Source organism: Salvia splendens, chromosome 1, assembly GCF_004379255.2.
Source record: "Salvia splendens isolate huo1 chromosome 1, SspV2, whole genome shotgun sequence".
NCBI lineage: Eukaryota > Viridiplantae > Streptophyta > Magnoliopsida > Lamiales > Lamiaceae > Salvia > Salvia splendens.
The window spans coordinates 26615263-26687351 of NC_056032.1; the positions used below are offsets into that span (position 1 = coordinate 26615263).

At 42.0% G+C, this 72089-nt stretch overlaps 1 long non-coding RNA gene across 1 annotated transcript; it reads left to right on the forward strand.

Moving 5' to 3' along the window:
• Window positions 1–38460: 38460 nt before the first annotated feature.
• Window positions 38461–39521, forward strand: LOC121797640. The gene is made up of 2 exons (XR_006049935.1): window positions 38461–39076; window positions 39169–39521. It is a non-coding gene; the product is annotated as an uncharacterized LOC121797640 (long non-coding RNA).
• The last annotated feature ends 32568 nt before the right edge of the window (window positions 39522–72089 follow it).

Here is a 72089-nt window from a genome sequence, read left to right on the forward strand (position 1 = left end):
ATTGGCCTCTATTTTATTCCTCCACAATTAATTAATTAATTAATGGGATTAAACCTAGGACTATATATTCACCTAAACTAAACCCTAGCCCCCATCTCCCTCATAAATTTCGTGCCTCTCCTCTCCCTCTCCATATTCTCTCCAAAAATCCTCCATTCATCCTTGTTCTTGCATCCGTTAGAGTTTATTTTTAAGAGTCTCCGACGAATCGCCTCCATTCTTATTTCTACCGTTCGTTTTCTTGATTCAAGAAGTTATAACTAAGTTTTCTTCTCATCTCCTTCATTGAAACTTTAATCTTGAATCCTACATGCATATAGAGGGTGTAGGATTGATAGATCGCAAAATTAATCGTTGGGAAAGTGTGATTGCATGAGAACTTTGATAGTTATGCGTTTTTTATTAAGTTTATGTGAAGTTTGATTTGAATCTTTGGTGAATGATGTGGGTTTATATGCAAACATGATTATGAGGAACTTTTAAGCATGATTGTGTGTTATAAGCATGAAAAATTGGTATTTGTTTGATTGCAGAAGAAACCCTAAATTCGAAATTATGAGCCTGAAATCTGTGACGTTCGAACAGTGGCTTCTGATGTGTGATTGACCTATCAAACGATCGAGATTTGATATGAAATTTTTACTGAGTGAATTTCAAGGTGTTTTCTGTGTCTCGTGTGAATTTCAACCCATTTGGTCGAAAACTGAATTTTTAATAAATTTTTGAAGTTGACTGCGCAATTCTGCCAGAAACTTGTGTTCTCGCCAAGAAAGTTTCGTATTCTGTTTGACCAACCAAATGACCTCCGTTTGATGTGATTCTTAAACTATATGAATATATGAAGTGCCTTCTGAGTCGTGTAAAGGTTTCAGCCTTTTTGGGCATTGGATGAATTTACGGTGAATTTTTCAAATGAACTGCGCAGTGTTGCCAGAAATTTTATGTTCCGACCAGAGAGTTTAATTATTGATTTGACTGACTAAACGACGTGATTTCAGTGTGAAAATTTGTCTAGATGAACTTGAATGTGTCTTCTGTGTTGTGACCAAAATTTAGCTTCATATGAGGTCAGGTGAATATTTAGTGATTTTTACAACACGGTCGCGCAGTTCTGCCAGTTTTCTGCCTTGATAAAATGACACTTATTTTCAAGTTTAAAAGTATTATATGATGTATGTATGTCCAAGGAACGTGCCTAATGATGTGATCACGTGTGATAAGTTGAAATATATTACGGTGTGTTTTTCCGTCTTTGTGACGAACGTTGGGATGGGTTAATTGAGAAAAACGATGAGAGAGAAACGATAGGACATGCATAGTAGTATGATTTTTGTGGAAGGCTGACTTGTGTTGTCGTTGACAAGGGTGATTGTGTATTCGTGAACTCGAGGAACGAGAGTTGCCATAAGTTGGATTGTGAATTGTTAAGCGAACGAGGTGGGCTTTCTTTTCAAATCTCTTTATTTTTCCGAAAATACTATGTGGCGTTATAAGGGTGGTTTAACTTGTTATGTCATACCATGGTTTGTTTTGATTGAGATTTTGTGCCTGATGCCTAGTTCGTCTGAGTTTACTCCGTTAGGCTATATTGTTGGGTTGTGAAACGAATTCGGGTCTGAGTAGGGCCGCAAACCCTATCAGGCTTTGTACGCTGGTGGGATCGTGAGCCGTCCTTCTTAGTCGGCCGGTCTCGTGGGCGAATAGTGTGGCCACACTTTCGTCGCACATGGAATGATGATTGTGATTGATGGATTGTTGAGAAAGTGAGGAGATTATTTGACTGGCCAGTCTATGAAATGTTTTTGTGTTCTCTATGATATTTCTTTAGTACATATAAAACTCGAGATCACTAGTATGGATGACATAACTGTATAAATGTTTTCGGCATGAGCCCATTGAGTACAACAAGTAGTCAGCCCTGCATATTTTTTTTCTTATGTGCAGGTTGAGCGGGATGTTGCGGAGGATGTTGAGTTGGTCTAAGAACTTAGGATGCGTTGTGTCGTCATACATAGGCGTTATCATTGACTCTCTTTAAACCTTATTTCCGCTGCTATATTTTGAAACTATGTCTCAAGACTTAAATCTTTTTCGTACTGTGTTTGAGTATGTTTGGTCGTGTTAGGTTTTAAACGAGTGTTTACTTTGTTATCTGAAAATGGTATTCCCGTGAATTAAACTAAATGTTTTTCTTAGAAGATGATTGGGTTTTTAATAATTATTTCTCTTCGCTGCTTTCTTTTAAAGGTATTTATTATGAGTCGTTTTTATTTAATAGAAAAGTTATAACTTTAAACTTCTTTAAACCAAAATGTTTCTCTTCCTTTAAGCTAATTTAGTTTTCATAAATGGTTATACTTGGTTAATGTTGTCCCTTGGTCGCGATCGTCGCGCTTGTTGTACCCCTAGTATGGGCGGTCGTGACAGAGTGGTATCAGAGCTTCGTTCTTTCGCTCTGGTCCGAGAGTCTTCTTTCACTTTAAGTCTAGAATAGTAGACCATAAACTAAAAGTATCATGAAGGCTCAACATCCAAAGCATCACGCTCAACCAAGGAAAGTGAGGTATGTTTTAAGTTGTTGATGAAATATGAGAACGATGTATAAGATTGATGATATGACGAGGATGGTTTGGGCAAAAGAATGCATGAGCAAGTAATTACGTGATGATGTGATTTTCATGATTGAAATTCGTGAATAAATGATGTGATGACATAAAGAAGTTGAATGTGAGCATGATTGGCATGATGATCTAAACACGTGTATTATGTGAAAACAATATCGTGATAGTATGAATATGTGGAATATGACAATATAATTTAAGCACGTGTTGTATGTACGAACATGATATTGATATGGTATGAGTATGTGAGATATGAGCAAGATTGGCATGATGACCTAAGTATGTGTTATGTGTGTGCAAGTGATATGACAAAAGCATGTGAGCATAGGATGATGGAGTGTTTTACATGAAGGATGAAGGTTGATGAGTTGTTTTGAGCATGTTGAAATTTTTGAGAAAAAAAAACAATTTAAAAAAAAATGTTGTTTCAAACGTATATGTGAGGTGCATGAGTGTTTTGTTTGGAATACAAATGTGTTATGAGTTTTGAAAGATTTGCATGGTTTGATATGTAAAAGAGAAAAATGGAAAAATGATTTTGTGGTTGATGTTTTGTAATATTAATGACTAGTTGTTCTAGTGGAGTTTGATTGAGGAAAAATGTTTATGTTGTGAAAAGTTCTTTTCTTTTGGGAAAATTAATTGATCAATGGAAAACGTTGTGTTTATGAATTGTTTAAAAAAATTAAAATTACCTTTTCATTTGAAAAATTGAGCCATGGAAGTGTGATGTTATGTATGTTATGAGGTGCGAAGTATGATGCGTCATTCTATGGAGTGTTTTATAAGAGTGATGAAAGTTGATGCGAAAGTACGTTTCAGTTTGAGTCAAAACTTTTACCTTAAAATTGAGATGTGGAAAAAAAATTTTGGAAAGTGTGAAAGTGTAAAGAAATTTTGTTTCAAATTTTTTTAATATAATGTGAAGTTCGAAAGTGTTTTGCTATGGAATGTGAAAATGTGGTGTGTTTATCTTGAGGTATGAGTGACGTAAATTGAAGTAGATGATGATCTATGAGATGATGAATTTTGTTGTGAACTTAGAGTACCTAAAATATAAGCCTAGTTGACCGCGCGAATCGTAGTTCTAAGTTGAAAACTTAACAATTGCTTTTTCGAGCAATGAAACGTACGAGAATATGAGAGTTTAGGCAAACGCTTAAGTCAAGGTGCGAGACAAGAAGAACCGATGCTAAGAGATATTTTCATGCAACGACGGGCGATTATACTCGCGATTTAAAATAGTATAGTTTAATCTTGCGTAAGTGGAAGCACGATGGAGATAATCTTCATACCCTGCTAAGGAGCACGAGGATGACAACAATATCCTACGAGGATAATCATTATGACATGCAGAGAACTTTATGAAGATATGGACTCCGACTATCATTATTAGTGGCAATGACACGAAGAATCTCAGCGTGGAATCCACAGTTCTTAGAGCGATGTTACCAGTCTCGGCTTGCGAAAGATGAACGAGGTGGTACGACTTCAATAGTTATAACAAACTATTTTAATCAACAGTTCTTACTTGGATTCTAAGAAGCTATTTCTCAGGACCTTTCAAATAACCATGAGCCCTTGTCTACTTAACGGCTTGTTTCATTCACCCCTTGCAAGTGATGCATATTATTTCTTTTCCTCCATTGAGTCATAACTCACTTTCAATTCTTGGAAAGTGGTGTTGCCTTCATAACTTTGGACAATTGGATTGATTGTAGTCTTCTTTGACTTATTATTTATACGAACAATATTTTGACTCTGTGAGCCTTTGCTATTGAACTTCATTCCTAAGACTGCCTGCAGTTATGTCCTTCAATACAATCACGTTTCACAGACATGTTTTCTGTGGGATATTTCTCTTGGAACTTTTGTTCAACTTTTCATTTGGTCACCATGTCTGTGTCAAGTTCTTTCTTACAGAGTGAAATTCTTTTGGTTCAGTTCCACTATATGTATTCTTTCCATAATAGGACCTTTCTTTCTACAAAACAAAGTTAAGGCCTACATTTTGTACCTTTCCTTAACAAACTTAATACACTTGATTTTTTATTCAAAAGCCCCTTTGACTTTGGTTATCTTTCACAAACTTATGAACACGTGAATCTATCATTCCATATTAAGATTTTCGTTGAACAATGATCTGTACTGCTTTGTGACAACTGCCTACATTTCTCAATCCTTACGCAACTAATCCTTTTATCCTCAACTCTTTAAGTAATTATCCATTGATGTGTGGACCTTCCAAATTTGGTCGAACAACTGAATTATCTTTTGGTAGCCTACTATGAGAATTGACATTTATTTGATTTCATCTCATATTCATGACCTATCTTATGTTCTTTCAAGCTCCGTGCGGATGATCATAACCAATTGTTATATTTCAAAATCGGTTCATATCTAAGTTAAGACTGTTTGACTAAAGTTTGTGTTAGGAGAGTTAGGAGTAGTAGCTCGACTTTTACACGTCATGCCTTTGGAGAACGTTGACATAATTTTGAGAATGGTTTTGCTTACCGAGAACCACGCAATGATTCACTGTAAAGAGACACAGATTTCTTTTCAAACCCCTGGTGACGAGCCGACCATCTTGTATGGAATCTCCATGAACCGACGAACCTCCATAATCTCTGCTATGCAAGCAACCACGATGATAAGAAAAGGGCGTCCGACATATTTTGTGTATTTGAACAGAGAAGAGGAGAAGGAGTTGAAAGTGGAAGACGTGGCAGTAGTACGAGACTTTCCCGATGTGTTCCCTGAAACCTTACCTGGACCACCGCCTGACAGACAAGTGGAGTTTACCATCGACTTAGAACCCGGATCTGCGACAGTGTCGAAGGCACCATAAGGAATGGCCCCTAAAGAGTTGGCAGAGTTGAAGATTCAGTTGCAAGAACTGTTAGACTTGGGTCTTATTCGGCCTAGTGTGTCACTGTGGGGAGCGCCAGTGTTGTTCGTTAAGAAAAAGGATGGCACGATGAGGATGTGCATTGAATATCATGAGCTCAACAAGTGGACTTTGAAGATTAAGTACCCGCTACCAAGAATTGACGACTTGTTTGACCAACTCCGAGGAGCGGGTGTATTCTCGAAAATGGACCTGAGGTCGGGATATCATCAACTAAAGGTCCGATGAGAGAATGTGCCTAAGACTGCTTTTCGCACTTGTTATGGCCATTATGAATTTGTCGTGATGCCATTTGGGCTGACCAACACCCCGGCCGTCTTCATGGACTTGATGAACTGAGTCTTCCACAAGTATCTCTACAAGTTCGTGTTAGTCTTCATCGATGATGTTTTAGTATACTCAAAGAACGGGGAGGAATATGGATGGCATCTACAAACAGTGTTGCAAACGTTGCGAAAGGAGAAGCTTTATGCCAAGTTTAGTAAGTGTGAGTTTTGGTTGACTCGAGTGAACTTTCTTGGTCATATTGTGACGGCAAATGGAATTCAAGTAGACCCAGCAAAGGTGGAGGCCGTACAGAATTGGAAATCGCCGAAAACACCGAGTGAAATCCGCAGTTTCTTGTGATTGGCGGGATACTATCGACAATTCATTGAAGGATTCTCTAAGATTGCGAGACCGATGACGCAATTGTTAAAGAAAGGAATCAAGGTGGTTTGGACGCCAGAGTGCGAGGCGAGTTTCCAACTGTTGAAAGAGAGATTGACTACAACACCAGTCCTAGTAGTACCAGAACCCGACAAGGACTTCGCCGTCTATACTGACTAGTCGAAAGTAGGACTAGGATGCGTGTTGATGCAGGATGGGAAGGTGATAGCATATAAATTTATGACTCATGATTTGGAGTTAGCAGAGTGGTGCATGCACTGAAAAGTTGGAGACACCATCTCTATGGAGTGAGATGCGAGATATATACAGATCACAAGAGTCTCAAGTACTTTTTCGAGCATAAGGAGCTAAACATGCGACAGTGACGTTGGTTAGAGATTGTGAAAGATTATGACTATGGTATTCACTATCACCCGGGCAAGGCGAACGTAGTAGCCGATGCTTTGAGTCGGAAGAACCAATCTCAACTGGCTTATTTCCTAACGCAAGAGGAAGCGTTGATTCACGAATTCGACAAGATGAGATTGGAAATAGTGAAAGCGCCCAAGACAGTAGAAGCGAGATTGGCGATGCTAGTGATTGAGCCAGATTTGAGAACCAAGCTCATAGAAGCCCAGCGACGTGATGAGAAGTTGGAATAATTACGTGTGAAGGTGAGAGCCGAGAAGCTGGATCATTACCGTCAGGAGGTGGATAATGCTTTGACGTACGATGGACGACTGTGTGTGCCGAGCGATGAGGCGCTAAAAGATGAGATTTTGAGTGAAGCGCACGACACGCCTTACACCGCACATCCCGGAAGCACGAAGATGTATCGGGATTTGAAGCAACGGTTTTGGTGGAATGGAATGAAATGGGACGTAGCGTCATATGTGGAACGATGTCTAGCATGCCAACAAGTGAAGGCCTTACACCAACGGCCATATGAGAAGTTACAACCGCTTGAAATTCCCGAATGGAAGTGGGAGCATCTAGCTATGGATTTCGTGACGGGTTTGCCAAAGTCACAAAGGGGTAACACCGCGATTTGGGTGATCATCGATCGACTTACTAAAAGCGCGCACTTCTTACCGATTAAGATTACTTATGGCGCGGACATGTTAGCAAAGCTGTACGTGAATGAGATTGTGCGTTTGCATGGAGTGCCAAAGACTATTGTGTCCGACCGTGACACGAAGTTCACATCGAAGTTTTGGATGAGTTTGCAACGAGAATTGGGCACACAATTGAACTTCAGCACTGCTTATCACCCCCAATCGGACGGGCAGTCAGAGAGGACGATTCAGACGCTTGAGGATATGTTGCGAGCCGTTGTCCTAGATCGAGGGGAAAGTTGGGAAACTGTTCTACCGTTGGTTGAATTCGCTTACAACAACAGCTACCAAGCAACGATCGATATGACTCCGTATGAAGCCTTGTATGGTAGGAAGTGTCAATCTCCACTTTATTGGGATGAAGTTGGCGAGAGAAGATGTTAGGACCCGACGCTATAAAGGAGATGACTGAAATTGTGCATCAAATCCGCGCAAGAATCAAGGAAGCTCAAGATAGGCAATAGTCGTATGCTGACGTCCGTCGAACGGAAATCAAATTCAACGTTGGTGACAAAGTGTTCTTGAAAGTATCCCCGACGAAAGGAGTTGTGAGGTTTGTAGTAAAGGGCAAGCTGAAATCGCGTTTTGTAGGGCCGTACAAGATTATCGATGAAGTAGGTCCTGTAGCGTACCGTTTGGCGTTACCTCCCAGTTTTGGAAACGTGCACAACGTGTTCCAGGTATCGCAGTTGCGCAAGTACGTGTTCGACCCCAAGCATGTGATTCATCAAGAGAAAGTGATCCTGATCCCCGACATGAACTACGAGGAAAGGCCCGAGGCAATCCTAAATCGGAAGGTGCAAGAGTTGCGAAACAAGTCGATAGCATCCGTGAAAGTGTTGTGGAAACACTATGGTCCCAAGGAAGCCACGTGGGAGATAGAACATTGAACGAAAGAAAAATACCCCGAGTTGTTTATGTGAGACGATCAAAATTTCGGGACGAAATTTCTGTTAAGAGGGGAAGGATGTAACATCCCAAATTTTTTTTTTCCGACTTTTATTTTAATATGTCGATTGGAAATTTCATTTATGAAATTTAATTGTTGCTACTTGATTGAGTTGACTATGTGGAATAAATTGTCATGAGTGATATGGAATGAAGTGTTATTTATATTATCCAATGTGGGAAGTCAATTTAAATAAAATCATGCATCTTGTTCTAGCAAAAAAAAAGTGGCTATTGTCGGCCACTCCAATTAATGGGAATATTATTCTTTCTTGGATTTAATTAATTGTTTTGAGATATTCATCCGAATTAAATCCAATTAAATCTTGCCACATTTTATTCCCTCACCCCAATTGAATTAAGAGTTGAATTATTTCCTTGTGGCTAATTAAGCCAATTTTCGGCCTCCCTATTTGTAGAGGAGAATATATTTGTTTCCTATTTTGTAGAATTCCTTTTATTCAATATCAAATTAATACCTAAGCCAAATTAATTGGGGATGTGAATATTTTCCTTCTATTGTGTCTCCATCCCACACGTTTTTGGCTTAACTTCCTTGTGGAAAACTTATTTAATTGTTGCCTATTTTGTGGGAGTCTTTTCCTATAAAGAAATTACCAAATTTAAATCATATTCTATTTAATTGAGGATTTAAATAATTTCCTTGTGCACACCATCAAGATTTTCGCCCCTCCCTCATTATTTCCTACTTGGAGATTTAATTTATTTTGTTCCCTTGATTATGGAATATTCATCGTTTTATTTCCTAAATTGTGAATCTATTTCTCTCCAAGTAAATACCAAATAAATTCCTTATTGAATTTCTAGCCATAATTTTCGAAATACTTGCCTTCCTTTTAATTGTGGGATTTTATTTATTGGCCTCTATTTTATTCCTCCACAATTAATTAATTAATTAATGGGATTAAACCTAGGACTATATATTCACCTAAACTAAACCCTAGCCCCCATCTCCCTCATAAATTTCGTGCCTCTCCTCTCCCTCTCCATATTCTCTCCAAAAATCCTCCATTCATCCTTGTTCTTGCATCCGTTAGAGTTTATTTTTAAGAGTCTCCGACGAATCGCCTCCATTCTTATTTCTACCGTTCGTTTTCTTGATTCAAGAAGTTATAACTAAGTTTTCTTCTCATCTCCTTCATTGAAACTTTAATCTTGAATCCTACATGCATATAGAGGGTGTAGGATTGATAGATCGCAAAATTAATCGTTGGGAAAATGTGATTGCATGCGTTTTTTATTAAGTTTATGTGAAGTTTGATTTGAATCTTTGGTGAATGATGTGGGTTTATATGCAAACATGATTATGAGGAACTTTTAAGCATGATTGTGTGTTATAAGCATGAAAAATTGGTATTTGTTTGATTGAAGAAGAAACCCTAAATTCGAAATTATGAGCCTGAAATCTGTGACGTTCGAACAGTGGCTTCTGATGTGTGATTGACCTATCAAACGATCGAGGTTTGATATGAAATTTTTACTGAGTGAATTTCAAGGTGTTTTCTGTGTCTCGTGTGAATTTCAACCCATTTGGTCGAAAACTGAATTTTTAATAAATTTTTGAAGTTGACTGCGCAATTCTGCCAGAAACTTGTGTTCTCGCCAAGAAAGTTTCGTATTCTGTTTGACCAACCAAATGACCTCCGTTTGATGTGATTCTTAAACTATATGAATATATGAAGTGCCTTCTGAGTCGTGTAAAAGTTTCAGCCTTTTTGGGCATTGGATGAATTTACGGTGAATTGTTCAAATGAACTGCGCAGTGCTGCCAGAAATTTTATGTTCCGACCAGAGAGTTTAATTATTGATTTGACTGACTAAACGACGTGATTTCAGTGTGAAAATTTGTCTAGATGAACTTGAATGTGTCTTCTGTGTTGTGACCAAAATTTAGCTTCATATGAGGTCAGGTGAATATTTAGTGATTTTTACAACACGGTCGCGCAGTTCTGCCAGTTTTCTGCCTTGATAAAATGACACTTATTTTCAAGTTTAAAAGTATTATATGATGTATGTATGTCCAAGGAACGTGCCTAATGATGTGATCACGTGTGATAAGTTGAAATATATTACGGTGTGTTTTTCCGTCTTTGTGACGAACGTTGGGATGGGTTAATTGAGAAAAACGATGAGAGAGAAACGATAGGACATGCATAGTAGTATGATTTTTGTGGAAGGCTGACTTGTGTTGTCGTTGACAAGGGTGATTGTGTATTCGTGAACTCGAGGAACGAGAGTTGCCATAAGTTGGATTGTGAATTGTTAAGCGAACGAGGTGGGCTTTCTTTTCAAATCTCTTTATTTTTCCGAAAATACTATGTGGCGTTATAAGGGTGGTTTAACTTGTTATGTCATACCATGGTTTGTTTTGATTGAGATTGTGTGCCTGATGCCTAGTTCGTCTGAGTTTACTCCGTTAGGCTATATTGTTGTGTTGTGAAACGAATTCGGGTCTGAGTAGGGCCGCAAACCCTATCAGGCTGTGTACACTGGTGGGATCGTGAGCCGTCCTTGCTAGTCGGCCGGTCTCGTGGGCGAATAGTGTGGCCACACTTTCGTCGCACATGGAATGATGATTGTGATTGATGGATTGTTGAGAAAGTGAGGAGATTATTTGACTGGCCAGTCTATGAAATGTTTTTGTGTTCTCTATGATATTTCTTTAGTACATATAAAAGTCGAGATCACTAGTATGGATGACATAACTGTATAAATGTTTTCGGCATGAGCCCATTGAGTACAACAAGTAGTCAGCCCTGCATATTTTTTTTCTTACGTGCAGGTTGAGCGGGATGTTGCGGAGGATGTTGAGTTGGTCTAAGAACTTAGGATGCGTTGTGTCGTCATACATAGGCGTTATCCTTGACTCTCTTTAAACCTTATTTCCGCTGCTATATTTTGAAACTATGTCTCAAGACTTAAATCTTTTTCGTACTGTGTTTGAGTATGTTTGGTCGTGTTAGGTTTTAAACGAGTGTTTACTTTGTTAGGTCTTTAAACCTATCTCGATCGCACGTCTCGTACAATCGAGTAATTCAAGTTTTTGATTCGATTGTTCTTGAGTTCACCATGCATAATAAATTAAACAAAACACCAAGAACATGCTTCGTAATCAAATAATACATGCATACATGAATTTCGCAAAATTTAAATCCAAATAATCAGAGCCAAAGACTGGCTCTGATACAAACTGAAGGGGCTGGCAGCGGAAGCGTGCGTAACATAACGGATCACATGAATTTGATCTATTTAGCAGATTATTTAGACAAAATCTATTCGCGTAATTATCACATGTATCATGCTCATAACTTGAATTAAAACATGCTTTAGCACATTAAATTCCTAAAACATGCTTACTACGGAATTAGCCAATTTACCTCGTTGATTCAATCAAGAATCGATGATGGCTTGCTCCGTCTCCACGTGAAGATCTTCAATACAAGACCTCGGATCTTCTGACTGGTGTCCCGGACTATACGCTGATATTTGTGTGGGCAATTCTCACCAACGTACTAGGACTCGAATAATGGAAGACCAAACTCAGCTCACGGAGGAGAGCACAATTTTCGAAAATTCTCTTAAAGGAGGGGGACGAAAATTTTATGAATAAATTGTTGTGTTTTCTATCTCCTTTATTCTCCTATTTATATAAGTCACATATTGGGCCCAGTCAGGGATCTAAGGAAGAATCTGGAACAGGCCTCTCCCAATTAGCTTTTTACTAATTAAATTGAACCCACAATTTAATATAAGCTTATATTGGAATATTACGAGCAGCCAATACAGAAGTAATATTGCACTGCCTTCCAAATCCGAAATTACAAGTATTCCGGGTTTCCTTTAATTGTATTTGATTTATTTCCCGCGCTTAAGATGGAAACATCCATTAATTAATTAATGTCTGCTATAGACTTAATTAATTAACATATTTCGAATTCCAAGAGTGGACTTAGCAAGAAACTCTTATTTATTATTCATAGAGTAATCAAACTCCAACTAGCTAGGTTCCGAATAATAAAACCTCGTTTCGAGCTCCTCTTGTGGATGTTATCAAACGAGATTCTCCTCGCGCATGTTTCAACATAATAGCAATCCTAGCACCTCTAGATAATGATCACCACTACCCAATATACCTGGATCGTTGTGTTACGAAAAACCCGCACCTTTGGTAAGTCAAAGTAGTGGATACTCAATATCGTATGTTCAATGCTAACGTACATTGATTAAGATATTAATTCTCAAGACCTCGTCTTTCAGTAGATAGCATAAAGACTCGTCTTGCTGTTAGATCCATTCAGTGCTATACCACACCAACGTCATCTTATTTCAATAAGGTTTAGAAATAATCGGACTGACATTGCAACCTTTCGCGATAGGTAGTCTAGGCCTATCTAGGTTGTGAAATTCTTATTTTTCTTTGTTTAGAACTGACCGTGTTACCTTAAATTGGACGACGCCCACAACCGGTCTACTAAAACAAAGACTTAGACTTTGTTACGTTTGCTCATACATTTAAATATGCAATAAACAACCATTAAATGTAAAACATAACAACATTATGACAAAAATAATCTGTTGCATTTATTGGAAAATAACCATTAGAGTTTTATAGTATCCAATCACTCGAAAGGTGATTTCTAGTATACAAAACCCTAACATGGATATCTCGGTACTAACCATTAGTTTTATTATCTCTATACATACTTCCATTTAGTTTTAGTGCTAATAAATAGTGCATCATGTGGTCAAGACAACAATGCCACAAAGCTGGATTATATGCTTCTCCTGCAAGATCAATACAATCTTTGAAGTTAGTTGTAATGCCTTCTTACCTCAGGCTTCTATCATAGCTCACACAGCAATCTTCCAATTACTACAACCAAACGTCAAAATGTACCTTCCACATCATATTTTCCAATTGAAAACAAATTTTATCTATAATTCGAGACTATGTCCGACTCAATTCAGTTATATCACGGATCCACGACATGTCACTACCTTCACATTTATTTTACCTGCGCTATCAAAGGGCTCGTCATCAGCCAGATGGACCTTCCAACAATCACCAGAAATACAGTTTTCTACTACGTGCACTTTGCTGCAATAATATAACGATGCTCCAGAATCGAATTTCCATCATACTATCAGACTTCTTGTACTAAAGACCAAAGCCTCTCCGTCGTCATCACACATGGTAGCATTTGATGTCTTTTTATCTTTCTGATCCATGTTTTAAAATATTGTGGGCACCTCACGCTAATTTTCAAACCGCATAAAAACATCACAACTCCATCATTTAAGTTGATCCAAATTCATCCTCGATTTTTATCTTCCACAACTCTATTTCCCTTTGATATATCTCAATGTTCCGTACATAGTGTGACCTTGATAGGGCTCGTTACAAGCATGGTTTTATAGGGTTTATTACACTAACATGGCTGATAATGTGCGAAAAGAATGCTGAAATTGAGTGTGCATGGGCTATAAAGTGCAGAAGCGGCAAGTGCAGGATCAACTTGATCAATTCGGGAAAAGAACAACAAATTGACTAGAAATAAAGCTAAGTTGATCAGTTGGAGTCAGAGGAGAGAGAAGAAAAGATGTCATCTCAAGGGCATAAATGTTAAGATAGGATTGGCTTTCCCTAGGGATTTGGGCCCAACATTGTCCTATAAATATGGAGAGAGTGCACACAAGTTCGAGTTGGACACCGTCATCACCTTCAGTCACCTTATTTTCACTTTAGTTTCTAAGTATGGAGTAGGAATTAGCTAGTTGCAGCAGGAGTCGCCGTTTGAGTGTTTGTTGCACCCTGAGGGGTTAAAACAATTTCTATTCTGTTTTTAGTTCATCGCTTTCAGGAGCTAAGTTGTTTTTCATGTTTTTCTTCTAGTTGCTACTCTAGATTCCTTTTAGTTGTTAATTGATCTTTACATCCTGTTTTAGAATTCTGTTTTCGTTGCTCTTTTTTACCGAAGATCGTTTATGAAATGGAGTTTTTAGATTTGATGTTCTTTGTTTTGATTGCTTCCATTTCCTTTAGTTCTGCTTTGTTTATGCTTTCTTGTAGATAGATTTACATTTCAGTTCGTCAACTTGCATGAGAATAGGTTAGAAACTTTATATCTACGTTCTTTACATTGACTTCATATGTATCTGTGTTTGTTTTGTCTGATTTCTGTTTTCATGTTTGTTGCTTTGTTTAGATCTGCTTTCGTTGTTTTCATTTAGCTGCTTAGCGAAGAAGAAATTGGTAGTTTGTTAGAATTAGAGTCTCTGTCACCTTGTTCTGTTTAAAAGAATTATCTCAGAGCCTCAGAGCTTTTCAAAATGGCGTCGTTGCCTGGGATAGATGGTGTTATACGTGCTTGTGTTTGATATATTTGGTGTACTTATTTTTAATCCTTTCATTTTCTTTTTCTTTTTCAGTTTATGAACATGGGCCTGAACTTTAGGCACTGGAATAATCCCACTTACTAGAGAGATACGGAGTCTAATTGGAGGAATCTGAGAAGCAGCCAATGTAATAGCCGAGATCTAATTTTAAGAGTGAAAGAGTATTGTTTATTTCTTGAGTAAAAGAAATAACAATCTAAAGAATTTCAAGCTAATAAATTACAAATGCTTGAAATGAATAAATATTAAAGATTTCAGAGGCTTGTCTACATGAAAAACGAAAATAAAAGTCGAGCTACACTATTACATTTAGAAATCCCAAACAACTACGTTTGCCTTCGTCTCCGGGACGTCTCGGCCCATATTCCAGAAAGCCCGAGAGGGAGAGACCACGAGGGAAGCAACCTTGGGAGCTAGCCTTGGGCGCTGCTGATAAGGCTAATTTCATGCATAGGTCTAGGGGATAAATTTGTGAATTTGCTCGGTCTAAAACATGTTTTAAGCCAGGTGTATAGAAAAAATTTGCCAGGTCCAGGAAAAGAAGGAGGCAATCACACGCCCAAGGAAACTGGCGAATAAGTGAACATTGTGAAAGAAATTGCAAGACGGAGTAAATCTCAGAACTGAAGGGTAGAATGGAGATTTCTACGAAGGTTCTAGAAGATTATGTCCGTGTCTATAAAAGGAAGGTTGCATGCATTCTGGAGGGATCTTCTCGGGTGGAGACCTCACTAACAGTCTGCAGCTAGTTCAGTTTTCTATACACTTGGGTTTTTAGAGGGAAATTCAGGGGGTTCTGCGCTGGGGTTCACTTTCGGCTTTCTCGTTTCAAGTTGGGTTGTAACACCGTCCTGTTGAGGGCGAAGAAACAAGTTCCCGTTTACTTTTCTCGCATTTTGTGGTTTCCACCGAGCTTCGCTATTCGAAGCTCGGCATTCTGTTTTATCGACTATTTCCGTGTTTTATGTAAGTTTAATTTTATGTTATGTCGATGTCTGATTTTGCTGTTGTGATTTTCTGAAGTTTTGAGCTAGCTTGCTTGTTTTGGATGCGTTTCGCAATTGTTTATTGAATCTGTGCAGAGTAATGGATGAATCGGAGTGATCGGAGTTTGTTGGTGAATGAATCGGAGGTCTGAATTTGGTTTTGTAGTTTTGATTGTGGAAACGTTTAAATTTGATGTTGATCGGAGTAGATCTGTTAGATCGGAAGTTCTGGAGTGGAATCTAGTTGTTGTTGGTTTCGGATTGCTTGGATCCGGAGTGGATTAAGCGTTCGACTTGAGATCTGAGCAGAGTTGGTTTATTTTAATGCCTAGTCTTCGTGTTTTCATTTCACTTCGTCTAGTATATGTAGATCTGAGTTATTTCCGGTTAGTCATAAGTTTCCGACGACCAAACTTTTACATTCTGTTCGAATCTGGGTATGTTCTCTGTTTCCTTCATTTTCGTGTTTAATCCCGTTGAAGAAATGCATGTTGTGTTAGTTAAATGCTCAGTTAGTTATTTGCAGCTTTTCTGCCGTCCTTGCTATTTCTGGGTCATGGTCCCCACAGTTAGTTGTTTCCTGTCTAACTAAATTAGGTAGTCGTTTACACAGTCTAGTAAGTGAATTTAATATACCGAAGTCTTGACGATGTTTGATCTCAGCATGTTTACAGTTTGCTAGGTCTAGTGTTTACATTTCCTGCCTAGGGCTAGTAGTAGTAATACCTCAACCCTGTTTGCGTGGCAGCAGCCGCTTTTGTCAAGAGTCTCTAAATGCTTTCTTACGTGTCCATCTTCGTGGGATCGACCCATGCTTCTCTATGCTAAATCATAGTATTCGGGTTGAGGGATCTTTGAAGGGGAGTAGTGTGTCCAACGACAGAGCATTCCGTGTTCTATTGAGTTCCTAGACCAAGTGATCTAGTGGATTCATAGGACCTAGCACATCGCATTTTCACCACACACGCAAACCACGCACTTCAAATGGCGCCGTTACCGGGGATGGATGGCGTATTTTGTGATTGTTTTTAGTGGTTTTTGGCGTACAAAGTTTTGATTTATTTTTCTTTTATTTTCGGTTTATGAGCAGAAGCTCACGGTCTACCTACTAGAGTAACTTGTCTGGGTGGGAGCAAGGTCAATTTATTTGGCGGGTCAAGGAAACTGCCTCCACAGTAACCACCAGATCAGGTTTCACCACGGGAGAGTCGTTTCCGAGTGGATTTACTAGCGACGAATCTTGGGCGTCGTCAGAACGTGAAGATCCGGAGTCACCACCAGAGTCAGAGACAGAGTCAGAAACAAGGGAAACAGAGGAAGTAGTCATGGCACAAGTAGTAGATCCAGATCCAGAGATCGGTTCGTTAACCGCTCATTTAGATGGAGAACCAGCTCAGGCTATAGTGATGAATCCACGCCAGAGGACTATGAGATCAAGACAAACGTACTCGGCATCGTGCCAACATTTTATGGGCGAAGAAGTGAGTGCCCGTAGGAATTTTTAAATGAATTCAGTAAGTTGTGTGGTATTCAGAAGAGTCCGAATGATGCAACAGAGGAGTATTATCGCCTACGCGCGATTCCTTTCACCCTGAAGGGAGAGACCAACACATGGTTATTGAGATTGCCCCCGGATTCTATCCGCACATGGAGGGATTTCAAGTTGGAATTCTTAGATTATTTCTTCCCGTCCAACAAGACGAATGCGCTGAAAAAAGAAATATTAGAGTGTAAGCAGGATTACGACGAATCCTTGAGTAAGTATTGGTCGAGATTCAAGTGGTTGTTGGATGCGTGCCCGAATCACCGAATGATAGAGGCAGAGACCTACTCTCTGTTTTACGAAGGGGCGACTCCTGAGTCGAAGGATTTAATGAATTCCTCGAGCGGGGGGAATTTCACCAGAAAAAGGGGAAGTGAAGCAAGAGAAATCCTGGGGAAGTTGATCGACGCTAAGAAGGCGTACGATAACCCTAGGAATGCAGTGAAGAGAGGATCAGTGAATGCCATAAGAGAGCAAGAAGATGATAAAGTAGAGGCAAGGATTGACAGGCTCGAGAAGACTCTTTTGAACGCGATTGAAAAGACGAATCCACTAGCTTCACAAGGGAAGGAGAAATCTCCTGGTCTAGGAGATAATCAAATTCAACAATATTACGGGACCCAGGATGGACATTATCAGGCCCAAGTCAATACAATGGGAAGTTGGAATCCCGATGGGAGCTGGAATCCAGGGAGACAAAGAGATGCACCCTGGAGGAACCATCCAAATTTCAGATGGACTGACAACGAACAGAACCAGTCAGCACCACAACCGAATCAACAGTTTGCACCTCAACCCGAGAGACAAGGTAACTGGACAGGAAGGAACCAAGAGGGGCAGGGCAACTGGATCAATCGGAACCAAGGAGACCACTCGAGCTGGGGAAACAGAAATCAGAACAATCAAGGCAACTCTTATGTACCACCGCACCAAAGGAATTTTCAAAACAATTACCAGGGTCCAGGAAATCAGTACAACAACTCTTCAGGAGGTCAATGAAACGTTCGTCAGAATCAAGTGAGTGGACCGACCCTGAGTATGGGGCCAGGGCCCAGTCAGCCACCAAAGCCACCAAAAAGTATCGATGATATGGTGCACGACCTCGTCAGTTCTTAGCAAGATATGCAAAACAACCTGCAATCGAACAATGACGTAGTGCACAAGCTTCAAGAAGCTCAGCAGGAGCAAAAGGCAGCAATGGATATGCTGGCAAAGCAATTATCCCAGATAGCCACTTCTTTGAGTGATATGAGGGGGAATGAAGGAAAGATTCCCGCCTCAGTAAGACCACCTGATAGAGCGAATATAAGTCAGATTACCTTGAGATCCGGGAAAGGATATGAGGGGCCAGTGGTAAGAACGAAGGAAGCGACAGATCCCAAGGAAGGCAAGAAGGAAGATGATATAATTCCGAGGCCCAGGAACTTGGAGGGTGAAAATTCCTTGATCAAGGATTACTTTAAAGCAGGAGATTTGGAGAAGCCCTTGCCTAGATCAACTGAACCATTCTTCCTCAACCCAGAGCCAGAGATGGAGAAGGATGTAGTAAGGGAAGAAACTGGAGAGTTCTCGGCTGAAAGTTCTACAGGAGCAAGGAAGCAACTGAAACCTTTCCCAAGCCGGGGGGAAGCCAATAAGAAGAAGGAAGAACCGGTAGACTTCATGGATATTTTTGGGAAATTGGAGATCAATCTACCATTCTTACAGGCTTTGAAATTGCTGGTGTTTAGCAAGTTCATCAAGGAATTTATAGCTGGGAAGGCTAGATCCAGTGGAAAAATTTTGATAGGCGAGAATGTCTCCGCAGTGATTCAAAAGCGGAGGATGCCTTCGAAGTGCAATGATCCAGGTATGTTTACTTTGCCCATCTCTATTGGTGAAATAAAATTTGAGCATACCATGTGTGATTTAGGGGTTTCGATAAATGTGTTACCACTGTCTATATACAAGAAATTAGTAGGAGTGAGCATGGTGAATACGAAAGTAGTGATCCAGCTAGCGGATAGGTCGTGTATCTGTCCTGAAGGAGTGCTTGAGAATGTGATAGTAAGAGTACATGATTTCTTGTTCCCAGCTGATTTTCATGTGATAAAGATGAGCGATAATGAGTCTGCAGAGTCTGGCGGAGTACTTTTAGGGAAACCTTTCTTATGTACCGCCAAGACTATCATTGATGTCTTTGATGGCACCATTTGCCTTGATTATAATGGGGAAAAATATACATTCAGCATAGATGAGACAATGAAGAAACCTCTTGACGTTGAAAATTTGCATGCTGTAGATGTTATTAACCCCCTGGTCCTGGAATATCTTGAGACAGAATTAATGCAGGTACAGATCGAGAAATCCGAGATGAGTCATACTATTGATAGAGAAGTAGCCAGTTGGTGTGAAGCCATGAAAACGAGTGAGTTATCAAATGATGAACTAGCTAAAGCGATTGTGGAATTCTGCACGAACCCGGAGCTAGCTAAATCAAGGATGACACCTTATGTGGCGAGCATGGAAAATTCTACTAAATCTACGAAAGGAATAACGACAGAGAAAAATCTTACCTCAAGAAAAAGACGTTCCTAAGAAAGAGCTGAAGACACTTCCACCTGGGCTCAAGTATGCGTATCTAGAGGAGAATGAAAATTTCCCGGTGATTATTAACAGCAGCTTGACCAAGGGACAAGAAGAGGAATTGTTGAAGGTGATTCGGCAGAACAAGAAAGCTATTGGGTGGACACTCTCTGACTTGGTAGGAATCAGCCCAGATCTGTGCATGCATCACATTCGATTAGAAGAAGGAGCAAAACCTTACAGAGATCCGTAACGCAAGTTGAATCCGAACATGAGGGAAGAAGTGCTGAAGGAAATATTGAAGCTGCTATCCCTAGGAATCATTTATTCCATACCCGACAGTGAATGGGTTAGTCCAGTGCATATGGTACCAAAGAAGTCGGGAATACAGGTGGTCAAGAACGATAAAAATGAGATGGTCCCCACTCGACTTGTTACTGGGTGGAGGATGTGTATTGACTACCGTAAGCTGAACGAGGCTACTAAGAAGGATCACTTCCCGTTACCTTTCATTGACCAGATGTTGGAGAGGTTGGCGGGCAAGCAATATTTCTGTTTCCTGGACGGATATAGTGGGTAATTTCAAATCTATGTGGATCCCGAGGACCAGGAAAAGACAACTTTCACGTGTCCCTTTGGAACGTATGCTTACAGAAGGATGTCGTTCGGTCTGTGCAATGCGCCAGACACTTTTCAGCGGTGTATGATGAGTATCTTCTCTGACCTACTGGAGGATTGCATCGAGATTTTTATGGACGACTTCACTGTGTACGGGAACTCATTTGACTCATGTTTGGCAAGTTTGGATATAGTGCTGAGGAGGTGTCAGGAAAAGCATTTGGTTTTGAATTTCGAAAAATGCCACTTTATGGTACCTGAGGGAATTGTCCTAGGGCATGTGGTATCAGAAAGAGGAATACAGGTAGATCGAGCAAAGGTTGAGGTGATCTCAAAATTGCCTTACCCGACGAATCAGAAAGAAGTGAGAGGATTCCTAGGGCACGCAGGATTTTATAGAAGGTTTATAAAGGATTTCGCAAGGATTGCTCAACCACTCACTCACTTGTTACATAACGAATGCAAGGAAGCTTTTCAGTTGTTGAAGGATAGATTAGTTTCTGCTCCCATTATCAGAGCACCATATTGGAGTTTTCCATTTGAAATAATGTGCGATGCTAGTGACTACGCAGTGGGAGCGGTGCTAGGTCAAAGAGTGGATGGGAAAAGCTACGTGATTTTTTATGCGTCAAAAATGCTCAATCAGGCCTAGAAAAACTATGATACCACGGAAAAGGAAATGTTGGCAATCGTGTATTCCTTTGAAAAATTCTGACCATATTTGCTTAGGTCAAGGGTGATAGTCTTCACTGATCACGCTGCAATAAAGTACTTACTAGCTAAGAAGGAGTCTAAGCCAAGGTTAATCCGTTGGGTATTACTTTTACAGGAATTTGACTGGGAAGTTAGAGACAAGAAGGGAATAGAGAACAAGGTAGCCGACCACTTGAGTCGTATTTTTCAAGGTGAGACCGACGAAGCTATATCTGATGCATTTCCAGAAGAGCATCTGTACTATGTAGGGATATTTCCTAGACCTATCAGTTGGGAAAAGATCATGGCGTTAACAGGTCCAGGAGATTCTGAGAAGGGAAAATGGCATCTGAACGATGAGCCATGGTTCGCAGACCTGGAAAATTACTTGGTCACTGGAGAGGTGCCCAGTTCGTAGGAAATCTCCCGGGCCCAGAGGATGAAGCTCAAAAGCGAAGCCAAGTATTATTTCTGGGACGACCCATATTTGTGGAGAATGGGAGCTGACCAAGTGATCAGGAGGTGTATCCCGGAGTGGGAACAGAGGGATGTGCTGAATCATTGCCATGCCCTAGCTTGTGGAGGTCACTTTGGACCTAGGAAAACTGCAAGGAAGGTGTTACATAGCGGGTTTTACTGGCCTACATTGCACAAGGATGCTTCGAGTTTTGTCGGAACTGTGAGAGGTGTCAACAGACGGGGGGAATCTCCACGAAAGACGACATGCCGCAAGTTCCAGTGATTGTTTGTGAGATCTTCGATGTCTGGGGAATGGACTTCATGGGTCCATTTCCGTCTTCATACGGAAATACGTACATACTTGTGGCAGTTGATTATGTTTCGAAATGGATAGAGGCCAAGGCGACCACATCTTGTGAAGCTAATGAGGTAGCGAAATTTCTTAGAGCCAATATCTTTAACAGGTACGGAGTGCCCAGAGCGATAATATCTGATAATGGGATGCATTTCCGTAACCGGACTATTGAAGCTCTAATGAGAAAGTACGGAGTGCACCACCGCTTTCCACACCGTACCATCCTCAATCAAATGGGCAAGCGGAAATCTCCAACAGGGAGATAAAGGCGATATTGGAGAAGACGGTTAATCCGTCTAGGAAGGACTGGAGTAAGAGGCTTGGAGATGCACTATGGGCGTACAAGACAGCATACAAGACGCCTATTGGGATGTCACCCTACAGGCTTGTGTTTGGCAAAATGTGCCACTTGCCCGTGGGAGTAGAACACCGAGCATATTGGGCGGTCAAGGAGATCAACATGCGACCCCAGTCCTGTGAAGAAGAACGAAAATTGCAGCTACAGGAGTTGGAGGAGCTGAGGCTGGAGTCATATGAATCGGCAATGTGGTACAAAGAAAAGACGAGACTCTGGCATGACAAGAATCTCCGGACCAAGGAACTACAAGTTGGGCAGAAAGTTCTCCTATTCCAATCCTGGCTCAAGTTAATGCCTAGTAAGCTGAAGTCTAAATGGATTGGACCATGCACTATTGTGAGTCTTCGTGCAAATGGAGCAATAGAGATCCAGGGAAGTGTTTCAAACTCTACTCCTTTTCTTGTCAATGGTCATAGGGTGAAGGTATTTAGGGATAACTCAGAGATGTGTGTAGTGGACGAAGTGCCGCTAAACGCACTCCCTGATATCGCCTAACTGGCCTGGGAAGGAAGTGTTCTCAGTGAATTCCTCGGTCAGGTGACTCGGAAGTTTTTTTATAAATATATCTTGACCTAGGGAATCTTGAGAGCACTTGAAAACAAAATTTGTAAATATTTAATCACTTTCTTAAAATCAAGAAAACCCAAACAAATCAAAAAAAAAATAAAAAATTTTCGGAATACCAGACTCCTTAAGGGAAATTTTATACTGTCATATCCTTGACCTGGGAGTCTGGCGTTTCATTTTTAGTTTGATGTTTTTCTAAGTATAGTATTGCAGAGATATTCACATGGGGCAGGGAATTGAGGATTAAAATTTTAGAGGGAGTCAGCGCCGGTTCGAATTTCAAAAAGTAACTTTATGGGGAGGCGTACGGTTGCTAGCGTCACCGCGTCACGCTTGCAACAGCCTGCAAACCGTCCTTTCCCATACCCACAGGCTATAACCGTGCTATAGCCTTTATTTTCCATATCATAACTCACTCTCCCTCTAAAAAAATTCCCCAAATTTCTCTCTGAAATCCTATCTTTTCTCTAACCCTAATCGGAGCAATTTTCTTCCGCGTTCTTGTAACAATTCTACAGAATCTGCCATGGAGAACACAAAGAACACAGGAAGCATTTCAGGATCCGGCAATTCTAACGCAGCGGCGTTCATGGCCGACCTATTGCAAAAGCTTGGGGGGCCGGAAGAAGCGATGAAAGCATTCGCTATGTTCACCACCATGATAGAACAGACCGCACAGGCCGCTTCAACATCTGCTGCACCACCACCACCAAAAATTTCAGGGGCTTCACCACCCCAACCAAAGGCCGTTCATACCGTCGCAGAAACAACCACCGCAGACATACGAGGAGAGGAGGCAGATCTGGCAGCGGGATTGGAACTGTTGGCTGTAAGCGAACCAAGGTTAAATTTGTTCGTTGAGGGGGAAACCCCTGTTTTGTCTGATAAAGAAGCTGTTGTCTCTGAGGGGGTGAACCCTGTTATAGCTGCTGTGAATTTTGTTGGGAAAGAAACCCTAGGTACATCTGTGAGTGTGGATCTGTCTGCTGCTATGCCTGTTAGTATTACTGAGGGGAAACCCCTGTTGCTGAGAAATTCGAAGAGGGGGAAACCCCTAGTGTTTGTGTGAGTGTTTCGGAGGGCGACGAAGCCCTAATTTCCGAGAAGGCTGTGGAGGGGGAAACCCTGGAAGTTTTTGGGGGCAGTAAGGCCCATGTTTCTGAGAATGTAAGTGAGGGGAAGACCCCTGAAAAAGCTGTGGGTACTAAGGCCCAGGATGAGGAAGAGTTGGTTGGGGTAGAAACCCCTATCTACTTCACGGGGGCAACCCCTTTGTTGAATGAGGAGGGAGAAGCCCTCATTTATGAAAATGTACAGGAGCCCGCCGGCGACGGGATGAATTTGTTGGTAGATCTGATCGATGTTCCAGAGGGAACTGTTTCGCCGATAAGTGCAAGGGAAGTAAGGAGGCAAGCTCGTCGGAGCTTGATTGATGAGATTGACGAATTCGTCCAGCAAACGGAGGAAGGATCGCTGGGTCTAGCAACAGCAGCCCCTGAGCAGGCAAACTCTCCCAGACCTAGCAGTGGAGAGAAAGAAGAGGAGGAAAGCCGCCACGCGACCGAGAGAAAGAGGAAGGGAAAATAGATTGCTCCTTCCTCGACCAAGAAAGCAAAAGGGAAGTCCGTTGAACCCTCTCTTCCTTCACCTGCTAAGGTACCATACGCTGCTGGATCCGAAAGCCCTGCTAGGTCCAGTGATTCCGATGAGGAACAAGAAGAGGAGCTCAATTTCGAGCCTATAGAAATCTGGATCACCAAGGAATTGCTGGACATTGTGAGGAAGTTCACTGACCCAAAACGTGCCGCGACGTACAAAGAGAAGAGCGCCGTGGGAAAGTATGCTAAGTCCGGGAAGATGTATGACCCAGAGGAGCTCAAGGAGATTGCGTCCAACAACGAATTTCGGGAGTACATAGAGGCAATCGGATTTGACTGGCTGCTCAAGCACAACACCTTCGAGGTTCCGATAGCCTTGGCACGAGAATTCTTTTCGACCTTTCGGTTTAAGTCCACCACTGACTTGGATGCTGACTCCATTAACTTTCGCCTCTTAATGAAGAGCACGTGATGAGCATCAGAGAGTGGACTCTCCGGATGGGTTTGCTAACACGTACACAGGACGACGAAGGTTTATGGAATGAGAGAATGGTAGGACCGCCTAAGTCCACACCCGGTTTCAAACCACAGAGTGCTTAGGAGTTTGTTACGCACCCAAGGGTGGGTCAGTTTAAGACCAGCTTTTCGAAAGCCCACCACATCGAGAACAAAATCCTGCGATTTGCCCAGACATTTATTAGCTATAATCTGATGGGCACCGCCAACAACGCCTTGACAACCCCCGACCTTTATTTTACTTGGTGTATGGCCAAGGGGGTCCGTGTTCATCTAGGCTATTGGCTTGCCCAGGCTTGCCACCAGGTAACTGCCAACCCTTCCAGGCATTTATACACATGTCATCTCCTAGGGGCTTATTTGCAGCGCAACGTGATCTTGAAAGTCCATAAAGCTTGTCGAGGAGTGGAGATGTGCCTACCCCCGGAAGTTTTCAATATGGATTATTTCTTCAACAAGGGGCTCCTATATACGCATGGAAAGGAGGTATGTTTTTACGAGGTTGGCGGGTCAGAAGTTCCGGTAAAGCAGGAAACGGCGAGTGTGGAGGCAGATGCTAAGATCGGAGTTGAAGAAATGAGACAGGAGGTGGGATGGATGCGATCCGAAATTAAGATGGTTCTGGAGGGGATTGTGACCCTACGGGGCAATAAAAAGGTCAGTGTCGAGGTAGAGAAAATAAGGAAGGAGGTAACTGAAGTCAGAATGAAAGTCGGGCGAGTCAGTGAGGAAATCGTGGCCCTCAAGGGGCGCATTAATGATCTTGTGGCCACATTGTCTAAGCACACTGAGAGGATAGCGGAGGGCGTCTCGCTAATGATGATGATGGCAAAGTGGTTTCGTGAGAGATTCCCTGATGCACCAAAGTCACTTTCTGGACCTGGCAGCGGTTCCAAATCACCGGGTCCAGGAAGTATAGCTATTCCGAAACCCCCACAGGCATCGAAGCCCTTGACTACCCCATCCTCCACTAGACCGTTGATCGTGAAGAAGACAGTCCCCAGACCAGTGAGACAGAGAAGGAGACGCCGGAATCTCCGGCAAAGAAGAAAGCCAAGGTGACCCAACCGTCCACCCCGCCCAAGTCTGGCTCCCGCGGGGGCCAGATCCCTAATTGATCCCCCCCCAAACCAAGTAACTTTTACTTTTCATCTTTTAATTTTTTTCGTTTTCTGTTTGCGTTTATCTGTGCCAGCATGCTCTGTTCTGTATATACGTGTTGCAACTTCCCACGCTTAGCCCACTCCGTGGTCTAAGTGTGAGACGGGGTTGTTCTGTTTTTGCATGTTTTGGTTTTGTTTGTTATGATTTCTCCCACTTAGCCCGGTGTACGGTCTAAGTGTGAGAAGTTTGTTGTTTGTTTGTTTTGTGTTGTTTGGTTTGTGTAGTGTTGTTCTTACTTCCCTATTTCCCCCCTTCACTAGGATAGCTTGGGGACAAGCTTGAGTGAAGCGGGAGGGGGGGGGGGGAGTAAGTGCAGTTTTTGTTTTTGTTTTTTTTAATAAGAGTCTTAGAGTCTCTAAGTTTTTGTGTTTGTGTGTTGCATGAGCTAGTGGATATAATAAGGCAAATAATTCCCATAGTGAGAGCGATTGAAGAAATGATACACGTCAACTTTGATGCCTTTTTCCTTAAGAAACTAAAAGCGGTCTGAATGAAGTAAGGACGATAGAAAATGCCTTAGATAACTTAGCTGTGCAGCCCTACTATAAAAGCGAGTTATAAGCCTAAACACTTTGAGCTAACATGAAAAAAATGGGCTGCCACTTGATGCTAACGGAGTAGAGTCTAAAGGAGAAAAAAATGGGTTATGGAGGAATAAGCTGGACGAAGTCCAGAACTGGTGGTATAAGCTGGACGAAATCCAGGAAAATGAGGTATAAGCTGGACGAAGTCCAGGGGAGGAATAAAATAACAAATCGGAGGTATAAGCTGGACGAAGTCTAGGGAAAAAAAGGGGAAAAAGAAGATTAATTACCCAAGGGCAGAAAGCGATAATTACCTGACCCAGGAATGAAAAAAAATATAGAAAAATCGGGAGACGATAGAAAGGAGAAAACTCTCATAACCCGACGCATCAGTGGTGTAACTTTAACTTTGGAGCGTTTCGATCCTAACATCCCTGGTGAGGAATGAGTGATCGAGTGAACCTAACCGCTGGGAAATCAATAGGCTATCTTGACAAACTGACGGACCGTTTAGGTAGAAGAAGGAAGGGGGGGATTTGAAGACTGTAGACGATCGGAGAGAACTTAAGCTTGTGAGGACAGTCGCCTAAAAGTTGAAACTAGTTCATGCTTGTCTGTGTTTCTTTTTGTGTGTTGTCTTCTTTTATGAGTCTGTAGTTGTCTAGGTCTAGGAGTTTGTTTTGTGTTAGTGTCTTGTTTGTAGAGTCGTTCTTAGGGACCGTGCATTGAAGTTCGCCTTATTCTTTATCTTGTCTTTCATGCTTGAGGACAAGCATGGTTTAAGTGTGAGCAGTTTGATAAGGCTAATTTCATGCATAGGTCTAGGGGATAAATTTGTGAATTTGCTCGGTCTAACACATGTTTTAAGCCAGGTGTATAGAAGAAATTCGCCAAGTCCAGGAAAAGAAGGAGGCAATCACACGCCCGAGGAAACTGGCGAATAAGTGAACATTGTGAAAGAAATTGCAAGACGGAGTAAATCTCAGAACTGAAGGGTAGAATGGAGATTTCTACGAAGGTTCTAGAAGATTATGTCCGTGTCTATAAAAGGAAGGTTGCATGCATTCTGGAGGGATCTTCTCGGGTGGAGACCTCACTAACAGTCTGCAGCTAGTTCAGTTTTCTATACACTTGAGTTTTTAGAGAGAAATTCAGGGGGTTCCGCGCTGGGGTTCACTTTCGGCTTTCTCGTTTCAAGTTGGGTTGTAACATCGTCCTGTTGAGGAAGAAGAAACAAGTTCCCGTTTACTTTTCTCGCATTTTGTGGTTTCCACCGAGCTTCACTGTTCGAAGCTCGGCATTCTGTTTTATCGACTATTTCCGTGTTTTATGCAAGTTTAATTTTCTGTTATGTCGATGTCTGATTTTGCTGTTGTGATTTTCTGGAGTTTTGAGCTAGCTTGCTTGTTTTGGATGCGTTTCACAATTGTTTATTGAATCTGTGCAGAGTAATGGCTGAATCGGAGTGATCGGAGTTTGTTGGTGAATGAATAGGAGGTCTGAATTTGGTTTTGTAGTTTTGATTGTGGAAACGTTTAAATTTGATGTTGATCGGAGTATATCTGTTAGATCGGAAGTTCTGGAGTGGAATCTAGTTGTTGTTGGTTTCGGATTGCTTGAATCCGGAGTGGATTAAGCGTTCGACGTGAGATCTGAGCAGAGTTGGTTTATTTTAATGCCTAGTCTTCGTGTTTTCATTTCGCTTCGTCTAGTATATGTAGATCTGAGTTATTTCCGGTTAGTCGTAAGTTTCCGACGACCAAACTTTTACATTTTGTTTGAATCTGGGTATGTGCTCTGTTTCCTTCATTTTCGTGTTTAATCCCGTTGAAGAAATGCATGCTGTGTTAGTTAAATGCTCAGTTAGTTATTTGCAGCTTTTCTGCCGTCCTTGCTATTTCTGGGTCATGGTCCCCACTGTTAGTTGTTTCCTGTCTAACTAAATTAGGTAGTCGTTTACACGGTCTAGTAAGTGAATTTAATATACAGAAGTCTTGATGATGTTTGATCTCAGCATGTTTACAGTTTTCTAGGTCTAGTGTTTACATTTCCTGCCTAGGGCTAGTAGTAGTAATACCTCAACCCTGTTTGCGTGGCAGCAACTGCTTTTGTCAAGAGTCTCTAAATGCTTTCTTACGTGTCCATCTTCGTGGGATCGACCCCTGCTTCTCTATACTAAATCATAGTATTCGGGTTGAGGGATCTTTGAAGGGGAGTTAGTGTGTCCAACGACAGAGCATTCCGTGTTCTATTGAGTTCCTAGACCAAGTGATCTAGTGGATTCATAGGACCTGGCATCTCGACCTAGCACATCGCATTTTCACCACACACGCAAACCACGCACATTAGCTGCCAATGCTTAACCAAAAAAAAAAGACCGAAACACACATTAGGTGGGGTTTTAGATGCATGGTGTAAAAGACAAACTAACACCCTGTGTTGGAAAAGGGAAGAGGAACTTTACCTTTCAGAAAATGGGAGAAAGATTGGCTGGAAAGGGCAAGCAGATCTCACTCCAGCAGTCGCACACTGCAAAGCTGAGAACTTGCAGCTTGTACCCCTCCATTCATACCTGCCATTGCCAAGGAAAATCAGTCAATTGTGGTACACCTGCCCTAAACCAACAAAAGCAATAAATAAATCAAGTACTAAAACCGCCACATATGTGGCAGCCCCCATAACCTCACGAGTAAACCTCCATATGCCACCAAATTTAGAGCATGTCAGGAGTTGTAGGCTCATTCATTTCACAAGTACACGGACTGCAAACTGCAGGAAGGAATCAACCAACATAGGGCAGCCTTAAGGCCTGTTTGCCAGTCAAACAACAAGTTGTTGCAGCTTTCGGTTACAAGCTCCTATAAATGCCACCCCCTCAGTTCCATTTCCCCCTCTTTACCATCACATATCAACACAAATCAGTAAGATAAAGACTGAGGAGAACCGAGGCTAGGAGCAGAAGCCGGAGCAGAGCAAATAAGGTATACATCCACATTCCTCTCAAACTCAGACATGAACCATGCCATCATATAGACACATCTTACACTAGAAGTCACGGCATGATCAGTTTTCGAGATCAAAAATGGTTTCACAATAGAAACTCTAGAGCACGGTATGCTAAAATTCCACCATATACATCAGAATACAATATAACACAAGATAAGATTGGTACCACTGTGTTCAAGCTTAGTAACTAATTTGCTCAGCTTGCCCTCAAGCCTGAGTCTCATGATGCCATGAATCTAAGAAAAAAAAACATGTTATTAGCTAAATGTAAAAGAACTGGAGACTTAGCTTTTGCCGAGGAAGCGTCATGGCTCATGTGCGGTGGCGACAGCGAGCATTGCCGGCGGAGATAGCGGAAGGCTCCGAACTTCGCCGATGGATGAGCGTATGAGGTCGGCAGAAGCTGTGAGCTGCCTGCGGGGCAGCAGCTACTCCGGTGGTAAAACGACGGCGGCGCCCTGGCGTCACCGAGGGTGTGGGAGTCCACGCGACGACCAACTCAACTCCCGACGCGATAGAACGCAATGGGTAGCGCCGAAGACGGAGGTGAACGATGGTAATAGTTGGATGTGACGAGAGGAAAGAAGGAGGGTAGGGTCTTCTCCATTCCTAAATTAGCTTCTGAAATTGAGTTGAGAAAGGGGTTTCCAAGCGACAGAGACGAGGAAGAAGGGAGAGCTCCGACGGCACAGAGGAAACGCCGACCGGGGTAGCTATACGCCAATGAAGAGACGCCGAAAGGTTCCGTCGGGGACGTCCTGGCGAGCCGGGTGGAGCGTCGGAACCTGATTTGAGACTCCCAATTTAGGGTTCCTCCCTGAATTGGGGAAAATTTTGAGTAAAGAAGATGGGGGGACCGATGCAGACGGGAGTAGAGAGGATTGGGCCACTGCCCATTTTCTTTTAATTTGGGCCTTGCCATTTTCTCTTTTGGGCCATCAATAATTAATTCAGTTGGCCTAGGAAATTAAAGAAATTAGACGCCTCCTTTTAAATTTTAGGCCACGGCCCATAAACAAAGTATAAAGAAATTAATTCCCTAAGCTACGGAGGAAAAGAAATTCCTAAGCCGTGTTGAAATAGTATCCAACAAATAATTAAAGCGGACTCTATTAGTCACAGAAAGTATTTTTAAAATACTTAAGATAAATCAGGAATTTATTGTACCCGAACAGTTCGGCCAGTTTCCGGATAAATTAAATCACTGATTTAATTAAAGATTTAAAATTTCTAAATCTAGGAAGAAGGAAACAGAATAATAAACACACGCTTAGGCATGCATTCATGCAAGATGAATAGTTACTTAAAGTCTAATTTAAGTATATTAAATTTTTGTAAAGGAACGTCATCGCACGACGCGTAATCTCAAGACAGGAAAGCACCCGTTTGAAAGAGTTAAACAAACGAGGTGGGCTTCTCTTCTTTTCTTTCAAAGCGTGTTTTATGTGAAAACATGATTATTTTTGAGTGAGTTGTCATGCCATGTTTTGTTTATGATTACCTATCTGTTGGCTATGCCAAACCAGTTTAATCGAATTCGGGCCCCAGTAGGGCCGCAAACTCTACTCGGACTAGTGTACACATAGGGACCGTGTGCTAGCGTCAGGTTTGCCGGTCCAGTGACCGTTGGAATGTGGCCACATTCCCGATTCACACAGATCCGATATGGTATATCATCAGAAGTTGAAATGACTGCAGTCTATTTTCAGAAAGAAATAACAGTTTTAGTGACCGGGAATTATTTTTAGAAAATTCCCGTGTTCACTCAGCTTGGCTAACAACTAAAAGAGAAATGTTTTCGGCATGAGCCCACTGAGTGCATCAAGTAATCAGGCCTGCATATTGTTTTCCTTAATGTGCAGGTTGATGGTTGTCAAAGCCGATGAGGTGTTGGGACCGAAGATTGAATAAGTAGGAAGATAGCTGATGTAGTATGTCTTTATACATATTACATTCGTCTTGGTACTCTTCCGTTGCGCAAACTTAGACTTGTTTTTAGTAAAGACAAGACAATGTCTCATAACTCATTTTGTATCAGTACAATGTTATCTTTATCACTTTCAAACAATGTTTCCTTGAATTAAGTTATATTCATGATGAGTTGAGACAGTTCAGTATGTTTTAGTCGCGAAATAGCTACACTTTCTTTGACTAGGGAGATGTGGTCGTGACAGCCAACCCGGTCGGTACTAGATCTGGACTAAACACAGGAGGGCCATCTAATACAACCTCAGAAGGGGAGGAAGATCAGAACCCGTTTGAAGAGGAGATTGTTACAAAAGAGGGACATGTCAGAATGGCTGTACTAGTAGAAAATGATCCCGAGATCGGGTCTCTCAACGCTCACTTTCCTAGAGAACCGAGCAAGGCAGTAGTGGTGACCCCAGGCCAGGAAAATATAGATGTGAAGAACAACATACTGACCATGCTGCCCCAATATTATGGGAGACCAACTGAGAGCCCATATGAATTCTTACATGATTTCTGCAAGATCTGTGGGATTCATAAATGTCCAACTGGGTCTACCGAGAAGACTATAGACTCAGGGTGATCCCTTTCGCTCTAAAGGCAGAAGCCGATATTTGGTTCATGAGGCTACCCCCTAACTCTATCAGAATGTGGGTCGATTTTAAGTCTCAGTTCCAAGATTACTTCTTCCTTTCCACCAAGACTAATGCGCTGAAAAAGGAGATCCAACGAGCCCATCAAGATTGCGATGAGCCCTTGACTGAGTATTTGAATAGGTTCAAGGCAATGTTGGACGCCTGCCCAAACAATCACATGGAGGAGGAGGAAATCTTCAACAATTTCTATGAAGGGATGACACCCGAGAGCAAGGTTCTGATGAATTCCTCCAGTGGAGGAGATTTCTTGAAACTAAGTGTAGGTGAAGCCAAGAGAGTGCTGGAGAGGCTGGTGAATGCTAAGAGAGCATATGATTCTCCCAGAGCCCTGATAATGAGACGAGTGGCATCAAACACCACTGTGGAGACAACCGAAGATAGGATGGATGCTTGGATGGATCAGCCATACTGTCTACCTTGGAGAAAATTACACAATCAGTTCCTATGGAGAAGGTGAAGGTTGCATCAAGTCAAGAGGAGGCGTTTCTTAGTTATGGGCCTTCAGGAGAACAAGATTTCCAAGCGCAGGCGAATGCAGCTGGGAATTGGAATCAGAACCCAAATTGGAATCCGTGGAAGATCAAAGATGCCCCATGGAGGGATCACCCAAATTTCAGGTGGTCAGATCCGAACACAGCTCAACAACCACCATTAGCAATCACCTATCAACAACCTCCAGTAGCGAGTTATCAGCAGCCACCGACTATCAGTTATTCACCACAGTCAGAAGGGAAAGCTCATTGGTAGAATCGTAATCAAGAAGGTCAGCACAATTGGAACAACAACAGAGGACAAGGGAACCAATCTAATTGGCAGAATCAGAATCAAAACAACCAAATTGTTTCCTATGTTCCACCACATCAGAGAGGATACCAAAACAACAACCAGAACACTCAGTCACAGCAGCATGGTAATCAAGGGCCACATGGGAACTTCCACCAAGGAGAGGGGTCTTTGTCGAATGCGAGTCAGCCAAATTCCAAATTGTCGAGGCAGATTGATGATGTAGTATGGGATTTGCTAAATTCTCAGCAACACATGCAAGGGAACATGCAAGCCAATAATGACTTGATGCATAAGATACAAGACGCCCAACAAGAGTAGAGAGCGGCTATGGATATGCTGACTAAACAACTATCACAGATGGCCACAACGCTAAATGAAATATGTGGATATGATGACAATATCCCCGCGATTGTCAAGATGTCGGTTAAAGCTAACATTAGCAAAATCACTATGAGGTCGGGTAGAGAGATTATGACGAACCTTTGGGCAGAACAGAGGAGGAAGATGGAGAAGAGAGCAGCGAGGGTGCCCACTTAAAGGAGGCAAGAGAGCCATTTCCTCAGGTTGCAGAACCACAATCTCTCGACCCAGAACTAGAGGAATTGATTGAGGAAGTTAAGAAGCACGAAAGGGATGACTCAGGTGAAGGAACCAACAATGCAGTAAAGCGCCTGAAACCTTACCCGTATAGCGGAGAAGTCATAAGGCCGAAGGAGGATCCGACTGATTTCATGGAATTTTTTGGCAAACTTGAGATCAACTTGTCGTTTCTACAAGCATTAAAGCTACCCCCATTCAGCCGGTTTATCAAGGACTTCATAGCTGGGAAAGCTAAGGCCGATGGGAAGATAGTGATAGGAGAGAGCATGTCTGTTGTGATCCAGAATCTGCCCATCATTATTGGAGACGTTAAGATTGAGCATGCTATGTGTGATTTAGGGGCTTCAATCAATGTGCTACCTTTCTCAGTCTACAAAAGATTAACCGGAGTCATCCTTGTGGATACAAAGGTGGTTATCCAGCTCGCAGACAAATTGTGCATTAGTCCTGAAGGAGTGCTGGAAAATGTAATAGTGAGGGTACATTACTTCCTGTACCCTGCTGATTTTCATGTGATCCGGATGAACGAATCTGAAGCTGGTGAGGCCAATGGAGTGTTGTTGGGAAGGCCATTCCTTCGAACGGCCAAAACTATAATTGATGTGAGTGATGGAACGATCTGCTTAGATTATCTTGAGGAGAAGTGTATGTTCAATATTGATGAAGCCATGAAAAAGCCCTTGGATATTGAAAATCTAAATTCCTCGGATGTGATCTACCCCTTAGTCCAAGAATTTCTTGAGACTGAGCTGATACAGGAACAGCTTGCGGCTGCTGAAATGAATGACTCAATTGAAGAAGAGGTTTCTAGATGGTGTGAGACACTTTTGACGCAAAATATGACCGATGAAGAGATCAACGATGCAATCATGTTATTCTGCCAAAAGCCAATTTCAATCGGATCAACTGGAAAAGGTGCCTGGTTTTTGGGAGCTAGCAGCGAAGAATAAGGAGAAAACCCCTTTGCCCTAAGAAGCGGTCACACCAAAGAAGGAGTTGAAGACGTTACCCTCAGGATTAAAGTATGCCTACCTCGGGGAAGAGGAAACATTTCCAGTCATCATCAACAATCAGTTAACAGAGAGAGAGTTATTGGAAGTGCTGAGGAGAAACTAGAAGGCTATTGGATGGACTGTGTCAGACTTGGTCGGGATCAGTCATGACCTTTGCATACGTCACATACGCCTTGAAGATGGTGCAAAAGATCACAGGGAGCAACAAAGGAAACTAAACCCCAACATGAGAGAGGATGTTCTGAAAGAAGTACTAAAGCTACTGGCATTGGGATTATCTACTCTATTCCTGACAGCAAATGGGTCAGCCCAGTACATATGGTACCAAAGAAGTCTGGAATCCAAGTGGTTAAGAATGATAAGAACGAATTGGTGCCCACGTGGTTGGTGACAGGGTGGAGGATTTGTATTGATTATCGTAAATTGAATGATGCTACGAGAAAGATCATTTTCCACTACCTTTCATTGACCAGATGCTCGAGAGATTAGTCGGTAAGCAGTATTTTTGTTTTCTGGAAGGCTACAGTAGGTATTTTCAAATTTATGTGGACCCCGAGGATCAGGAAAAGATGACTTTCAAGTGCCCATTCGGTCACGTAGCCACTTGGGCGTGTTACGCCAGATTAGATCACTTTACTAGATCGTGGGCACGATCTCCTTTCGTGTAGGGATGCATCTCCCGAACAAGATTGAAAGTACACTATCTTCGTTATGACTTGGTCTTTATAAAGACATTGGGAACTTCTTGGTTCATCGTTTAGTATACATATATATATGTATACTATCTGTGTGCTCAAAGGAATTGACTTCATTTCCATGCTGTCTATAGGTAGTACAATGGTACTTTCTGGTTCGTTATTTCCCTCTCATAATTCCTCGGAATTAGGGGTTCTTCCTAACTGATAGGTTCAATTAGTCTCGTCGCCCTGGAAGGCGGTAACAAAATCTCGTTCTTCTAGCACTTGGTCGCATATGTCTCACCTATGGTACTTTTCTAAAGAATTATAGGTTTGCATACATAGTCCACATGACAGCATTTCTGTCAAGCTCTTTGATAAAAATCACAGATACATTAAGCATATCTTATGCAAAGTATCAGCTATCACGTTGCATCACGTAAACTTTTCAAATAAACATTTTCGTCCCCATAAAGTGCTGTGAAAATTCTTTTTTTTTCTTTTTCTTAAAATCTCATAAAATCTATTTTCCTTCTCAAATGGAAAATATTTCTTTCTTTAAAACTCTCTATTGGACGAGCGGGCGTCGACCCCTGTTTCTGCTGCAGTTGATCGTGTCGAGCTGAGGTGTTGGGATCTTTGTACTTATCATTCTGCTCACTTCCTAGCCTAGTACTATTATTCTGGACTGAGTTTTTGAAGGAAGGTTCTTGGGTCAGAGCGAAAGAATGATGCTCTGATACCACTCTGTCACGACCACATCTCCCTAGTCAAAGAAAGTGTAGCTATATCACAACTAAATCTTACTGAAATTGTCTCAACTCATCATAAGATGCTTAATTCAAAGGAAACATTGTCTGAAATGTGTTGAGGGTACAAATCATACTAAATCAGAGTAGTTATGGGACAATTGTCTTTACTAAAAACAAGTTCTAAAATTTGCAACAGAAGAGTACGAAGAAAAATGTAATATGTATGAAGACATACTACATCAACTATCTTCCTACCTATTCAATCTTCTATCCCAACACCTCCTCGGCTTTGACAACAATCAACCTGCACATTAAGGAAAACAATATGCAGGGCTGAGTACTTGATGCACTCAGTGGGTTCATGTCGAAAACATTTTCTCTTTTAGTTGTCAGCCAACTTGAGTGAACACGGGGTTTTTCTGAAATAAGTCCCGGTCTCTAAAACTGTTGATTCTTTCTGAAAATAGACTGCAGTCATTTAAACTTCTGATGATATACCATATCTAATTTGTGTGAACCGGGAATGTGGCCACATTGCACGATCACCGGACAGGCCAACGCTGGCGCTAGCTCACGATCCCTGCGTGTACACTAGTCCGAGTAGGGTTTGCGGCCCTACTGGGACCCGAATTCGATTAAACTGGTTTGGCATAGCCAAACAGATAGACAATCATAAATCAAAATTGGGCATGACAGCTCATTCAAAATATTCATGCTTTTTCACATAAATCACATTTCTGAAAGAAAAGAAGCCCACCTCGTCTGCTTAGCTCTTTCAAATGGGCGCTTCCTGACTTGGGATTACTCGTCGTGCGACGACGCTCCTTTATAACAAATAATATACTTAAATTAGGCTTTAAGTAATTATTCATCTTGCATGTATGCATGGCTAAGCGTGTGCTTATTATTTTACTTCCTACCTTCTAAATTTAGAAGTCTTAAATCTTTAATTAAATCAACGATTTAATTTATTCGGAGTCTTGCCGAACTGCTCGGGTATACGGATTATTTTCCTTAATTATTTTGAAATACTTACTTGGCTAATAAAATTTCAACACGGCTTAATAAATTTCTTTTATTCCGTGGCTTAGGGAAATTTCTCTTCTAAATTCCTGAATTTATTTAGGGCGATGGCCCATCAAATTAATTAAAATGGTCTAGCATACTAGGAATAGGGGCCCAGATCTTGCAGCGGCCCAATCTGTATCTCTCTCCTCTTCTTTTGTATAGGAGGCCCAAGCTAATTAAATTTGAATTGCCCAAATCATTTAAAAATTTCTAATGGCCCAACTCACTCCCCTTCACCATCGGTCTCCCTCTCCTCTCTTTTCTTCTTCCCCAATTCAATTCCAAATCCCCAGCTTCTCCATCTCTCTTCCTCCTCTCGTCGACACCGCAGCGCCTCTTGCTCAACTTCCGGACAGTGACGAGCCGTCGCCGTTCCGATCGGGTCATCGGAGCTCCGCCGGTGCGAGCCCTCTCTTCTTTCTCGCACCAGTAATTCGTAGCATCACCGCCGCCAACATGAACAGGCGGCGGTCTCTGCCGCTACTGCTTGCCGTCCTTTCTCGGCGACTAGCTCCGTCGCTGACGCCTCGGGCTGTGGCAAACGCTGCTCGATCCGCTTTGCAGACCAGCGCCGCCGCCGCTGCTGACCTCTAGCGTAAACGGCTTCAGCTCGTCCTCCGTCGAGCTGCGGATCCTTCCCGCGGATACCTCCGTCGGCTCGCCGCTGGTTCACAGTCGGCGCCGTCATCTCCAACAGAAAACTCCTAAGCTAAGTCTTCTCCCTTAGCTATTTAGGTGTTTTTCTTTTAAGATGGGTTTGTTCCCTCTTATGTGGATTTAGGTAGACCGTAATTAATCTTCGACGGGAACGGCTGATTTAGCAATTTCTGGGCTCTGGGACCTACGGTTCTGGGCTAATTTCTCACTGACTTTGATCAAAAGACAACGTCCCATTATTTTTCTTGTGTTTTATCTATGTGCTAAAGCTTCTAATTCCTTATGCTAAGCTCAAATTTAACCGAGGCAGAGGGTGTGCAAAAGTTTTACTACTTCCTTCTACTTTGTCATGTTGTCCCGGATGCATCGTGTCTTCATACATGGGCGTCATCCTATGACTCTCTCTAGATACTTGATTTCCGATGCCTTGTTTGAAATTGCTTTCTTTCTAAAAGTCTTCTGTTTTTTTCTATACTATGTTATGATATTAATTACCTTGAGACATTAATCCACTGCTTAACTATTCAATAGACTAAAATATTTCTTTTGGAAGTTAATTGAATTTTCATATTAAATGTTGTCCTTTATTGCTTCCCCCATTTCTTCCCCGCTTCTTAGTTCCTCCCCTAGTCGCGAGTTCCCCGTCTTTACTATCCTTAGTAAGGTCGGTCGTGACAACACTAGTCCGAGTAGGGTTTGCGGCCCTACTGGGACTCGAATTCGATTAAACTGGTTTGGCATAGCCAAACAGATAGGCAATCATAAATCAAAACTGGGCATAACAACTCATTCAAAATATTCATACAAAAATGAGCTGGAGACGGGGAAGAGATTATACAAAAATGAGTATGTAGTGGTAGGAAAAATGAGGCTGAGGGGGTCGTGCTATATCTAAGAGTATGTGTAACTGAAAGCCTGCGAGGCTGGCTGTTTGTGCAGAGAAAGGGAGTCCTTGATTGGTTGTGTTTTGACTGTTTCCACTGCACCTATACAGGGATGTACTCGTGGGATTAAATGGGACTGTTATACTATTTTGTTTCCTTCTTGCAGAAACTCCTTTTTCCTTGATGTTGCAACACTTTTAGCTGGATTTTGTGTGTCGAATTGCAGGTGCACAACAAGGATGAGGGGCTGTTAAGGGACAAACCGCAGAGCTGCTGCAACTAAAAAGAACAGGCGTTGCAGGGTTGAATGGCTCCATGGCAGCTTTCGGTTGGGGCTGGGGTGTGTAGGAGTTGCAGCCACCTATCCCTCCTAATTTGGAAACCCCTTGGTCTTCATTGCAAGGTAACATTGTCTCTTTCTTTCACTTGTTTTGGTTGCTAGCCCTTGGCAATTCAAAAGGCTCACTAACTTGTCTACACCTTGGCAATTTGTAGTGATGTACCAACACTAGTTAGCTGGGAATCGTTTCCTTGCGGCGTGGTTCAATGCCTCTGGACCGACGGTGTGTATCTGGCAGAGAAAAGGAGGCTGATCTCCCCCAGGCTGTTACCTCGTCGGTTCGGCCCAACGGGCCGTCGGAACACTGGGCCGACGTCTAGGCTAAGGGAGAGGCCCAAATGCTAGTTTCTTTCCTCTGTAATGTAATAGGATAGTCTTAATTGTAATGTCTCTTATAGCTAATGTATTTCTTTTCTTATTTTCATTGTCAAGCATTTGTAAATTTAGATTTAATTGGAAATTCTAATTATTGTGCTTCAAGAAATGAACGAATACTCTTTCGTTCTCATTCTCTTAAATTCTAATATTTATTTCATAAATCTCGAGAAATTAGATCTCGGCTATTACAAAATTGATAAGGAAAATGTGGAGGTGATCATCAAATTGCCGTTTCCTGCAAATCAGAAGGAGATACGGGCTATCCTTGGACATACTGGTTTTTACAGGAGGTTCATCAGAGACTTTGCAAAAATTGTTCAGCCATTAACCCATCTGCTGAAAAATGATGTGGAGTTTGTTTTTTATGAACCATATCAGAAGGCGTTCCAACTCTTGAAGGATCGGCTTGTCTCAGCCTCAATCATCAGAGCTCCCGACTAGAATCACCCTTTTGAGGTGATGTGCGATGCTAGTGATTTTGCAGTGGGAGCAGTCCTTGGACAGAAAATAGATGGGAAAAGCTATGTCATCTTCTATGCTTCTAAAACTCTCAATCAGGCTCAGAAAAACTATGATACAACGAAGAAGGAGATGGTGGCTATAGTGTACTCTTTTGAAAATTTTCAGCCTTACTTACTTGGGTCCAAGGTTATTGTTTATACCGACCATGCAGCTATCAAATACCTCTTGGCGAAAAAAGAGTCGAAGCCCAGACTGATCCGTTGGGTTTTACTACTGCAAGAATTTCATTGGGAAGCGAAGGACAAAGCTGAAATAGAGAATAGAGTGGCTGACCACCTAAGCAGGTTAAATCAATGGGAGGATAAAGAAGATGTCCCCGAATCTTTTCCAGATGAGCACCTGCACTTTGCCCAAGGATCAAATGTCTTGATCAGTTGGAAAGATGTGCTCGACGCAGCTGATCTAGTAGCCTTTTTAAATGAAGTAAGCAAAAGGCAGGCTCAACCGTGGTTCGCTGATATAGTAAACTACCTGGTAACTGGAGAACTACCTTCCACACCAGAGGTGACCAGCGCCCGAAGGTTGAAGATTAAGAGTGAAGCAAAATACTACTCCTAGGATGACTCTTACCTATGGAAAATGGGAGTTGATCAAGTCATCCGAAGGTGCATCCCTGAGTGGGATCAAGAAGATATATTGACTCATTGTCACTCTCTCGCTTGCGGTGGTCACTTTGGACCCGAGAAAACAGCGAGGAAGGTATTGGACAGTGGTTTTTATTGGCCAGCCCTGCACAAGGACACCTATGAGTTTTGCAGAATGTGCAGCCGGTGTTAGTTAACTGGAGGGATTTCTGCAAAAGATGAGATGCCGCAAGTACCCATTGTGGTCTGTGAAATATTTGATGTGTGTGGAATGGATTTTATGGGACCCTTTCCTTCATCCTATGAGAACTCTTACATCTTGGTCGCAGTTGATTATGTATCCAAGTGGGTGGAGGCTAAGGAAACGGTAACTTGCAAAGCTCAGGAAGTCTCAGAGTTTTTAAAATCTAACATCTTCTGCAGGTATGGGATCTCTAGGGCTATTATCTCGGATCAGGGCACTCATATTTGAAACCGCACAATCGAAGCTCTAATGAAGAAGTATGGGGTGAACCACCGTCTGTCTACCCCCTATCATCCTCAAAGCAATGGCCAAGCTGAAATTTCAAACAGGGAGATCAAAAGCATCCTCGAAATAACAATGAATCCTTCAAGGAAGGACTGGAGCAAAAGGTTGGATGATGCCCTATGGGCTTGTCGCACTGCGTAAAAAACTCCAATCGGCATGTCACCATACAGACTGGTTTTCGGGAAAATGTGTCACCTTCCTGTGGGCATTGAACATAAAGCTTACTAGGCAGTCAATGAAGTGAATATGTGTCACGACCGAACTTCCTAAGGATAGGAAGCACGGGAAAATCGTGACTAGTGGGGGAACTAAGAAGCGGGGAAGAAGGGGGAATAATCAATTCAAGGCAATACAGCTTAACAATTCAAGAGGGAATTCCATTTAAGTCGTTCAACGTTTCAAAACCCAAGTCTCATAATGAAAGATAACAGAGTGAGACCATAAAGGAAGTAACAGAGTTCAATAGTTCAAAGAAAATAACAGAAATTCTGAAAACATTGAGTAGCGGAAGCAAATTTTGAGAGTGTAGCTACTACTACGTATGAAGACATAATAGTAACCGGAACAGTGATTTGATACGTTCTTGGATCATCGTTCAACATCCTCCGCCTCCCGACCTCGCTCAATCTGCACATAGGGAAAACATATGCAGGGGCTGAGTACTTAGTGCACCCAGTGAACTCATGCCCAAAAACATTCACCGTTAAGATATGTCAAGCCATCATCGAGTGAATCCCGGGTTTTACTTTAAAAAGGCCGAGAGACACTAAAGTTCATTTCCTTAAAAAGTGTCCGCGCGGACTAACATCATCCTCCATCATATACCATATCTGAACCATCATGTGAAACGAGACTGTGGCCACAATCTCGATCACTGGACCGGCCGACCTAGGGGACGGCTCGCGATCCCCATCAGTGCACTAGTCTAAGTAGGGCGTAGACCCTAGTTAGACCCGAATTCGTTAACCATCAAAGTCTAGTAGAGTTTTATTCTAGTAGACAATCAGATAGGCAGTTTCAAAACATAAACACGGCATGACATACTTATAGAAACATCCTTATAACATCGTAAGCATATTGATTCAAAATAAACGTTAAAGAATAAAGCCCACCTCAAAAGCTTAGGATTTCCGTAAAATTCCTCGTTCCGACTTTTAGCGTGCGTGCGAACCACCTTTTCGGAAAACACATAAAATTCATATCAAACCTCTGTAACGACGATAATTAGAATGCATGCACTCTAATTAAAATATTTTAATTCTCTTTCTCGATTTTCGCGCATTTTCGGTTATTCGGCGGCCGCCCAAGGCGTCGCGTGCGACGCCGGTCGGCCGCTTACGCTCGTTCTTTCCTCCGTTGGCTCCTCGTATTTTCCATAACGTCGAAAATAATTTCTATAAGTTATTTACACGCATACTTTAATTTCCGTAATTATTTACCGTTGAAAAAGTATTAATTCATACTTAGGTAAATTATTCGTTCCTTAAAAAAACAAAACTCCCGGGAATTAATTAAATAATTTCCCCCGATTAAAATTTTAATTATCGGCCCAAGCGAATTAATTCCTTAGCCATTTTAATCCTCCAAGAATTAATTAGGAAGTCCATCAATTTAATTAGACTTCCATTTTTTTTAAAATCCAACAACAATTAAACTATTCCAAGGCCCAAATAAAAACACATGGCCCAAACCACTTATCTCCCTCTCTAACATATCTCTCTCTCTCTCTCTCTCTCTCTCTCCTCCATTTTTTCTCTCTCCCCGTCTCCTCCCTCTCGGCCGGCTGCACTCACCGCAGAGCCGCCGTCGCACATCGTCGGGAGAGCTGCTGCCCGTCGGAAGACACTGCTGCCGCCGGGAGCTGCTGCCGTTGCCGAGGGCGCTGCTGCCGTCGCTGCCATTTGGTCGTCGCCGTCGCAGACTGCAGGGGAGGAGCCGCTGCTGTCTCGCCGGGGAGCTGCTGCCACGGGAAGGGTCGCACGACGCTGTTGCCGCGGGGGAAATCTCCTGTCGTCGGAAGTCATCGCCCGCCCCGGATCGTCGAGCACGGCTGTCCGCCGCTGCCCGTTGCCGGCGGCGGTTTTTCCTCCACCGAAACCATTCCGAACCCGCCCGGAAACACTCTGCAAAGGCTCGCAACACGTGATATTAACATAAAGCTAAGTTCTTTCTAAGTTTCGGTTACGCGCGGCGATCGTTTGGAAGATTCTAAGTTGGTTTCTATTTAGTTTGGTTACGGAAGAAGATCAAGGCTATATGCATCATGCAAGACTATATTAAACTCATGCTTTGAGGATGGAAGGAATGGTATACCTCAAGAGCTTAAACTTGATGTGGTTGAAACAAAAAGAAATGGAACCAACTTCTTCTCCCCTCTTCTTCCCGTCGACTTCTCTCGCCGCTTCTCCTTCTTCTCTCTTCTCTCTTCTCTCTTCTTCTTTTTTTTTTTGCCAAAAGAAAGTGATGAGTGGGTTAGAGGAGGGTGTAGGTATTGAGGAGGGAAGTGGAGGGGTGGAGATAACCGATCGGTCATCATGTGGGGGAGAGGAGAACCGTCGACGTGGGGGAAAGAAGGAGGAAGGAAAAATAAATTAGCTTGGGCTTAGTTAATTTAAATTCATACTTGGGCTTCCATGATTAAATTTCTATTGGGCCAAAATCAACAATTAAATTACAAGCCCAAGAGTTATTAAAATTCAAGTTACTTTATTTAATTGGACTTCAAATTTATTTTGGAAAGTCCAAAATAAATTCATACATTTATATATTTTTTTTTCGTATTTTCCTTCATCAATTAAAATTCACGGTCCTTTATTAAATTTTGTTATCTCGTTCTTCATAACCAAAAATTTAAAGTACGAGAAATCGTACATAAATTATATTTGGTGTTGTTCCAAATATAATATTCATTCAACCGTTCCTTGCTTTACGCGCGTCGTTATCCATAAAACATATATTTCTTTCCGCTTAATTCATTCGTCTTGCTAAAGAATAGCAATTTCATCATTGACCTTTTAACGAGACCTTAAACGTGTCTACCAACGTTCATTTTTAAAAAGAAAACACATTCCTTTTTTTCCATCAAACCCATAAACCATAATTTTTCCCAAAACACATCTATCGAGAAGCATAGCGTTTTCGAAATAATTTTATCAATTATTCCGTTACATAAAAGTAAATTTCAAACTTAAGGTACGGGTGTTACATTCTACCCACCTTAACAGAAATTTCGTCCCGAAGTTTACTCATTTGTAACGAAAAGTTCCGAGTATTTCTCTTTCATTTTATCCTCGAGTTCCCAAGTAGCCTCCTCGTGGCCATGGTGTTTCCAAAGTACTTTCACGGACGCGATCGATTTGTTCCTCAACTCTTGCACTTTCCTGTCCAGAGTAGCTTCGGGCTTCTCCTCGTAACTCAAGTCAGGATTCAGAATCATTTCCTCTTGATGAACCACGTGTTTGGGATCGAACACGTACTTTCGTAACTGTGACACATGGAAAACATTGTGCACAGTCCCAAAACTTGGTGGTAGTGCCAACCTATACGCTACGGGTCCCACCTTCTCAAGGATTTCATAAGGCCCTACGTATCGTGGCTTCAACTTCCCCTTTACACCGAACCTCGTTATCCCCTTCGACGGAGACACTTTCAAGAACACCTTATCTCCCATATTGAACTGTAAATCCGTACGCCGGACATCAGCATACGACTTCTGTCGGTCTTGAGCTTCTTTTATCCTTTGTCGAATTTGTCGCACAATCTCAATCATCTCCTCAACCGAATCTGGCCCGAGTATTCTTCTTTCACCAACTTCATCCCAGTAGAGTGGTGATCTACACTTCCTCCCATACAATGCTTCATATGGGGCCATATTTATTGTCGCCTGGAAACTATTGTTGTAGGCAAACTCGATCAAAGGTAGTACTACTTCCCAATTTTCTCCTCTGTCGAGCACCACAGCTCTTAGCATGTCCTCAAGAGTTTGAATCGTTCTCTCGGACTGTCCATCGGTTTGTGGATGGAAAGCAGTACTAAAATTCAGTCGTGTACCAAGCTCCCGTTGCAGACTTATCCAAAATCTTGAAGTAAACCTTGTATCCCGGTCTGACGTGATTGTCACTGGTACTCCATGTAGCCGAATGATTTCTTTTACATAAATCCGAGCTAGCTTGTCGGATCCATGAGTTATAGGGATAGGTATAAAATGCGCACTCTTGGTGAGGCGGTCTATGATTACCCAAATGGCCGTATTCCCTTGCCGGGTCTTTGGTATGCCTGTCACAAAATCCATAGTGACATGTTCCCATTTCCACTCCGGAATCTCCAACGGTTGCAACTTCCCATATGGTCGTTGATGTAAAGCTTTTACTTGTTGACATGCCAAACATCTCTCTACAAACGAAGCTATGTCCCTCTTCATTCCATCCCACCAAAATGATCCCTTCAAGTCCTGGTACATTTTTGTACTTCCAGGATGGGCGGTGTATGGAGTCTCGTGTGCTTCGGTCAAAATTTCGTTTCGAAGTCCTTCGTCGCCTGGCACACATAGTCTCCCCTCGTAGGTAAGAGCATTATCAGCCTCTTCTCGAAACTTCTCTTGTTCGCCCTTCCTCACCTTCAGTCGAATTTTCTCCAAACTTCCATCATTGCGTTGCCCTTCTATTATCCTCGTTCGTAGATCGGACGCAATTACCAAGGTGGCAATCGTTCCCTTCACAGTTTCCGGAGCTCTCACCACCTCCAATCGCATCTTGCTAAATTCGCGAATCAACTCCGCTTCCTGAGTGAGAAAAGTAGCCAACTGCGGTTGAGCTTTCTGGCTCAAAGCATCCGCCACCACGTTTGCTTTACCCGGATGGTAGTTAATACCACAATCATAATCCTTGACTAGCTCGAGCCATCGCGTTGCCTCATGTTCAAATCTTTCTGCTCAAAGAAGTACTTCAGACTCTTATGGTCGGTAAAAATCTCACACCGAACTCCATAGAGGTGGTGCCTCCAAATCTTCAATGCGTGCACAACAGCCGCTAGTTCTAAGTCATGAGTAGGGTAGTTCAACTCGTGTGGCCTCAACTGCCGCGAAGCGTAGGCAATCACCTTACCATTCTGCATCAGAACACACCCCAGTCCAATCTTCGATGCATCAGTGTAAACCACGTAGTCTACTCCCAGTTCCGGCACGGCTAGAACAGGTGCGGTGGTCAATTTCTCTTTCAACAACTGGAAGCTAGCCTCACACTCCGGTGTCCAATTGACCTTGGTCCCCTTCTTCAATTGTTGAGTCATTGGTCTTGCGATTTTAGAAAATCCTTCAATAAATCTTCGGTAGTATCCCGCCAGACCAAGGAAACTCCGAATCTCGTTTGGGGTCTTTGGCGCCTTTTACTGTTGTACGGCCTCCACCTTTACGGGGTCAACTCGAATCCCTTCGGTTGTCACAACATGCCCCAGAAAATTTACTTTCTTTAGCCAGAATTCACACTTACTGAACTTGGCGTATAACCTCTGTTCGGAGTGTTTCCAGTGTGATCCTTAGATGCTCCTCATGTTCCTTTTCATCCTTCGAGTAAACTAGCACATCATCTATGAATACCAGGACGAACTTGTCCAAGTATGGATGGAATACTCGATTCATTAAGTCCATAAATACCGCCGGTGCATTTGTCAGTCCAAACGGCATTACTACAAACTCGAAATGCCCATACCTCGTTCGGAAAGCCGTCTTGGGTATGTCCTCCCTTCGTACCCTCAACTGATGATATCCCGACCTTAAATCCATCTTCGAAAATACTCCTGCTTCCCTGAGTTGGTCGAACAGGTCGTCTATTCTCGGTAGAGGATACTTATTCTTGAGAGTCAACTTGTTCAATTCCCGATAGTCTATGCACATTCTCAGTGTCCCGTCTTTCTTCTTCACAAACAGCACCGGTGCTCCCCACGGCGACACACTCGGTCGGATGAAACCCAAGTCCAGTAGTTCCTGTAGCTGGATTTTGAGTTCTTCCAACTCCTTCGGTGCCATCCTATATGGCGCTTTCGATACAGGTGCGGCTCCTGGTTCCAGATCGATAGTAAACTCCAGCTGTCGGTCAGGAGGAGGGCCTGGCAACGCATCGGGAAATACGTCGGGAAACTCACGTACCACTACCACATCTTCAACTTTCCTCTCTTTCTTGTCATGTCCTTGTAGATACACGAGATAGGCCGGACGCCCCTTTCTAATCATCGTGGTTGCTTGCAGTGCTGATATCATACAAGTTCGTTGATTCATCGAAATTCCGTGGAAGGTAGAGGGCTCCTTCCCCGGGGTTTGTAACGAGATTTGCCTCTCTTGGCATCGGATAGTGGCATAGTTTTCAGCTAGCCAGTCCATCCCCAGAATAATGTCCACATTATCCATCGGCATAACATGCAAGTTGTGCGCCACTAAACTAAGTTCTCCCACCGTGAGTTCTATGTTCGAGCAAGATTGTGAAATTTCTACAAGGCCTCCTACCGGTGAGTTCACATTCATCTCATGTTCAAGTTCATCAACAGGCAGTCTAAGCATTCACGCAGGAGTGCGATATAAAAGAGTGCGACGCACCCGTACCAAACAGAACAGCAACAGGCATGTCAAGTAATGTTCCCATACCTGCCAGATTTTCTTGTTTCGGCTCTCCCTGTGGGGCTTTCGCTTGCTTGCGTCCCAAGGAATTGGCCCTAGCTTGAGTCGGGTATGGTTGGCGACGCTGCTGCTGCTGCGGAGGTGGTGTAGGATTCCCTCGGGGTCTGTTCGGCATTCCCCCACCTCCAGTATTGTTGTTGCTCGGGCACTCTTTGGCGAAGTGTCCGACTCCACCACACTTGTAGCACACGTTGGTCCCAACTCTGCATTCTCCCATGTGGTCCTTCTGACATTTGGCACAAGGAGGTGCTCTCTGACGGAAATCTCCACTTTGGAAGGGAGCAGCTTGCTTTCCTTTTCCCTGGGAAGAGTTTGGGGTACTCTGGAACCTCTTGTTGTCGAAGGGTGCGCGGTTCCCGTCCCATTTCCTCTTATCCTGAAAATTCTGCTGTGAGGTCGGCGGTGTTGGAGTAGTGGGTATAACCGTCCTTTCCCGTGGCATCGCTTCCTCCACGTCCAACGCACGAGATAATGACTCTGCATACGAGAGTCTACCACGACATGCCAACGCCATCCTGATTTCGTGCCTCAGACCGGCACAAAACTTCTCCGCCATCTTCTCATCGGTGTTTACTTGCTCGGGTGCATAACGAGACATGTCACATAGGGCACGGTCATATTCTGTCACAGTCATCCGCCCCTGTTTTAAATTGTAGAACTCGGCCTCCTTTGCCTTACGGTAGCTCCTTGGAATGTATTTGTCATACAGTTCCTCCTTAAAGTCTTCCCACGTCAGGGTGTCTAACTGCTCCTGCGTCATTGTCCGTTGCTTAGTCTCCCACCAGAATTCTGCGGACCCGGTGAGCTGATAAGTCACACACGATAGGCGCTCCTGGTCAGTGCACCTCAAGAACTTAAAGATGCGTTCTATGGCCCGAATCCAAGTCTCAGCCTTAGTTGGATCTCCCATTCCATCGAACACGGGAGGACGTTCCTTTCGGAACTCTTTCTCGATGTTCCGTTCCGGCTGTGGCGGTGGTGGAGGTGGTGGTGGTGGTTGTTCTTCAGGACCCACACTGCTTTGGGTCTCGTTGCTTGCCCCATTCTCGTGGTGAACTGCGGCACGTCGGGGAGGCATTCTGTTCAACACATGCATTAGTATAAAAATCAACTTTACCATCACCACTCCACACAACCTTTCCAAAGCGATAACACAACTTTCCATACACAACATGGTAAAACGAACACAACGATAAAACAACGGGAAACTTCATTATCTTAAAACCAACAAGTACGTGTTTCACAAGGTCTTTGAAACGGGGAAGGAAAAACAAACGTCAAAAGAAACTACTACATAGTTCGTCAAAACAAAACATTCGAAACTAACAAAACAGTAAAAGAACACTACTCCTCGGGAGCTCTCTCATAATTCGCCCCTTCCTCGCTATTAACTTCAACCTCTCTCGCAAGGGGCTCTTCTTCGGGGTCTTCCCCATCCTCCATGGGATCCTCCTCGTCTTCAAGGGGATCTTCTTCCTCTTCCTCATCACTCTCCCGCACATCAGTAGCGTCGTCGATATGCTCATCGACTACAAGAACTTCCGTCACGGGAGGTGCAGAGGTGCGCATCCCAAGCCTTCTCCTCTTAGGGCAGTTTGGTTGCGGCGTCTCACTCTCGTATCGACCCCCGCTGTAGGGACTGCAGCTCGATGAGGATGCCTCCTTCCTAGGAGGAGCATAGGGTGGCGGTCCACCACGAGCATCGACCAGTGCTTCCAAGAGAACCTTCACAAAACCATGCATGTCTCCCTGCATGCTGTAGTCGGGAAGCTTATGCCAGATGTATGACCGTGAAGCCTCGTCGGCCCACCTATTCCAAGGTGCCGGTAGTCCATCAATCAATCTCTTGATTCCCTCATAGTGCCTCACTCCACAGCCATGAGCATCCCGCCATAAGGTCAAGTAATCGGCGACATAAGATATCAAAGGGGCCCTCGCGTCCCTCTCGAACTCGCGATACATTTCCACCACCCGCAATCCATTCTTGACGTACCTTCCCCTTAGCGGTGCGTGGATCGTGATCGCCATCTACATAAAAGTAAGCTCCCTTAGCAACCAATCGTAGAAAAAGAATAAGCGAGGTAGAAAAGATAAAACGCGTAGAGAACGTCATACGTGTTACCATGCATATACCTGTCAATTTCCATAGGAAAAAGTCATAACAGTTCTTTTCTTGTTAAGTTATCATCTAAGGATAGATGTTTCGTATTTTATAATCGTGGTACCTTTGCAACTTCGTCTATCCTTCAATCTAACGCAAACCGCGCTTCACAAGGTTATCCTTATCTCGTCATTTCATCGTCCTTTAGAATTCGCACCTTTCTACGCTCCATTCATTCTATCACTTCTATTATGCTTCGTTTCAACTTTTGCCTTATTTCATGTTGAGCGCGGCGAGACGGAGTGTTGAGCTTTAAACGGATACTCTTTTAGTCTAGCGAAACGAGTCTAGACTAGATTGAATAAACGACTCTCGGTCCAGAGCGGAAGGAAAAACACGGCTCTGATACCATTCTGTCACGACCGAACTTCCTAAGGATAGGAAGCACGGGAAAATCGTGACTAGTGGGGGAACTAAGAAGCGGGGAAGAAGGGGGAATAATCAATTCAAGGCAATACAGCTTAACAATTCAAGAGGGAATTCCATTTAAGTCGTTCAACGTTTCAAAACCCAAGTCTCATAATGAAAGATAACAGAGTGAGACCATAAAGGAAGTAACAGAGTTCAACAGTTCAAAGAAAATAATAGAAATTCTGAAAACATTGAGTAGCGGAAGCAAATTTTGAGAGTGTAGCTACTACTACGTATGAAGACATAATAGTAACCGGAACAGTGATTTGATACGTTCTTGGATCATCGCTCAACATCCTCCGCCTCCCGACCTCGCTCAACCTGCACATAGGGAAAACATATGCAGGGGCTGAGTACTTAGTGCACCCAGTGAACTCATGCCCAAAAACATTCACCGTTAAGATATGTCAAGCCATCGTCGAGTGAATCCCGGGTTTTACTTTAAAAAGGCCGAGAGACACTAAAGTTCATTTCCTTAAAAAGTGTCCGCGCGGACTAACATCATCCTCCATCATATACCATATCTGAACCATCATGTGAAACGAGACTGTGGCCACAATCTCGATCACTGGACCGGCCGACCTAGGGGACGGCTCACGATCCCCATCAGTGCACTAGTCTAAGTAGGGTGTAGACCCTAGTTAGACCCGAATTCGTTAACCATCAAAGTCTAGTAGAGTTTTATTCTAGTAGACAATCAGATAGGCAGTTTCAAAATATAACCACGACATGACATACTTATAGAAACATCCTTATAACATCGTAAGCATATTGATTCAAAATAAACGTTAAAGAATAAAGCCCACCTCAAAAGCTTAGGATTTCCGTAAAATTCCTCGTTCCGACTTTTAGCGTGCGTGCGAACCACCTTTTCGGAAAACACATAAAATTCATATCAAACCTCTGTAACGACGATAATTAGAATGCATGCACTCTAATTAAAATATTTTAATTCTCTTTCTCGATTTTCATGCATTTTCGGTTATTCGGCGGCCGCCCAAGGCGTCGCGTGCGACGCCGGTCGGCCGCTTACACTCGTTCTTTCCTCCGTTGGCTCCTCGTATTTTCCATAACATCGAAAATAATTTCTATAAGTTATTTACACGCATACTTTAATTTCCGTAATTATTTACCGTTGAAAAAGTATTAATTCATACTTAGGTAAATTATTCGTTCCTTAAAAAAACAAAACTCCCGGGAATTAATTAAATAATTTCCCCCGATTAAAATTTTAATTATCGGCCCAAGCGAATTAATTCCTTAGCCATTTTAATCCTCCAAGAATTAATTAGGAAGTCCATCAATTTAATTAGACTTCCATTTTTTTTAAAATCCAACAACAATTAAACTATTCCAAGGCCCAAATAAAAACACATGGCCCAAACCACTTATCTCCCTCTCCAACATCTCTCTCTCTCTCTCTCCTCCATTCTTTCTCTCTCCCCGTCTCCTCCCCCTCGGCCGGCTGCACTCACCGCAGAGCCGCCGCCGCACATCGTCGGGAGAGCTGCTGCCCGTCGGAAGACACTGCTGGCGCCGGGAGCTGCTGCCGTTGCCGAGGGCGCTGCTGCCGTCGCTGTCATTTGGTCGTCGCCGTCGCAGACTGCAGGGGAGGAGCCGCTGCTGTCTCGCCGGGGAGCTGCTGCCACGGGAAGGGTCGCACGACGCTGTTGCCGCGGGGGAAATCTCCTGTCGTCGGAAGTCGTCGCCCGCCCCAGATCGTCGAGCACGGCTGTCCGCCGCACCCCATTGCCGGCGGCGGTTTTTCCTCCACCGAAACCATTCCGAACCCGCCCGGAAACACTCCGTAAAGGCTCGCAACACGTGATATTAACATAAAGCTAAGTTCTTTCTAAGTTTCGGTTACGCGCGGCGATCGTTTGGAAGATTCTAAGTTGGTTTCTATTTAGTTTGGTTACGGAAGAAGATCAAGGCTATATGCATCGTGCAAGACTATATTAAACTCATGCTTTGAGGATGGAAGGAATGGTATACCTCAAGAGCTTAAACTTGATGTGGTTGAAACAAAAAGAAATGGAACCAACTCCTTCTCCCCTCTTTTTCCCGTCGACTTCTCTCGCCGCTTCTCCTTCTTCTCTCTTCTCTCTTCTTCTTTTTTTTTGCCAAAAGAAAGTGATGAGTGGGTTAGAGGAGGGTGTAGGTATTGAGGAGGGAAGTGGAGGGGTGGAGATAACCGATCGGTCATCATGGGGGGGGAGAGGAGAACCGTCGACGTGGGGGAAAGAAGGAGGAAGGAAAAAAAAATTAGCTTGGGCTTAGTTAATTTAAATTCATACTTGGGCTTCCATGATTAAATTTCTATTGGGCCAAAATCAACAATTAAATTACAAGCCCAAGAGTTATTAAAATTCAAGTTACTTTATTTAATTGGACTTCAAATTTATTTTGGAAAGTCCAAAATAAATTCATACATTTATATATTTTTTTTCGTATTTTCCTTCATCAATTAAAATTCACGGTCCTTTATTAAATTTTGTTATCTCGTTCTTCATAACCAAAAATTTAAAGTACGAGAAATCGTACATAAATTATATTTGGTGTTGTTCCAAATATAATATTCATTCAACCGTTCCTTGCTTTACGCGCGTCGTTATCCATAAAACATATATTTCTTTCCGCTTAATTCATTCGTCTTGCTAAAGAATAGCAATTTCATCATCGACCTTTTAACGAGACCTTAAACGTGTCTCCCAACGTTCATTTTTAAAAAGAAAACACATTCCTTTTTTTCCATCAAACCCATAAACCATAATTTTTCCCAAAACACATCTATCGAGAAGCATAGCGTTTTCGAAATAATTTTATCAATTATTCCGTTACATAAAAGTAAATTTCAAACTTAAGGTACGGGTGTTACAATATGTAACCCAAGGTGTGTACTGAAGAAATGAAGCTCCAACTGCAAGAGTTGGAAGAACTCAGGCTTGAATCCTATGATGCAACCATGTGGTACCAAGAGAAAACCAAGATGTGGCACGACAAGAACCTGAGGGGCACGTTGGGCAGAAAGTTTTGTTGTTCCAATCAAGACTCAAGCTGATGTCGAGAAAGCTGAAATCCAAGTGGACGGGACCATGAACCATCGTCACCCTGAGAGCTAATGTGGCTGTGGAGCTTTGAGGGAGTGACTCTAACTCTACCCCTTTCATGGTTAATGGTCATCGGGTAAAGCCATTTAGGGACAACTCGGAGGTGCGCACAGTGGAAGAAATTCCACTGCGCACAACCGATGTTCTCGCCTAAGTTGATCAGCTTGTAAATATTCTAGGTGGTCCACTTGATCAGTTGAACGAAGCATGTCGAATCATGAATGGATCAAGTGAATCTCCAGAATAGTTGCAAGGCTTGTACATAGTAGTGATTAGTATGTTTTTCAGTTTAAAATGAAAATCCAAACAAAGTATAATTTTCAAAAATTGAAAAAAAAGAATTCGGGGATTCAGATTAGGTGGATCAAGCTGCACTCGTTGAAAAGTTTCTAAATCTTACTTGATTCAACTAGTCCGAATTCCTAAGTTTTAGATAAAATTTTCTATTTTTCGCTAAGTGTTAAAAAGAGGGGATGACCGGCACGTGTAAGGAAAAAAGGGGGGGAAACGATAATTTTAGGAGGGAAACTGAAGAGTCGCAAATAGAATAGTGATATTTGAAACCTCCATACTCCACTCCCCCAACTACTCCCCAAATTTCTCACTACGTTTTCTCTCTGCAGATTCCGGTTAAAGCAAACCCTAATTCCTAAATCCACCACAATCTATCCGCACCCAAGTCCGTCGGAAGTTCGAAACCCCTGCAGCAAGGAGTTTGTGGGTTGGGGGTGATTCCGTCCAACACAACACCTCAAGTCACTGGATGTAGTGGTCAAACCACCGTTACACTCTCACTGGAGGCATGCAAGATGTTCGTCCAGGCAATGAAGCTCGACGCTGATGCTGATCTTCTGCTGGCTCATATGAGAATTATACCCATCCCACCACCAGCCATCGATGTGCAAATCCTTGAAACTCACAGTGAGTGAACATAGGTAATTGAAGTCGAAGACCAAGTAGGGGGTAAAATGGAGCGACCAGTAGAGCAGGGGAAGAGGTTGAACCGCGACTACCTAGTGCTGAGAAAAGTGCACAGGAGCCCACTATCCAGCGAGATGAAATTTTGGAAATTGTCAGGCAGATAAACGCGGAGGCAGAGCCAAGCTAAATAGCTAAAGTGCTAGAGGAGACTCAGGCAGAGTCAATCCCCATGGAAACAGCGACAGTAATTGAACCAATGGAGGAAGCCGAGCAACCCTTACTCACGCCTGAAGAAGTCGTAACAAACTTGGTGGCAAGGAGTACTGAGGCTGCTAAAACTGAAAGGGAAACGAATGGGGACAAGATTGTTGAACGGCACCCTACTGATAAGGTGGGAACAAGCCCTACTGAGAGGGCTGAGGCAGCTACTGATGAAACACCAGGAGATAGAGAAGTGGTAATCGTGATCGATGAAAGGAAGGAAACTAAGCAGGCACCCCCTAGAGATGAGGCTGCTAGAGATAGAGCTGCAACTGTCCATATTTACCAGCGGAGGCCAGCCAAAGAAGAGAACTCGGGAAGAAGGTCTACAGAAGAGCCACCAAGGGAAACCCCTAGGTAGAGAACAGAAGGGGGTGTAGACAGTCCGACAAGGAGTGTTGTAGTACCTCCACGTTGTAGGAGAAGACTCCTTATTGATGACAAGCCAGAGGAAGAAGAAGATGTCGTCTTCACACTAGTGGATGCACTGCCTAGCTCTGGACCGCCTGCCCCACCTGCTGAAATGGAGGACAACGATAGGGAGAGAAAAAGAAAGGGGAAAGCCATCGCTGCCCCAGTGAAAAAGAAGCCATGGCAGGCTTCATCAACTCTAGTGATCTAAGAGGGAAGACAGAGGATTGAGGATGAAGATGATAACGAGGAAGAAGAGGCGTTGAGGATGGAGCGCCGATCAAAATGAAGGAATGATGTGGAGAGGAGTGCGTCCGAGCAGAGGCCAGAAATGGCCAGAATACAATTTGAAAAGATGCAAGTCCGTCTGGACAATGACCTGCTCAGATGAATGATCACATTCGATGACCCCTAGTTAACGAAGGAATGTGAAGCCAGGATCGGGCTAGGTAAGAAAGTAAGGTCTGGAAGACGATTGAACCAAGAGGCCTTAGAAGTGCTGGAAGCAGTAGAAGAATTCATGGAGTATATCACGGGGATTGGATTCGCTTGGATTTTAGTTCTGAGCTCACCAAGGATGCCAATAGAGTTGGCTCATGAGTTCTTCACGACTTTCCGCTTCACATGCTCAACTTACATAGGAGCCGAGTCTATCAGCTTCAGGTTATTTACGAGGGAAATGAGGATGAGCATCAAGGAGTGGTCGTTAAGACTTGGCATATACAGTGCGGACCAAGAGGTTGAATGGTTGGGGAGAGACATCGGTCCTCCAAAGGACATTCCAGAATTCAACGAGCAAGCCTCCTGGGCAGAAATGGTTCCAGAGGGCACTAAGGCGTATCAACCAACAACCTCCACTGCTGATTGCATCAGAAATCCTATCCTCCGTCTGGCCGAAGTCTTTGTGGGCGCAAATCTGTTAGGCCAAGCCAACACCATCACCTCCCTCACAGAAGCTGAATTATACTTCATGTGGTGTATGATGAAGAAGAGAAAGGTGCACTTGGGATATTGGCTCGCCTGCACATGTCAGTCGATCTCCAGCAGAGCTGCCCGGAACCTGAATGGCTGTCATATTCTAGGGGGCCATCTTCAAGAACTGTGTAGAAGTGACCATCGTAGAAAGGATACACAGAATGACCTACTGCCCCAAACCGAAGTTGTTTTGTATAAAGTTCCTCACAAATGTAGGCATCCTGGTGCAGAATGGTGGTGTATTTCAATTCTACGAAGCGACTAAGTTAGGTTCACAATCGGTGGGGGCTGCCAAGAAGAAATCTAAGCAGAAACAGATGGAGGTGGTTGTGACTGAGACGAAGAGAGAGACAAGGGAAAGAATCGAAGCAGCCACTTCCACTCTGCAATCACGTGCCGAAGCTACTATGCCTTCCACATCCGCTGCACCTGAGGTGTCCCTTGGACATGCCAGCCTTGTGGAGCTGGTGGGACACCTAGATTACTGGAGAGCCAAAATGGAGGGGCTGGTTGAGAGGATAGCCCTGAGTACTGAGAGGATGGTAGGAGGCAGAGAGCATAATATGGATGTTAGGACATCAGTCTTTGCGGTGCGAGAGATGGTTTCTCTGATGGCCAGAGAGTTAATCCCGCCGAGGCAGAGAGCCCCCCAACATGAAGCCCAAGGTGCAGGCAGCAGGCGACCGACTGGAGGAGATGATCCTCACCCAAGGACGGCTGACTCCAGAAGGGATCAACCAAGGTGATAACCCCCCCCCCCAATGACCAAGTAATTTAAGTTTGTGCTTTTAGTTTTTGTATATATTACTGTCAATTTGTCTTCCACACACTTAGCCTGGCATCCAGTCTAAGTGTGATAAGTTTATTTATATGTTGTCTGTGTTCGGTGTTTAATTCTCTCACTTAGCCCGATGCTCTGTCTAAGTGTGAGAATTTTTTATTTGATAATAGGGTTTTTAGTTTTTAAAGTGTTTGTTATTGCAACACTTACTCCTCTTTTCCACTTTATCAGTCTAGCTTGAGGGCAAGCTACGATAAAGTAAGAGGGGGAGTAGTGTGGAGTATTTGGGCATAAAACATGACTTGACTTATCTATGTTTGTCTTTTCTACCTGTTAAATCATCTGAGTCAACTAAATGAAGCATGTTGAATCATAACTTGATCAGTTGATAGGTCAGTTGGTAGGAGAGTGATACGGGGATATCTCTACGAATATCCTCAAATCTCTCTTATTTAGTTTAGTATTGATTTAGCATATATTTCCCATATATTATTAGGATCTTTATTTTCTTGTTCTCTAAGTTAGGGTAGTCTTATAAATATGAGGCATTTTATTCTTCCCATTCAATCAAGAAATATCAATTATCCTTCTATTTTATTTTCACTCTTTTATTTCAATTCCGTATTATTCTTGGAGCTGATCCCGGGGAAAGCCCGTGACGTCCACCTTTATCCTTCCATCGTCGACCGCTCGTCGTCGCCGGAATCTTGTTAAGGGTGTGCACCTTAACAATTGGTGTTTTCATTGTTGAACTCATGTCAGATTGCCAATCATTCGGAGGTCGTACGGAACCCATGTGTTCCCTGTCGACGATAGCGGAGCCGGTACTGTCGCAAACAGTGGAGTCACCTCCCCTGGACCCAATTAGATCGATGTTCGAATAGATGATGGCCGGTATGGCTAAGTTACAGTCGCGCATGGATGAGTATGATCGCCGCCCGTCTTCGTCGCGACCACCTCCGTTGCCTAATCCGGACCCCCCATATGATCTCGTGGCATCCGATCAATTGGATGGGCAGCAGCACTCATACAATCAGCCGCTGCACCTGCCCCACAATGAATCATACGGACAGTCGTGGTACCATCCCTACACCGACACAGATCCGTCATGGGGTAACTCGTTCAACTACGGACTTAACCCTTATCAGCAACCAGGCAATGCCGGACAGCCATACCATTAGCCCCACAACCCTCATTGGTGTCCGTCGGCGTCGCCTCAACAACTATAGCTGTCTCACACCCGAAGCCCGACCTGCTGGGATCCACCACAGGCACGACAACCATACGGTTGGGAACCGCAAGCTCGTCCCCTCGAAACTTTTGAATGGCAGCGTCCCCAGCATCCCTGCAACCAAGATTCTGAGCCCTTCCGGCAGCTACAAACCTCACGCCCTAGTGCACATCCCTGGCAACTTGATTGCACAGTGTTTTCTCCACCTAGTAACCACAAGTCAGTAGCGCCGCTACCCGCTGCTGTCCCACAGCCACCACAGCAATGTCAGCTATCCTGCGGGCCTCCAACAAGTCCCCACCATTCAGCAACAGCCCCGCTGCCTTCTGCTGCGGCTGTCCCTCCACCAGTTGCTATTTCTCTCTTGCGCAGCCCCGATGTCAGTGGAGCGGAAGATGAATTGTTGAAAGATGAACCGCCCCAATCCGATTACACCCTTACGCAGTTGATACTGAACTATCTGTTAGCGGCCCCCGCCGTATTTGAGACACGGCTGGAAACCATGGACCGCCGCCTCGAGACAGAAATGGATGCACTTGATCATGATGCGTCTAGTGTATCGCGTCCTTCTTCCATTGCTCTGCTTTGTGATAATAATGGAGTTGAGGAGGATAGAGATGCAAGCCTTGACCACCGACAAGTTCCATCTTTTGAGAAAATATATCCATTTTGCGGCTCTGATGCTTTCTGGCCGGTTATCGAAAGGGATTTCAAGGTTTTGCATCAAGGAAATGTGCATGATTGGTGGGATATTTTGAAGTTGAGGAAGATGATGAACTCTTCTTTGTTAAAAGAGGACAGAGATGGTTTATATGTGGAATGTGGATTTGCATATCATAATGTTACAAGTATGAATTATCGTTCAGCATTGCTCGACGCAGATGCACTGTTGATCCCTCCCCGGATGGACAAGCGTTATTTGAGAATTCGTGGTTGCGTTGACAAGATCCCTGTTTTAGCATTGAATTATCACGAGCATGCCTTGGTAAATTTTTATGAAGATAATTGTCACAACCGCCCTTACTAAGGATAGTGAAGATAGGAAAACGTGACGAGGGGAGGGACTAAGGAGCGGGGAAGAAAAGGGGGACGCAATGAAAGACAACAATAAAGGACGAGATTGAATATGAAAACCCAATTAACTTCAAAAAGAAATATTTTGGTCTATCGAATAGTTAAACAACGGATTAATGTCTCAAGGTAAATAATGTCATAACGTAGTGTGGGGAAAAATGAAAGACTTTATCAAGAACGATTCGAAACAAGGCAGCGGAAAAACAAGTATAAAAGGAGAGTCATAGGATGACGCCCATGTATGAAGACACGACGCAACCGGGAATTCCTAAAGCTCACTCAACATCCATCGCAACATCCCGCTCAACCTGCACATAGGGAAAACATATGCAGGGCTGAGTACTTGTTGTACTCAATGGGCTCATGCCGAAAACATTTTATAACAGTTATGTCATCCAAACCAGTGAACTCGAGTTTTACATGTAGTAAGAAATATCATCGAGAACACAAAAACATTTTCATAGTCTGGCCAGACAAAACAATCTCCCCACTTTCTCATCAATCAATCAATCATTCACATCCTCTTACCATAGTGCGACGAAAGTATGGCCACACTATTCGCCCACGAGACCGGTCGACTTGCAAGGACAGCTCCCGATCCCACCTGTGTACACAGTCTGATAGGGTTTGCGGCCCTACTCAGACCCGAATTCATTTATCATAGCCCTATAGCCTAATGGAGCGAACTCACAAACTAGGCATCAAGCACAATCTCAACATAGCTCTATAGCCTAACGGAGCAAACTCAAACGAACTAGGCATCAATCACAATCTCAACATAACCCTATAGTCTAACAGAGCAAGCTCAAACGAACTAGGCATCAGACAACAATCTCAACATCAAAACAATCATGGCATTACATAACACTTTAAACCACCCTTATAGCTCCACAATCATATTTTTGAAATGTAAAAGAGTTTTAGTAAGGAAAGGCCACAATAAAACTTTAGTTAGAAAGCCCATCTCGATTTCTTAACAACACAAAATCCAACTTATGGTAACTCTCGTTCCTCGAGCTCACGTATACACAATCACCCTTGCCAACGACAACACAATCAGCCTTCCATCAATTTATATTATCATGCATGTCCTATCGTTCTCTTTTTTCAATCCCTTAAATTACCCGTCATGCCATAATATTTCTCATCGTTTCACACATAATCACGTCATAGGATACCTTCTCAAATCATACATGCATCATATAATTCATTAAAACTTGGCAACAAGTGATAATTCCACATAACAACAAATCTGGCAGAACTGCGCGGTTGGTTTGTAGAAATCACTAAAAATCCAACCGACCTCATATGAAGCTAAACTTTGGTCACAACAAGGTAGACACATTCAAGTTTATTCCAGTTAAAATTTCACACTCAAATCATGTCATTTGTTCAGTCAAAACATTAATGCAACTCTCTGGTCGGAACATAAAAATTCTGGCAGCACTGCGCAGTTCATTTGAAAAATTCACCAAAAATTCATCCGATGCCCAATGAGGCTGAATTTTCACACAACTCAGAAGACACTTCAAATTTTCATCTAGTTCAAAAATCACATCAAAAGGAGGTCATTTGGTCGGTCAAATAGAAAACGGAACTTTCTGGGCGAGAACACAAGTTTCTGGTAGAATTGCGCAGTCAACTTCAAACATTTATTAAATATTCATTTTTTGACAAAAAGTGCTGAAATTTACACGGAACACAGAATAAACCTTGAAGTTTACTCAGTAAAAATTTCATGCCAAAATTCGGTCGTTTGATGGGTCAAAAACACGTCGGAACCCACTGTCCGAACACCACAGTTTTCAGGCTTAACAATTTCGAAATTAGGGTTTCTTCCTCATTCATCCAAATACAATTTTTCATGCTTACAACGCACAATCGTGCTTAAAAGGTTCTCACAATCATGTTCACATATAATCTCACATCATTCACCAATGATTCAATCAAACTTCACACATATTCATTAAAAATCGTATATTCACCAATGTTCTCATACAAACACAAATTCCCACCGATTAATTATGTGATCTAGTATTCCTACACTCACTATATGCATGAGGGAATCAAGAACAAGGATTCAATGGAAAAGATGAGAAAGAGAATTCAAATAAACCTTTCTTATTAAAAAACAATCGGTAGGAAAGATAATGCGATTCTTCGATGAATCTTGAATTTTCAACTCCAAATTGATGCAAGAACAAATGATTGGTGAAGAATTGGTGGAGAAGGAGAGGAAGAGAGGAAAAAAACGTGTGGGAGAGAGGAGAGGGAGAGAAAAAGGTGTTCAAATAATGGGGCTAGGGTTTGGGTTTCTCCCTTTTTATATTCTTGGTAATTCCCCACTTAAATAAACAAAAATAAAAATAAAAAAAATTGTCGAGTGAAAATAGGGAAAAGGGACGTGAACTAGGGGAGTATTTTAAAAAAAATATTTAAATCCTCAATTAAATAGGAATAGGATTTAAATTGGTAATTTTCTTGTAGGAAAAGACTCCCACAAAATAGGTAACAAATAAATTAATCCCACAAGTAATTGAAAGGCATATGGGCGAAAATTATGTAGAATAGCATAGGGATAATTTGGTTTGGATTTAATTTAGTTAAATATGCCAAAGCAATTAATTAAATCCAAGAAAGAAAGTATTATTTTCAATGGATAGGAGGGCCGAAAATTCCAAATAATATGGCTAGAAATATATGCATGATCCCACTTAATTTAATTCACACACTGGAAGCTTAATCACATTAACTCACATAACCCACAACAACTAATTTCACATAATTAACTCAATCACATAGAAATTAAATTTCATAAAAGCATTTCCCATTCAACATCCACATCAATAAAAAAAAATAAGTCACAAATTTTCGGGGTGTTATATCCTTCTCCTCTTAACAGAAATTTCATCCCAAAATTTGGTCGTCTTACATAAATAATTCGGGGTACTTTCACACATAACACATACCTAGGACATCATGCCAATCATGCTCATGTTCCACATAATCATACCATCACATTATCATATTCACACATGTATACTCTTGCCAAAACATCCTTATCAAATTGTCATCAATTTCATATTCTTCCAATAACTTAAAACATACCTCACATTCTTTTGGTTGAGCATGATGCTTCGGATGTTGAGCATTTGTGACACTTTTAATCTAGACTTAAGGTGAAAGAAGACTCTCGGACCAGAGTGAAAGAATGAAGCTCTGATACCACTTTGTCATGACCGCCCTTACTAAGGATAGTAAAGACGGGGAAATCGTGGCTAGGGACGGGACTAAGGAGCGGGGAAGAAGAAGGGGAAAACAATGAAAGACAACATCTTAAACAAAGCTTCAAAAGAAAGGTTTTAATCGATTAAACAATTAAGCTGCGGGTTAATATCTTAAGGTAATTAATGTCATAACGTAGTGTGGGGAAAAATGAAAGACTTTATCAAGAACGATTCGAAACAAGGCAGCGGAAAAACAAGTATAAAAGGAGAGTCATAAGATGACGCCCATATATGAAGACACGACGCAACCGGGAATTCCTAAAGCTCACTCAACATCCATCGTAACATCCCGCTCAACCTGCACATAGAGAAAACATATGCAGGGCTGAGTACTTGTTGTACTCAATGGGCTCATGCTGAAAACATTTTATAACAGTTATGTCATCCAAACCAGTGAACTCGAGTTTTACATGTAGTTAAGAAATATCATCGAGAACACAAAAACATTTTCATAGTCTGGCCAGACAAAACAATCTCCCCACTTTCTCATCAATCAATCAATCAATCATTCACATCCTCTTACCATAGTGCGACGAAAGTGTGGCCACACTATTCGCCCACGAGACCGGCCGACTTGCAAGGACGGCTCCCGATCCCACATGTGTACACAGCCTGATAGGGTTTGCGGCCCTACTCAGACCCGAATTCGTTTATCATAGCCATATAGCCTAATGGAGCGAACTCACAAACTAGGCATCAAGCACAATCTCAACATAGCTCTATAGCCTAACGGAGCAAGCTCAAACGAACTAGGCATCAAGCACAATCTCAACATAGCCCTATAGCCTAACGGAGCAAGCTCAAACGAACTAGGCATCAGACAACAATCTCAACATCAAAACAATCATGGCATTACATAACACTTTAAACCACCTTTATAGCTCCACACTCATATTTTTGAAATGTAAAAGAGTTTTAGTAAGGAAAGGCCACAATAAAACTTTAGTTAGAAAGCCCACCTCGATTGCTTAACAACACAAAATTTAACTTATGGCAACTCTCGTTCCTCGAGCTCACGTATACACAATCACCCTTGCCAACGACAACACAATCAGCCTTCCATCAATTTATATTATGATGCATGTCCTATCGTTCTTTTTTTTTCAATCCCTTAAATTACTCGTCATGCCATAATATTTCTCATTGTGTCACACATAATCACGTCATAGGATACCTTCTCAAATCATACATGCATCATATAATTCATTAAAACTTGGCAACAAGTGATATTTCCACATAACAACAAATCTGGCAGAACTGCGCGGTTGGATTGTAGAAATCACTAAAAATCCAACCGACCTCATATGAAGCTAAACTTTGGTCACAACACGGTAGACACATTCAAGTTCATCCATTTAAAATGTCACACTCAAATCATGTCATTTGGTCAGTCAAACCATTAATGCAGCTCTCTGGTGGGAACATAAAAATTCTGGCAGCACTGCGCAGTTCATTTGAAAAATTCACCAAACATTCATCCGATGCCCAATGAGGCTGAAATTTTCACACAACTCAGAAGACACTTCAAATTTTCATCTAGTTCAAAATTTACATCAAAAGGAGGTCATTTGGTCGGTCAAATAGAAAACGGAACTTTCTGGGCGAGAACACAAGTTTCTGGTAGAATTGCGCAGTCAACTTCAAACATTTATTAAATATTTATTTTTCGACAAAAAGGGATGAAATTCATACGGAACATAGAACAACACCTTGAAGTTTACTCAGTAAAAATTTCATGCCAAAATTCGATCGTTTGATGGGTCAAAAACACGTCGGAATCTACTGTCCGAACACCACAGTTTTCAGGCTTCACATTTTTGAAATTAGGGGTTTCTTCCTCATTCATCCAAATACAATTTTTCATGCTTACAACGCACAATCGTGCTTAAAAGGTTCTCACAATCATGTTCACATATAATCTCCCATCATTCATCAATGATTCAATCAAACTTCACACATATTCATTCAAAATCGCATATTCACCAATGTTCTCATACAAACACAAATTCCCACCGATTAATTATGTGATCTATGATTCCTACACTCACTATATGCATGAGGGAATCAAGAACAAGGATTCAAGGGGAGAATTAAAAAACAATCGGTAGGAAAGATAATCGATTCTTCGATGAATCTTGAATTTCAAATTATAAGCCAGAGTAGAACAATTTCAACTAAATATAAAAAATAGAGCGACTACCACTTGATACTGAGAGGGAAATGACATAGGCTGACGACAACATCTTTTTATTATTTCCAATTACAAGAAAGTCATCTACATATAAAACTAAGAATACAACATTCCCCTTTTGAACCTTCTTGTAAACGCAGCTTTCATTTGGGCACTTTTTGAATCCAAACTTATTAACAATCTGATCGAAACACTGGTTCCATGATCTAGATACTTGCTTGAGGCCATAAATGGCCTTCTTAAGCTTCCAAACCATGTGTTCCTTGCCCTTCATGGTATATCCTTCGGGTTGTTCCATGTAGATGGTCTCCTCAAGACTCCCGTTCAAGAATGCAGTCTTAACGTCCATCTACCACACATCCCAATCCATGTAAGCTGCTATCGACAAAAGTATCTGGATCGATTTGAGCATGGCCACCGGGGAGAAGGTCTCGTTGTAATCGACACCTTCCCTTTAGGTATAACCCTTGGCCACTAGTCTTGCCTTAAAGACTTTAAATCGTCCATCGGGTCCACGTTTACGCTTGTATATCCAATAAGTTGTCTAAAATATGACTTGCAAAAAGCTAGACATGTCCCCAAAACGAAATAGGTAGTCGTGCATTACTCATCATCGATCGGACCATGTTTAACAAGGTCCTATTCCTTCTTTCAGCCACACCGTTCTGTTGGGGCGTGCCTGGCGCGGTCAGTTGGGATTCAATCCCGCCACCGATAAGTAGTCCAAAAACTCGGCACTGAGGTACTCGCCTCTGCGATCAGATCGTAGGCTTTTGATACTCTTTCCATGATATGTCTCCACATATGCCTTAAACTCTTTGAACTTGTCAAAAGATTCAGACTTGTGGCGCATCAAATAGACATATCCAATTTTTGAGAAGCCATCAATAAAGGTGATGAAGTATCGAAAACCGCCTTTTTCCTCGGTTGACATTGGTCCACATACATCGGTATGAACGAGCTCAAGTACTTCCTTGGCCCTATTGCCCTTGGCCTTAAAAGGCCTCTTGGTCATCTTGCCTTCCAAGCAGGATTCGCACGTATGAAACGGCTCCTTCTCTAGACCTTTGATAAGGTCTTGGTCCACAAGAGAATGGATCATTCATTAATTGGTATGACCAAGTCTAAGGTTTCATAAATACGTTTCGTTCATTGAACTTGAAGGTTCTTTTCTTTTCCTTAAAATTTTCTATGTTGTATTGAGTTCTGATTTGCGATTATTAAACTGTGTAAATGTGATTGTGTACATATTGTTTTCCATGATACCACGACAAATATAAGAGCCATCTTTCTTAACAACGCAATTGTCATTAAAAGAAATCGAATATCCATCAAAAACCAATTTAGAAACTGAAATTAAATTTCTTCTAAAAGAAAGTATCAACAAAACATTCTTCAAAATCAATCTATCACTACTAAAACGCAAATAAACGTCTCCCACTACAACGGCAGCCACTTTTGTAGCGTCGCCCAGCTGGACCTCGATCTCACCATCATATAGCCGTCTTGTCACCTGCATTAAGTCAGGATCAAAACAAATATAATAAGTAGCTCCAGTGTCAATAACCCAAGTGTGAGTAGATGCCGAAGCCAAACATGACTCGACCACTAGAGCTTGGTGCATACCTGTAGCCTTGCCCTTTTTAGGACAGCCTGGCTTCCAATGCCCCTTCTTCTTCTTTCCCTTAACATTCTTAGCTGCAACCGGGTTCGGGGCCCTCTTCTTTCCTACGCAGGGCTTAGAGCCAGAGGAATGATGCGACAAACTCAGTATAGCTACCTTAGCCTGAACCATAAGGTCCTCCGCCGACTGAAGTTCGGTCAACAATTCTGCCAAGTAGTAATTCATTTTATTCATCTCGAAGTTGAGCTTGAACTACTGGAAGCTAGGAGGAAGACTCTGAAGGATAATAGTTACTTGGGACTAAGGATTGATTGTCCCTCCCAAAACCTCAATTTGGTTGAGGTGGCTCATCATCTCGAGGACATGGTCCCGCACAGACGTGCCTTCCTTCATTGTCTTCGTCATGATACTCCGAAGGCTTGAGACTTCGCCGTTTGATTCTGAGTACCAAAAATATTTGTGAGATTTCGCATAATCTCGGTGGTAGTCGCCATGGTAGAATGCTGATGCTTGAGCACTAAAGACATAGAAGCCAACATATAGCACTTAGCCATCTCATTCGCCTTATGCCACCGTTTATGCTCATCTCTAACTCATGCCGCCGGCACTGGAGGTTGTGGAGTAGTGAACTTGTACTCTTCAGCTGTGAGAATGATGTCCAAATTTTGTTTCCGTTCTATGTAATTTTGGCCCTCGAGTTTGTTTTCTTTAAGAATTCCAGAAAGAGGATTGAATGACATTTTGACGATTTAATTTGCACTTCAAAACAGAAGATTTACTATTTGTCATAAACTTATGTAAGAAATTTGAGTAGATTAACCATAAAACTTTTCAAAATCTTACAACTGTAAAATTAAAATTTTGTACCCTCCATAAGAGGTCAATACGCATTAAAATTTTAGCATTTTACTGGTCACAACACCGACCAATAGTCCAGAGACCACATAATGGCCTGGCCGCCTAATGTTGCCTAAGCAAGACCACCAGATTTAGCATTACAGAATCTCATTTCTACAACACACTCCCATAACAATGTTCATGTGCTGCAAATAAAATCAAGCTATCTCTCTGTGTGAACTCCTGAATCTCATAGTTTCTTAGGATTATTGTCCCCACATAATGGGTGGCGATAATATTAGAAATTAGCTTCACAAATTGCAGACCAATCGATGGAGACCATATACAAACATTAAGTTCGTAATTATAGCTTAGATATTTTGGTTATGGTTTTTCTTTAATTATCCTTAGCCTTAAGGCAGAAAAAGGTTTCATTAAATTTTGTTGGCATTTAATTGACTGGATAATTAAATCTTTTATTATCTTTTAGTATCTTACTTTAGGAAATTAATTATTCTAGAATTTAATTCTTATTCACGTCTACTATAAGATGTTTCGAAAATAAAACAATTATGTAAATCTTAATTAGACATGAAAAATTAAATTCAAATTATTTCCATGTTCAACATTAGGAAGAAAATTATATTATTTAATGTATTCATACATATCTATCCTTATTCGGATTCTAGATATATAATAATTAGGAAACAATTAAATTATTCTTGTCCATATCATCTAGGAATCAAAATAATATTATTTATTTCCATAGATATAGTCAATAATTTAAATATTCCTAAATTCTAGGGAAATCTTCCCAAAATATTTTATTTAAATTAAATAATATTAATATAATGATATATTTTAATTAAAGAATTAAATAATCATTAAAATAATCCATCATTGATATCTCATCGTATGAGGTTTGCACGAACGATGAACGATGAAAATCAGGCGAGTTCTTCGTCAGAACCCGACGCACCCAGCCGCACGCGCGTCTCGGCCAGCGGCGTGCGCACAGGGCGCTGCTGCTCTTGGCCACGCATCGCGCCTGCCTAGTTCGATGGCGCCACTCCTCTCGACCAGCGAGGCGCCTGACGTCTCACCTCCCAGCCACACCCAATGCACCAGCCAGCACCCGCGCCTGGCACGGTGCTCTCTGCCGCCGCTGGTAGCTGCTACCGGGACTTCCGCCTGGGTTCGGGACACGCTGGTTCAGCATCTCGGCGTGTAACATCCCAAATTTTGTGACATTTATTTAGGATATGTCGATTGAAAATTTCATTTATGAAATTTAAATTGTTGCTACGTGATTGAGTTTGATTATGTGGAATATATCATCATGGGGAAATTGGAATGAAGTGCTAGTTATATTTAATGTGGGAAATCAATTTAAATAAAGATCATGCATCTTGTTCTAGCCAAATAAAGTGGCTATTGTCGGCCCCTCCTATTATTGGAATTTTTCTTGGATTTAATTAATTGTTTTGGGATGAATAATTAAATCCAAATCAAATTATCCCTAAATTGTGCTACATGAAACTCGAACTCTAACCTATTATTTTTGTGAGTTTCGGATATCCTCTACTTGAATTAAGAGAATGAATTAGTTTCTTTGATAAAATTGGTACCTTGTTGATTCCTTCATTTATTTTAAATCCAATTAAATCTTACCACATTTTATTCCCTCGCCCCAATTAAATTAAGAGTTGCATTATTTCCTTGTGGCTAATTAAGCCAATTTTCGGCCCCCTATTTGTAGAGGAGAATATATTTGTTTCCTATTTTGTGGAATTCCCTTTATTCAATACCAAATTAATACCTAAGCCAAATTAACTGGGTATGTGAATATTTTCCTTCTATTGTGTCTCCATCCCACACTTTTTTTTAGCTTAATTTCCTTGGGGGAAATCTATTTTATTGCTGCCTATTTTATGGGAGTCTTTTCATATAAAGAAATTACCAAATTTAAATCCTATTCTATTTAATTGAGGATTTAAATAATTTCCTTGTGCACACCATCAAGATTTTCGCCCCTTCCCTCATTATTTTCTACTTGGAGATTTAATTTATTTTGTTCCCTTGTTTATGGAATATTCATTGACTTATTTCCTAAATTGTAAATCTATTGCTCTCCAAGTAAATACCAAATAAATTCCTTATTGAATTTATTAACCTCATTTTCGAAATCTTGCCTTCTTTTTAATTGTGGGATTATATTAATTGGTCTCTATTTTATTCCTCCATAGTTAATTAATTAATTAATTTATGGGATTAAACCTAGGACTATATAATCACCTAAACTAAACCCTAGCCCCAATTCTCCCTCATAATTTTTGTGACTCACCTCTCCTCCCTCTCTTCTTCCTCTCCAAAATTTCTTCCATCATTGTTCTTGTATCCATTGAAGTTTGATTTTCAAGAGTTCCCGATGAATCGCATCAATCTTTGCTTCTACCGTTTAGTTTTCGATTCAAGAAGGTATAACTAAATATTTTCCTCATCTTCTCCATTGAAACCTTGTTCTTGATTCCTTCATGCATATAGTGAGTGTAGGAATCATAGATCGCAAAACTAATTGGTGGGAATTTGTGTTTGTATGAGAAAAACTGTGAATATGGAATTGTGAATGAATATGTGTAAAGTTTGAATGATTCATTGGTGAATGATGTGTGGTTGTATGAGAACATCATTGTGAGAACCTTTTGAAGCATGTTTGTGTGTGGGAAGCATGAAAATTTGTGTTTGGTTGAATGAGGAAGAAACCCTAATTTTGAAATTTTGAGACCTGAAGGATCTTATTTTGGTTCGAATTTTTAACTGAGTAAACATCAAGGTGTTTTCTGTGTGGTGTGTAAATTTCAGCCTGTTTTGACGAAAGATGAATTTTTAAAAAAATTTTGAAGTCGATTGCGCAATTCTGTCATAAACTTGTATTCTCGCCCAGAGAACATTTTTGAAGTCGATTTCGTTTTCTATTTGACCGACCAAATGGCCTCATTTTGATGTGAATTTTGAAGATGAAATTAGAAGTGTCTTCTGTGTTTTATGAAAATTTCAGCCTCATTAGGCATCGGATGAATATTTGGTGAATTTTTCAAATGAACTGCGCAGTGCTGCCAGAATTTTTATGTTCCGACCAGAGAGTTGCAATAATGTTTTGACTAACCAATCGCCATGATTTGAGTGAGAAATTTTAACTGGATGAACTTGAATGTGTCTACTGTGTTGTGACCAAATTTTAGCTTCATATGAGGTCAGATGGATTTTTGGTGATTTTTACAAACAAACCGCGCAGTTATGCCAGAGTTGTTGTTATGTGGAAATATCACTTGTTGCCAAGTTTTAATGAAATATATGATGCATGTATGATTTGGGAAGGTATCCTGTGACGTGATTATGTGTGACACGTTGAGAAATATTATGGCATGTTGTTCCTTAGGTTGATGAATGTTGGGATGGGTAAATTAAGGGAATGATAAAAGGAACGATAGGACATGCATGGTAATGCGAATTTATGGAAGGCTGATTTGTGTTGTGATGATTGGCAAGGGTTATTGTGTGTACGTGAGCACAAGGAACGAGGGTTGCCTTAAGTGGATATTGAATTGATTAAACCAACGAGGTGGGCTTTCTTTACAAATCTTTTTATTTTCCGAAAATATGATGCGGTGTTATAAGGGTGGTTTAACTTGTTATATCATGCCATAGATTGTTTTGATTGAGATTGTGTGCCTGATGCCTAGTTCGTCTGAGTTTACTCCGTTAGGCTCTATGGCTGTGTTGTGAAATGAATTCGGGTCTGAGTAGGGCCGCAAACCCTATCAGGCTGTGTACACTGGTGAGATCGGGAGCCTCCTTGCTAGTCGGCCGGTCTCGTGGGCGAATAGTGTGGCCACACTTTCGTCGCACTGTGGATTGATGATTGTAATTGATGGATTGTTGAGAAAATGAGAAGATTATTTGACTGGCCAGTCTATGAAACGTTTTTGTGTTTTCGATGATTTCTTTACTACGTATAAAACTCGAGATCACTGGTATGGATGACATAACTGTATAAATGTTTTCGGCATGAGCCCATTGAGTACAACAAGTACTCAGCCCTGCATATGTTTTACCCTATGTGCAGGTTGAGCGGGATGTTGCGGTGGATGTTGAGTTGGCCTAGGAACTTTGGATGCGTTGTGTCTTCATACATAGACGGCATCCTTGACTCTCTTTAAACCTTATTTCCGCTGCTATATTTTTGAACTATGCCTCAAGATTTTATTCTGTTTCGTACTGTGTTTGAGCATGTTTGATTGTGTTAGGCGTTAATCTGATGTTTACCCTGTTACTCTGAAATGGTTTTTTATGAACTAAACCAAATGTTTTCTTTTGGAAGTTATTTGGATTATAATATTTATTTTTTTCCGCTGCTTCTTTTGAAAAATCCTTTGCCATAAGTCGTTGCTAATTAATAATAAATTTATAACAAAATGTTATCCTTAAATGTTGCCTTTAATGTTATCCCGTGGTCACGATCGCCTCGTTTGTAGTACCCCTAGTTTGGGCGGTCGTGACAGAGTGGTATCAGAGCTTTGTTCTTTCGCTCTGGTCCGAGAGTCTCCTTTCAGTTTAAGTCTAGATTAGTGAACCCTTATTGACTAGAAGTGTCACGAAGGCTCAACATCCAAGCATCACGCTCAACCAAGGAAAGTAAGGTATGTTTTAAGTTGTTGATGAAATATGAGAACGATGTATAAGATTGATGATATGATGAGGATGATTTGGGCAAAAGAATGCATGAGCATGTAATTACGTGATGATGTGACGTGATTCTAAATTCGTGAATAAATGATGTGAAAAGGATATAAATGTGAGCATGATATGCGTGATGATCTAAACACGTGTTATATGTGTGAAAACGATATTGTGATAGTGTGATTATGTGGAATATGAGCATGATTGGCAATATGATCTAAGCACGTGTTGTATGTGTGAATATGATATTGTTATGGTATGATTATGTGGGACATGAGCAAGATTGGTATGATGACCTAAGTATGTGTTATATGTGTGAAAGTGATGACGTAAGCATGTGAACATAGGAAGATGAAGTGTTTTATACGAAAGATGAAGATT